General features: G+C 37.6%; 3 protein-coding genes and 1 pseudogene across 5 annotated transcripts; all 4 read right to left on the bottom strand.

Annotated features, from left to right (window-relative positions):
- Positions 1-15855: 15855 nt before the first annotated feature.
- LOC145055641 (centrosomal protein) lies at positions 15856-17746 on the bottom strand. The gene is made up of 2 exons (XM_079004007.1): positions 17450-17746; positions 15856-16188 (listed from the first exon to the last, which is right to left on the bottom strand). Exons 1-2 carry the CDS (start codon positions 17648-17650, stop codon positions 16024-16026), a joined length of 366 nt encoding a protein of 121 aa, XP_078860133.1. The 5' UTR covers positions 17651-17746; the 3' UTR covers positions 15856-16023.
- Positions 17747-26553: 8807 nt separating this feature from the next.
- LOC145055642 (small ribosomal subunit protein eS24z-like) lies at positions 26554-28090 on the bottom strand. 2 transcript variants are annotated; one of them, XM_079004008.1, is made up of 6 exons: positions 27959-28090; positions 27402-27481; positions 27246-27287; positions 26987-27157; positions 26813-26899; positions 26554-26721 (listed from the first exon to the last, which is right to left on the bottom strand). In XM_079004008.1, exons 2-6 carry the CDS (start codon positions 27474-27476, stop codon positions 26686-26688), a joined length of 411 nt encoding a protein of 136 aa, XP_078860134.1. In that variant the 5' UTR covers positions 27477-27481; positions 27959-28090; the 3' UTR covers positions 26554-26685. The 2 variants fall into 2 exon arrangements, with proteins under 2 accessions (XP_078860134.1, XP_078860135.1); XM_079004009.1 differs by having other exon boundaries at positions 27402-27484; positions 27959-28066.
- Positions 28091-40761: 12671 nt separating this feature from the next.
- On the bottom strand, positions 40762-42731 carry LOC145052204 (zinc finger CCCH domain-containing protein 26-like; annotated as a pseudogene). Its single transcript, XR_013684021.1, has 6 exons — positions 42358-42731; positions 42214-42273; positions 42024-42128; positions 41679-41941; positions 41297-41533; positions 40762-41202 (listed from the first exon to the last, which is right to left on the bottom strand). The product of XR_013684021.1 is annotated as a zinc finger CCCH domain-containing protein 26-like (transcript).
- Positions 42732-44398: 1667 nt separating this feature from the next.
- On the bottom strand, positions 44399-46121 carry LOC145055643 (phosphatidylinositol N-acetylglucosaminyltransferase subunit C-like). The gene is made up of 2 exons (XM_079004010.1): positions 45836-46121; positions 44399-45458 (listed from the first exon to the last, which is right to left on the bottom strand). The coding sequence occupies exon 2, from the start codon at positions 45447-45449 to the stop codon at positions 44535-44537; it is 915 nt and encodes a 304-aa protein (XP_078860136.1). The 5' UTR covers positions 45450-45458; positions 45836-46121; the 3' UTR covers positions 44399-44534.
- Positions 46122-72089: the final 25968 nt, after the last annotated feature.

Genomic DNA, 72089 nt, shown 5'->3' on the forward strand with positions numbered 1-72089 from the left:
ACTGCACCTAACGATACAAGTATGGTAGATACTTGTACACTTCATTTCCGGATCGATAACCAACCATTGACTTTTAAGGAAAATATGGGTTTTTCCTGGGATAACTTAACTTCTCATAAACAGGTTGTTTAATAAATGGATAACCAACTTCTTTTATAAGAAAATATGGGATTTTCTTGGGTAACAACTTTTCATGAAATCAAAGGAATGTTTTCATTTATCAGAACTCAACTGCTTTTGAACTCACCAGCTTTATGTTGATATTTCTAAAACTGCTTGTATTCTCAGGTTCACGTTAGACAGGTATCTCGCTTACTTTTGGAGAAGACGGTGTATATAGAAGTCTCGTCTATACTTTTGTTATACTGATGTGTGTGTGTGTGTGTGTGTATATATATATATAAACTATGTATTTCTCCACTTTCAAAAAAATGTAAATATTCATATGTAATGTAATGGTTGTGTTTACTATGCTTACTATGTACAATGGTTGTGATACTACGCATGACGTCCTCCGCCACGGAACGTTTCCGCCGTCGGTTTCGGGGTGTGACATCGCCAACAACAACCGACTCGATGCCATCATCACCAAGCTAACCGAGACTACTGAAATCCTCACTACCACATTGATCAAAAGCATAAATATGGGGGCTATCACATCATAACCGCTGCCACCATCACCACCAACATCCCCATGACAAGCGTTTATGCTAACGTCGTCAACATCTCCACTGTTAACATTGCCCACACCCCTATGTTCACCAATCCAATTGAAGATACAACCGTCATTGCCACCATCACCAAAGGAACCGCTCCCACAACTACTTATGAACGTATCCAATATATCAAGCTATTTTTCAATCTGTTCGACCAACAATTTCCCACCCTCTTTACTCTCAATGTTTTCTTGCGGGACCTCAAGGACAAGGTCATTTTTAAGGGCAGAGGAATTGATACGGTTCTGGTGTGGTACCCAAGACCACCTCCATGGCCAAATCCTTTGGTGACACAACTTAGCGATAGTTTTCATGATTGTCTTTATACATGTGCATGGAATTCCTCACTTCCCACGTTCCAATGATACATATTTGCTTACTGTTTGACTTAGTCTTTCCCCTGTTGGTTTCGTTTATGCTTCACGTTTATATTAAACATGTTGCATTATTCCTATTTTCTAGTATTAGTGGCCTTGCTTATTTTACTATTTAAGAAACTATGTATTTGCATTCGAGGAGAACAGAAAGAAGTGTTATTTTAGTCTAATTTTTGTCTTTATTCTTGGGAGACTAGCCATCTCGAATTGCTTTTTAAAACAACTTATTGACTTATTGGCTTTTTGAAAAGCCAATAAGTCAAAAAGAAGATTCTAAGCCAAGCACTTCTTAACTTTGATGACTTCTTGATTTTTTCACCATAAAGTTAATCCAAACATTTTTTTTCTTGTTAGGTAAAGAGGCATTTAAGAGAGCTTTTTCCAAGGTGTTTTTGTTTTGGTCTTCCACGACCATGTGATGATGCATCATGCCTTTTTAACCCAAATTCAGTGGTAAATAATTCGTATCATTAACACAATTTGTTTTACTTCTCCGAATCAATTTTATTATCAATGTTAGTATGGTGTTGAAACTATTTAGGGAATACCGTTTACACCTAACTACAAGAAAAATCAACAAGAATTTGTGGCCTTGCTTATGAAGGAAACAAAGGTTAAAATGGTGGAAGACATTGCTCTAACCGGTCCACCCTTGGCGGAGATTACTCGCCTTTTTCTCAATGAATTTAATGCCGGAAGGATTTTCATTATTAAAACTATATGGAAGGACAGTGATTTTGGCGAGGGAAACTTTTATCATTCTACATTTTGAAATAAGTGTTTTTTCTTATGTTTTTAACATTTCTTCTTCAGATTGCTCAGGAAAATTTATCTACAAATTTCAACAATGAAGACTATATAAATTGTTAAAGATCATCACTAGCCTAATAGAACCAATATTATTATCTAGAAGAAGTTAGCTTGTTCTAGAATGCTCTGAAAGATTCTAGAACATTATGAAAGACTATGGAAGACTCCAGAATATACCGGAATAGTCTAGAATACTCTAGAGCAACAATGAAGACCCTGGAAAGTTATGTTACATTCTAGAAGATATTGGATCATCCTAGACTTCTTTAGGACATAGTAGAATGTTCCATAAACATATAGAAGCTTATAGAGTATGATAGATAGTTCTAGAGTTATCTAGTAAGTAGTAAGTGCATTATAATATCTAGAAGCTTCCTAAGAGACATATAGAAGCTTATAGAATATGATAGATAGTTCTAGAGTTATCTAGTAAGGTTTCTTGATATCGAGAATGAGTGATTCTCTTTGTATTGTGAGTAGTCTGTGATTCTGCAAGTTTAGTGTCGAAACTAGCTTGTTTGGTATTACCGAGGTACTACCAACACAATGGGTGATCTCCAAGTCATCGTAGGAATCAATAAAATCAACAACTACAAAATGTGGGCAACATGTATGAAGTCCTACTTGCAAGGACAAGATCTATGGGAGGTCATTGGTGGAAGCGAAACTACGCCGCCGGAGGAAGATGTTAATGGCGCTCTGCGCAAATGGAAAATCAAAGCAGGTAAAGCAATGTTTGCCTTGAAGACCACAATCAGAGAACAGATGTTGGAGCATATGCAGGACAACAACACACCAAAAGAAGCAGGGGGGCACGTTTGTGACACTTTTCTCAAAGAAGAATGATACGAGACTACAACTTCTAGAAAATGAGCTTTTATCAATCGCACAACATGATATGATGATTGCTCAATATTTCCTCCACAAGGTGAAGTTGATATGTCGGGAGTTACTGAACTAGATCCGCAATCCGTCATTACAGAAGCTCGAATGAAGATGATCATCATCCATGGATTGAGGCCATAATATAGAAGCTTTATTACTGTTGTATAAGGATGTCCCGTTCAACCATAACTTATAGAGTTTGAGAATTTCCTAGCCCGCCAAGAAGCTATGGTTAAGCAAATGGGAGGCATCACGCTAAAGAGTGAAGAGGAGGCGCTCTACATAAGTAAAAGTTGGAGGAATTTCAAGCCACCTTCTAAAGAAAGATACAAAATGCTGACAAAGGGAAGAGTCAGCAAGAAACCTCACAACCATGGAAATTTCAAAAGACCGACAATAAGAGGTCTCGGGGAAGGAGGTTCGAAGGTGTAAAAGACTAGATTTATGAAATAATTTCTTACCTTGATAAAGAGTTTAAATCCTATATATATATATATATATATATATATATATATATATATATATATATATATATATATATATATACACTAAGAAAGGAAATGAACAAAAAGCTACTTAGAAAGAACTAGAACCCTATTCTATATATATATATATATATATATATATATATATATATATATACACACACACACACACACATTCTAACACCCCCTCAATCTGGAGTATAGATATTGATCATGCCCAGCTTGTTACAAAAATAATTAATTCTACTCCCAGGTAACGCTTTGGTGAACACATTAGCTAGTTGACCCCTTGTCTTGACATGAGAAGTTTTGATCGTTCCATTTTCTATTTTTCATCGAGTGAAATGACAATCCATTTCTACGTGTTTAGTTCACTCATGAAATATTGGATTATTGGCAATATGAATCGAAACCTCATTATCACACCATAGAGTCATTGGTTTTGATTAAGGAAACCCAATCTCACCAAGTAGATTACACAACCACACGAGTTCGCAAGTTGTCTGTGCCATAGATCTATACTCGGACGAGAAACTACATTTTGCTTCTTACTCTTCCAAGAAACAAGATTTCCTCCAATAAAGACACAATACCTGGTAGTTGACCGCCTACTTTTTGGGTCACCATTGTAGTCAGCATCTATAAACCCTTATACCACATGATGACCATGATTCTGATACAAAATACCATGACCTGGAGTACCCTTTAGATAATTGAAGATGTGAATAACAGTGTCCCAATGTGCAGCCCTTGGTGATGACATAAATTGGCTTACAACACTTACCGGAAAAGCATTGTCCAGCCGAGTAATCATAAGATAATTTAACTTCCCAAAAATTCTTCTTTATTTTTTTGGATTTTCAATTGGGTCTCCATCATCTGCTTTCAATTTCACATTCAGTGTCATAGGAGAATTAAAGGTCTTGCATTAATCAATCTTGAGTCATTCAATACGTCTAAACAATATTTTCATTAAGAAAAACAAATTCCTTTCCGAGAGCGGTAGACCTCAATCCCAAAAAATATTTCAAAGGGCCTAAGTCCTTAGTCTGAAACTCAGATCCAAGAAATGCTTTCAAATTCTTAATCTCAGTCTCATCACTCCCAGTAATCACTATATCATCAACATATACAACCAATAAACTTCAACTAGAGGTAGATGAAGCAAAGAAAACCGAATGATCATATGAGCTCCTTCGTAATCCAAATTTAGTAACCACAATACTAAATCGCCCAAACCAAGCACGAGGATATTGTTTTAAGCCATACAAAGATTTTCTTAGTCTGTGGACTTTACCATACTCCCCTGAGCAACAAATCTCGGTGGTTTCTCCATGTAAACTTCCTCTTGTAAATCACCATGAGGAAATGCAGTTTTAACATCAAGTTGATGAGGTGCCCAAGCATAAGTAGCAGCTAGAGAAATAAAGAGACGCACAGAGGATAATTTGGCTACATGGCAAAAAATCTCGGTGTAATCCACTCCATAAATATAAGCATAACCTTTAACAACTAATCATCCCTTTAAATGATCCCCTGATCCATGTGGATTAACCTTTATAGTAAACACCCATTTCCAACCAATCGCCTTTTTATCAACAACTAACTCGTCCAAACTCCATGTGTCATTGTGCTCAAGGGCATGCATTTCGTCAATCATAACAACACGCCATCCAGGGTGGGCTAAAGCTTCACCAACAGTTTTTGGGATCGATATAGAGTCAAATATTGCCACCAATGAATGGGAAGATGTAGAGAGCTTATCATAAGAGACATATGAAGCAATAGGGTAAATACAAGAACATTGACCTTTCCGAAGAGCTATAGGAAGATCAAGATCCGAGAGATCTGTATGGAAGTTGGAGCCTCGTCATTTGTTGTATTAGAGGTATCACCGGTCGATCTGCAGGTGGTACCTAATCAAGTTCTGATGTAGGTCGTCGTTGCCTACTATACACGTGAATTATTGGTGGTCTTGCAGGATCTGATGGCGGTGAAAAGTTAGGTGGTATAAGAAACTCTACAATCGGTTCAAGAACCTGTATATAGTATATACCAACAAATCATCATCGCCTCTTCGATCATAGGAGGTGGTCATTGGAAAGAAAGGTACTTTCTCCTTAAAAGTGACATCACGTGAAACAAGGTAACGTTTAAGTATAGGAGAAAAAGATGTATAACCTTTTTGAAGGCAAGAATATCCAAGAAAAACACACTTAAGGGATTTAGGATCTAATTTGTTGATATGTGGTTGAGAATCACGAACAAAACAACTATAACCAAACATCTTAGGTTCAACGGGGAACAAATGTTTATTCAGAAACATAACTGAAAATGGAATCTTGCCACCAAGAACTTCAGATGACATAATATTGATGAGAAAACAGGCAGAAGAGACTGTGTTTGCCCAAAACAATTTTGGAACATTCATCTGAAATAACAGTGCTCGAGCTACTTCAAGAAGGTGACAATTTTTCCATTCGACAACTCCATTTTGGGCAGGAGTATCAACACAAGAAGATTCATGCAGAATACCTTACAGAAGCATGTATGACCAAAATGTCTGAGATGTATATTCGTTTGCATTATCACTACGCAAAATTTTTACAGATACACCAAATTGTGTTTTAATTTCATCAACAAAGGAACAAAAATGGGTGAATGCCTCAGATCGATTTTTCATCAAATACAACCAGGTAACATGAGAAAAATCATCCACAAAAGTTATACAATACTAGAACCCGGATTTAGAAGTAATAGGACAAGGACCCCATACATCAAAGTGAACTAATTCAAATGGGGTTGCAGCACATTTATTAGCTCTAGGGCTCAAATAAACACCTTGATGTTTAGCAAACTGACATGATTCACAATCTAGTGATGAAAGATCACTAAATTGGGGATATAATTTCTTCAAACTTTGAAGAGATGGGTGACCTAAACGACAATGTAATTCGAACGAAGATAATGATTTCAATCCTATTAGGGATTTTGGTACTTCGGGTTCAATACATAAAGCCCACCAGATTCTCGTCCTTTACCAATTATTTGCTTCGTTGAAAGACTTTTGAAGATACAATAATTCGGAAGAAAAAAAAACTTGACACTACAATTCAACCCACGAGTAATTTTGCTGACAGATAGCAAATTAAATGAAAATTTTGGTAAGCTTAACACGGAAGATAATGAAATAGATGGGGCAAGATTAACATTGGCAGATCCTAAAACTCGAGGGGTAGACCCGACAGCAATGGTAACGTGAGATGTAGATGCATGAGTGTGAAAGTTAGAGAGGACATTAGGATTACCGGTCATGTGATCTGAAGCACCAGAATCAATAACCCATTTGGAGGCAGAAGATATCAAACATTTACTAGAATTGCTTGTCTCAGCAAAAACGGCAACCGGAAAATGTGAATATTCGTATCCCAAAAATCAAGCATATTTTTCCGCTAATAAAGTAACAGAACCAAAACTCGTAATAGGAATTTTAGTTATAGTATTGGAACCATAAACACGAATTTCTTGACCACCCTCGGTCATTTTTTGATCTCTTTAGGAATCAAGTCAAAACTCCAAGTAGTGTTGGAAGAAGAAACGAAGTATCATATCTAAGGTACCAAATAGGAACAGCTTCAGCTCAATAGTGCCAAATCGGAGTAGTGCAAATCAGAACAGGTAGCAAAACTAAACAACAAGTCAACAACAGATCTATAGTACCAAATCGGAGTAGTGCAGATTTGGAAGAAAAACGAACCATAACCAAATAGCTCCGTTGACAGAATGCAAAACGTGGATGAACTCGAAATTAACACTCAAAAAAAACAAAATCCGACACCAGAACAAAACCTCACGTGCTCTCACGCACCAGTGTGTGGACAGAGGTCGGAGAAATGTTGCGGCACTTGGGAGCATACGGTGGTTGAACGTCGGTGATTTTTTTGGGGTTTGCTGATCGGGGCTCGTTGAACACCATGGTGTTGGTGGTGAGATGATACTCGCTAGTAAAACCAACTTTCTCTTAATATCATATCTTAGTTGTACTCTCAGGGTACAATACTTTAAAGCAAAAACTAATCTGAGTTGTACTCATAGGGTACAACACGAAAATGCATTGATTACTAACCTAGCTTTGATACCATGTAAAAGACTAGATTTCTGAAATACTTTCTTACCTTGATAAAGAGTTTAAAGCATACATATATATATATATATATATATATATATATATATATATATACAAACTACATACTAAGAAAGGAAATGAAGAAAACGCTACTTAGAAAGAACTAGAACCCTATTCTACATATATACATTCTAACTTAAGGCAACTGTAACAACTGTGAAAAGTGGGGCCACATGTCCAAGGATTGTTGGCTAAAAAAAAGTCTATCGAAAGCAATGTAGTAACTTCCAAAAAGGAAATAGATGATGAATGGAATGTTGAGGCATTATGTGTCATATAAGAAAACGAGTTGGCACTCATGGAAATGATGGGAGAGCGTATCAACTATGAAAATGATTGGAGCGTTGAATCAGGATGCTCCAACCACATGACTGGTGATCAGAACAAACTACAAGACATGAAGGAGTATAAAGGGAGTCACATGGTACTTACAGCCAACAATACACGACTGCCCAGATTGGAAAAACGACGATCATGCCTGGAAATAAATTTGATATGGTATCACTACATAATATCTATCATGTGGCAGATATGAAGAAGAACTTGTTGTCAGTATCACAACTAACATCATCCGGAAAATACGTCTTGTTTGGCCCACAAGATGTGAAGGTGTATCGAGATCTTAAGATCTCATAAAATCCAACAATGGAAGGATGAAGAGTGGAGTCTGTCTATATGCTATAGGCAGAGTCTACATATGTAGACAAGACTTGAAAGAATGAGACAACAGATCTATGGCATGCACGACTGGGACATGTTGGTTATCACAAGTTGAAGGTAATAATGGAGAAATACATACTTAAAGGCTTACCTCAACTTAAAGTCAAAATAGATATTTGTGTTGGATGCCAGTATGGTAAAGCTCATTAACTACCATACAAGGAGTCTAATTTTAGAGCAAAGAAGCCATCAAAGATAATTCACTTGGATGTGTTCGGTCCAGTCAAGCAAACATCAGTTAGCAGGATGTGGTCCATGGTGGCGTCATTGATGATTACTCAAGATATGAGTGGGTTTTTTCATGAAAGAAAAGTCTGAAACATTCTCAAAGTTTCAAGAATTCAAGACAACGGTCGAAGGAGAAGTGAGAATGAAGATTAGATGTCTATGCTCAGACAATGGAGGAAAATACACCTCATAAGAATTCAATCGTTATCTGCAAGAATGCGGTATACGTCATCAATTAACATATGCCAACACACCTCAACAAAATGGTGTAGCGGAGCAGAAAGAATCGACACCTTGCAGAAATTTGTTGTAGCATGTTACACGCAAAAAATGTCCCAGGAAGATTTTGGGTTGTAGCAATGCGAATTGTTGCCCATGTGATCAACAAACTTCCCCACACAAGGTTAGGTTTCATCTCATCATTTGAGACACTGTGGAACATGAAACCTGTTGTTAGCTACTTCTGAGTATTTGGCTGTGTTTGCTATGTATTTGTGCCTAGTCATTTACGTAACAAGTTTGACAAGAAAGCAGGTGTATATCTGTTGGATACGACAATCAAAGAAAATGGTGGAAGTGTTGTAATCCAACAAGTGTAAGATGCTACACTTCAAGAGATGTAGTGTTCAATGAAGCATCTTCATGATGGTCCTCGGAGAAGAAAGTCTTACCAGGCTTGGAAATTATTGAAGAAATTTTAAAATATTGAAGAAATTTTAAAACAAAAGATGGGAGAGCATATTGCACACATTTGGTCAAGTGTTGATACGCCTAAAGATCCAAGCGACACTAATGTCACTGAGCAAGAAGTAACTCAAACAGGTGATGCTAGTGAAAGGGAGACGCTGCCTCCACAACTTCGAAGGACGGAAAGAGTCTGAAAGCCAAATCCCAAGTATGTTAATGTGGTCATTTTAGAAGATTGTATTAAAGAGTCGAAGACATATGAAGAAGCATTTCAAAATAAAGCTTGGCAAAAGGCAATGGAAGAAAAATTTACAGCCTTATAGCAGAATCAAACGTGCGAATCGATACCAAGACCAAGAGATATAAAACCCATTTTATAAAATAAAGCGACGCCCAGATGGATTAATTGAAAGATACAATGCTCGTTTGGTGGCTCGAGGTTTCTCACAACAATATGGATTGGACTATGATGAAAGATTTAGTCTATTGACGAAGATAACTACTGTACGGGTGCTACTAGCTCTTGCAGCTAGTAAAAACTGGAAATTATAGCAGATGGATGTGAAGAATGCTTTCTTGCATGGAGAATTAGACCGGGAAATCTACATGAACCAACCAAAGGGATTTGAGAATGCAGTTAATCTCAATCATATGTGCAAGCTGAGAAAAGCAATGGGATTAGTTGACAAAGTGTTTGAGTTGGGTAGCAAGATTGAGTGTGGTTCTTTCTAGCAATTCGGGGACTTTAAAGTGATTTTTAGTCTAGAGGCCCCACTTACCCCATTCCAAGTGGTTTTGGTTATTAGGCTTGAATGACTTTAAGATATTTACTTATATTTTCTCCTATTAAGGACGATGTGCATTGGAAAACTGAAGTTGCATGTTTTTAGATACTAGTTATAGCAAATAACTATCAAGATATTTTAAAAATCGAACCTATCAAGGCATTTTCCCTCTTTTAGACGTTGAAAATCTAATTTTTTGTTACATTGTATTTTGAAGATCTGAACTTGTTTCGTTTTGATTACCACTTAACAAATTTTACTTTTAATTTTTCCTATTAAGACACGTACATTGAAATTTAACTAATTTTTGGAATTATACTTTCAGTTATGGCGTTTTTACAACCTTTTACCTATTAAACTTTGCATTTTTAACATAGTAAAACATTGGTCTTTACCAATTATATCATTAATCTTTTCCTATTAAGACGTTATAGTTAATTAATTTTATAAAGACATTGCAGTTTGAAAATTTAACCTATTGTAGAATTATAATTTCAATATCTACTAACATAATAAGACATTTACTTTTATTTTTTCTTATCAAAGACAATGTACTTTCAAAAAATAATTTGTTAGAGTATTGTCCTTTGTTAGACATTATGCTTTCAGTCTCCAACCATCCATAAAATTATACACCAAGTTACAGCTTTGTACTTTTGATTGTTTTTATTCCACTTTAAAAATCTATCTTATGAAGATATTGTATTTTAAAATCTAGACTTGTTTACTAGTTATAGCATTATACCTCCAACCTATTAAGATGTACTTTTATCTTTTTTGCAACCGAGACATTGTATTTATACCTTTTTTCTCTATTACATCATTATACTAGAAAAAAACTAATTTTGTTTGATATTGTATACTAGTTTATATTGTTATGTCTTTTAATTTTACCCAATATGAGATTTTTTTTATTGAAAATCTAGCCAATTTTGGCAAGTAGGACATTGCATTTTGAAAATTGAACATGTTACTGTACTCTAAAAGCCAAACAGCTTACTTTAGAATGTACTTATTTATGGTACTTTTGATTGCATTTTGAAAATTGAAAATGTTAATGTACACTATTGTGTTTCATTATCAAAACTATTAAGACATCAAAGGTACTACATACATCATGGTACTAGGACATTGCATTTTGAAAATTATACCTGTAAATTAAAATAATGTACTTATTTATTTACTTATTTTTCTTAATAACTCATTGCACTTTGAAAAAATGAACTTGTTTACTTTTGGTTACCAAACAATAGCCTTTTACTTCTCATTTTTTTAAATAATTGCTATCAAGATATTATACTTTGAAAAGGTAACTATCTAAAACATTTTACTGTGGCACTATACTTTTTGTGTCTAACCTTAAGACATTCTATTTTACTTTTTTTTATTCTTTTTAAAACATTGTACTCATTTAGAGCAATTTTGGTTGTAAATCCTTACAGTAGTTCTTATCTATTCTCATATGGCAGTTCTTTCTTATCTGTTTATAAACAGTTCTTTATCCTGTAATTTCCCGGTTAGCAAAAGAGTGCTCCAAAAGCTTACTTTACTCTTTTTACCAAATGGTTAGTCTTTTTTTACAAGCTCTATTCTAAATATATGCGAGAAGAAGTTATATTAATAAAATAGGTAAAACAAAAGCTTACGTTATTTGGACAATGTACTAAATTCTTTACCCATAACAACATACTTACATCTCTTTACACATAAATAGCAACCCTAAGCTTCTTCATGGAGTTTGTAGTTCCCTAGCTTGATAGCATATTGGAATTCATATTTCTAGATTCACTGCGTAGTTCCCTAGTTTGTAGTTCCATACTTGTGTCATGTTATCCATGATGTTTTGTTAGATTTTCTTTAGGTGATGCCTTATAAACGTGTACTATGTTTTTTTGAAGTAGACAGGTCTATGATCCAATACTTGTTATAATTATTCCAATCTTTATATGTTAATATGTTCCATGCTTGAGTTTGCCTACTTTCTTATTTGAACTTTTTGGCTTTTTTCCGTTTCTAATTAAACAATGTCATTTGAACATATTTGAGTCTGATATAGCTTATCGTTGCATTTTTTAAAAGTTGAAATTGATGTTAATGAAATATATAACCTTTTTATGCAAAATATTGGTGGTCTGAAGGAGTTATATGTAATGTTACCAAGAGGCCCAATAGAAGCTTGAGCAATGCCTCGTTTTTCTTCTCTTTTTCAGTAAGCATTTTTTTGTTACTATTCATCTTTAATGCGTTACATGGTCAGATTCATAAAGATTTCACCATTTGCTAATGGATTATCATTTGATGCGCTTCCTGATGTCCAAAGGCTTTGATGTTTGGCAAATTATGAAGCTGTAAGATTTTCAAACCCTTTATTGACAATGAGTTACACTTTAGTTTTAAGAATGACTGCAAGGACACAATGCTAACAATGGTGGCAAGTATCTCTGTTCATCTATCTTTCTATATAAAAATTCATAGCTTTTAAAGTACAAAGATGTCCCTCTAGTGTGTGTTTAGTGTTCAATTCTTATTGCAATGTATTGTTTTGAGTTTAGGATATGCAAGGTTTTATATATTGACTTTTGGTTTTGTGTTGTTAACTTTAAGCGCCCTTCTGTCAAATTCCTAAAAAAGACCTTATTACCCTTCTCTTTTGGTCCTTGTGGTATGTTTTTACTGGGTTTCGTCTTGTCCTTATTGCAATGTATCATGTTAGTTTTGGTCCTTGTATTGCTGATTTCAACAACACTTGTGGTCAAATATGAAAAAATAGTCATTTCCCTATTTTTTTGGTATCCGGTATTTTAATGCTCTTTATACAAAAGAGAAGGGTAAATAGTCAATTTTACAACTTTAACAAAAAAGGGTGTTAAAGTTAACAGCACAGGGACCAAAGTCAATATGAAACATTGTAACAAAGGTGATTGGTCAAGCAAGTGGTGATGTCAGAAAAACTTAAATAGTTTTGAAACCCCAAAAAGTATTTAGTTGTAGATTGTTCTTTTCTGCACTTTAGGTGTTTGATGAAATGTCTTAATGATGTTAAAGAGTTGTTTTGCTTTGTTTTGAGGGTGAAAAGGTTATTGGATTAAATTATAATAATCACAAGCCAAATCAAAAATGTTAAACAACTTACTGAGCTATTATTATATATTCAAATTTATTATTTGTATTTTTAACTCGATTAGAAATAGAAGTGTATTTTGGTTCTAACTAAAAGTTGCATATAAAGTTGTGCACTTAGTATGAATTTTCTGTTTATAATATTGCATTGTGGTGCTTCTTAATTTGCGATATTTATTTACATGATTGATTAGGCCATAGTAAAGTTAAAAAGAAGAGTTTGATTATGAGAGTTGGTGTCACAAAATTGAGAATCAAATTTGATATTACTCACAAAGGAGCTAGACAGACAACAAAAATCTAAAGCAGACAACACATTAAGATTGGAGAATCATCTCAAAGAGTGCCAATATAGCTTTGAGGAAGTATTTCTCTTTTTTCTGGTATATTTCCAGAAGTTGACTCACTATCTCTAAAACCCTTGACCTTTCTGACTTTTTTTTTGTCATATTTTGATTCAGTTGTTGGAGAAGGATAAATCTCAATTAGAACTAGAAATGAAAGATGTTTAAAAGGAGTTGAATTGTGAGGTAATCAGAATAGCCATGATTTTTATTCTATTTTGAAATATCAACATACCAAAAGGTACTTACAGACACAACCTAAATTTATGACAAGAAAATTGTAAGTTTATTGGATCTAGACATCTAGTCATGGTTTAAATATTGTAAGTTTATTGGTTTGTTTATGAGGTTAAAACCTATATTGATTGTCTGTTAACATTTTTACTTGATTTCAATCTCAGAGTGTAAGAAGCCTTGGAGAAGAAAGAGACTGTTTGGGAAACTGTTTCTTCCTCAGATTATGGGCGTGTTTGGCATGGAGCTTTTGGAAGCGTTTGGGAGCTTCTAGCTTTTAGTTTTTAATAAAACGCTCTAGTTTAAACAAAAAGCTTCGTTTGACAGTACGAGCGTTTAGCTTTTAGTTTCAACAAAACGCTCCGATTCTAAAAGCTACTTCATGTAGCGTTTAACAAAATGTTCCTGAGCTTTTGAAATCAATTTCCATAATTACCCTTAAAAATATATTTATATATTTTTAATCAATTGTCCTTTTATATAATTTGATATATTTCAAAAGCTTCCAGCTACTTTTGCCAAACATTCATATAACAAATAAAAGCTATAGCTTCTCACTACCAGCTACCCGCTACCTGCTACTTTTGCCAAACACATCCTATAAAGCAAATGGGGAAGTTTGACTTCTGTTGACTTTTTGGTGTTAATATAATATCCCATAACATGATCTGACATTTACCATTATTGAAAGGGCACCTTCTATTTACTAAAAACCCAACACAAGTTTTTTTTATTCTTAAATCTTAATCGTAGGAGAGTTTGCTTATGTTGTACAAACCCAACACAAGCTTTTTTTTTAATTCTTAAATCTTAATCGTAGGAGAGTAGGAGAGTTTGCATATGTTATACAAAAGTAACCGTTAATTTGAGGATTTTCATGCTACCACATATTTGACATGGTTGTGTAAGTTTTGAAAGGTTTGCCCGAAAAAAAGACAAAACTGCAAAAATGGTCTCTATGGTATGCATTTTTCAGGAAGTTTTTGATTGGTGGTTTTTGAGCAGGTTTGTATGTGAGTTTGGTCCCCTCCAAACTGAGAAGACTATTATATCCTTATTTCTTATTTTTAATGATTTTTTTAAATATTTAATAAATATTAAAAGGATATGAGCCCACATCTTTCTCTCGTTTTAATGCCTAGAAGACACAATCCACTAGACCACCACCACCATCATCTTCTTCAAAACCCAACTCGCCCATCAGCTCCTCACCACTCTCGCTCCTTCTAGCCACCCACACCACGATCAGAAATCAAGATTTGTACAATCATCCCTACCGATGCTCAAATCAAATATATACCACAAATCAAAACCAAATCCTACACAAAAAGATCAATACTCGATCAATACAGTACTCAATCAATATAGATCGGAAACATGACAAGAAGGATAGGTGGTGGAAGGTTGAGCATGTCTACAACATCATTAGGAAAGCATGGCGGTGGGGTGGTTTTACGGTGGCGGTCTAGTGCATCTAGATCTAAAGTCATCGTTAGAGTTTTGCGTTTGGTCAAGTTTATTCATTTGAGTTATACCTTATTAGTCGGTGTTGGGTTTTCTTGATCGGTGTTGGGGGGAGGCTGATAATGATGGTGGTGGTGAATGCAGTGGTTCGGTGGTGGTGACTACAGTGGCTTGATGGTAAATGAGGGAGGCAGTGGTTTTTTCCGAGGAGCAACATATCAGGGGTTGTGGAAGGAATTGATTTCTCTAATGATGTATGTATAAGGTGTGTGTATGTGTGTGTTTAAATGGTGGAAAGAAAGAGGGGGAAGACCTATAATGATGGTGGTAGTGGTGGTGGAAGCAATGATATGAACAAAAGTTATTATATTTGACCTATATTTGACCCGATTCATATGTAGTAAACATACATAAAATTAAACACAAAAACATAAAATTTAAGAGAAAATACATATTTGTTTATTATTTAATCTACAAAGCAAATTTCGTTGTTATAATCGGAGGGATTTTTAGAAGTAGAATGTTTTATTAAGAAAAAAATAAATAAAAGAGCAATGCAATAATCCTGAAAAACTAGTTATACTGTTCAATTAATTATCACCGTACAATGAGTGAGATGGCAAACGGGCAACAAGCTGCGCCGTTAATGGGATAGCTTTTTCAAAGTATAATGTTGAAATAGAAAGAAATGAAAGTAGGGAGGATGCTGCAGTAAACAAATAAACGAAGGCATATTGCTATTTCTTGTATTCATCTTAACAACAACAACAACAACAACAACAAAACAAAACAAAAAAAAAAAAAAAAAAAAAAATGAAGGTAATTAGTCGCAATATATAACAAGCTTATGAAACATGGGAACATCATGTCATGAATTCTGTTAATGCAAAGGCATCGGATGAGCATAAAGCCATAAAGTTGGGAAAATGAGATAATATAATACTAATAATGATGATAATATGATGTGATGTGATAAAAGCTTTTAAACTTGTGGGGTGGTGGTGGTGGTTGGTTGAATTCTGACATATGGTTTTCTGGTTAAAGTCTCTCCCTTCAAAGCAGCAACATATCTATCGTTTGTATCTTCCTTCCTCTGCAATTCCCCAAGGTACTCCCCAAGTCTCTCTTTATTCACTCTTCCCATCATCTGAATTCACATCACCAAAACAATAACTTTTCTTTTAGTAACTCCCCATTTTTTTTTTTAAAAAAACATTGCAAGAAACAGAGACAAATCATATTTATAAAATTTCAACTATCATAACAATGTGCTTTTGAAAGTATCTATACATTCTTGATTCTTGAGCATATTTTATTTTTATAAAAGGGGATTGCTAAAAAAACTATGTGGTTTTCAAAATAATAACCCCCCCTGGCCTTCACTAATGAAATTCAGCCAGGTATGCATTTGTATTAAGAGGTAAAGAAGTCTGCAATAATTTTATGAATCATGTCTGGTTCCTTTCCCTAGACCAAAAGAATCCAACACCCACCAAAGGTACTCTCTCTCATGTATCAACATAGCATGTAGCTGTTAGAGATATAGAGGGCAAGATAGTCTTTTCTTACAACATATGATGTCCAAAGGTACTCTCTATTCTCTAGTGTTGTGTATCAATATTCATGATCAAATTATATATAAGTTGCCTGTTTTATATTTAGAAGTGATGGTGTTGTTTGTTGCTGAGGTATAAATAAATAGGATGGATATTGATAATAAGTACAGGTACATGGGTTAAGGTTAAACTCATGCAATGGTGAACTGAATAGGGCTCTGGATATGATATTGTAATTGTATAGTTATAGTATAAAGTTTACATCAACGCTTATTATCTATTTTTCTTTTTAATTAGGCATTTGTTTGTGCAAATTAAATCTTTAGTGTTTGCATTGATTATTAATTTGCTCATAGAGATTGCTATAGAGTATAGAGGAAGTGCGACAACAAGGAGAACACTATTTGTGAATTTTGCTATATATTAGTCCAGAAGATAATATAATTTATAACAATTGGCTGCCTTATTTCATCTGGATTGCATAAATCCTCTAAACCCTATGATTTTAAATTTTTAACTTTCTACCTGGTGAAATACTAATAGTCGGCGATCTAAGGTATGTGGCATAAAAATGCTGTATTGAAACAGCCTAGCTGACAAGAATAACGATCACTGATGACCTGGCCTTACCATTCCGATGAAGAATCATATAAAAATCCAATTTAATTGTATGTTGATCGATCAAATTTAACAGATAAATTACTTAAAATGCTAGGATCTTCATCAGGGGAGCATCTATAAGGCAATAACATGTCAAGTGAGAAAGGGTATATGAATTATTCTTTCTGATGCTAAAACATATAACAATTCGTCGCGAGAGAGAGATAGAGAGAGAGAGAGAGATGTACTAACAAGGGTATCCGGGCGAGCGTTGCGGCGGAGATCGGACTCGAGCTGTTCATTGCTTGAATTGGTGAGCTGCATCACACAATAGCCGATGGCACCGGGGACCACGCCACATACAGTCGCAAAGGCGAAGAAAAATGGCTTTGAATCTCTCGTCTGCCTCACTATCCATCGCCACGACGAGCTCTTCTCCCATAGGAACGACATATCTCCCTGTCGCGTTTTGGGTTTCTTCGCCTAAAACTAGGGCTCGGCAAAAGGAAGTACAGAAGCTTAAAAAGGAATCCAAACACCCCCCAATTAGTTTAAACAATGTTAAACTCCAACCATCGCTAAACGTTTATAATAAAAACTAGTTTTTTAAAAGTAACACCAATAGTCCCTATAATGGGTTTTGGTAACAAACTTGGTTCCTGGTACCGTTAACCCCTGTTAACCACAGTTAATATCCATGTAAAAAGACAAAAATGCCCAATATTTTATTTTATATTTTTTTCTGATTTTTTGGTTGCTTCCATGGCTATTGACGAGAAACGAGTTGTGATCCTACCAAGTTAGTTTTTCAAGAAATCAAAACAAGTCGTGATCATACCACCACCACCATTTTCATACTAGAAAAATCAAGATATTAAAAGAAAGAAACGACCAAAAAAAATGTAAAACTATTATTTAAGAAAAAATATATGTATATGTTTCTTTACCAAGAGCCTCCACTCATCATTCCATTTCAGAACGGGGCGGAACACAAGCAATAAGAGTGAGGTGGCCGAATTCTCTCTCTCTCTCTCTCTCTCTCTCTCTCTCTCTCTCTCTCTCTCTATATATATATATATATATATATATATATATATATATATATATATATATATCCAACCTATTTGTTTCAAAACTAGAAATCTAATAAAAAAATTATACATATATCTGATATTCTGATAACAAACTTATATATATATATATATATATATATATATATATATATATATATATATATATATATATATATATATATTGTTTTCAAATCCTAACCAGAATCAACTCACATAACAATTATAGTAATATAAATATAAAAATCAGACAATTTCATTACAGTTGAAGAAATTATTACACTCATAGCAAAATTTTCTACTAAAAACTAATTAGATGAAACAAAGAAAAAATAACATTTAGGCAAAAGGGGAATGCTAACAAATATAATTAAAGAAAAAAAACTATATTGCACACGTGGACCTAAATGAAAGTTTATTAGCTTTTAACCCTATAGATACAATTAAGTTTAGACGATTTAACCAAATATCTCTCTACTTAACAAGATAAACAAGAAAAAAAACAAAGGAAATCAGTTGAGATGAGTTGTACGATGCACTATATAAAATCATAAGACAAGGTCTGAAAGGTCCTAGAGCCTAAGGTCACACCTAATATGTCAACAGGTCACAGTAACATTGTTAAATCATCAAAAGCAAAGACATTGATAAAATAAAATAAATGAGTCTAATCCTCAAAAAGCAAAGAAAGATAACCTCAGGAGAGTCTAATCCTCAAAAAGCAAAGGAAGATTACCCCATGAGAAGAACGCATACCTCGCGGTGGTGTATGGGTGAGTAAGGCGACCATGAAAGGTGAGATAGGGCAGGGTAGTTACTCTCCGGCTGTTGGCAACGCTTCTCCGGTGGAAGGCGACGCTCTCTCATTCATTGTATCTCCCTGTTTTTTTTTTTTTTGAAGATATTTTAAGTGATCTTTGATCTTTGAATATGTTATCTTTCTTATTTTCTGCAACTTCTCTCTTCCTATTTTATCTCAATAATTGTAACGCTCTTTTGCTGGAAAATATATATTTATTTGTAGATTAATAATTTAAAATTTATTCTACCGAGCTGTTATAATGGATGCATTATCCTCTCTTGTTAGCGTTTTGAAAATTCTGAGGGGCCATAAGTAGTATTCACCCTAAACAAATAAGCTGATATAATATATATATATATATATATATATATATATATATATATATATATATATATATATATATATATATATATATATATATATATATATGGTATTAGAATGCAAAAAAACAGGGGGGCCATGGCCCCTAAAGGGATCCGCCTAGGGTTGTTCGCTATTTGGATAAAACCGAATTGTCCAACTGGACAATTTGGATTGGACTATTTGGTTCGGATATTCGGATTTTTGGATTGGTTTTCAACAAAACCGAATTATTATGGATTTTGGATTGGTTTTGGTTTATAAAATAAGAACCGAATAGTCCAAAAAAACCGAATAAACATTTATTATTTATTTATTTATAATATATATCTATAGTTATTTATTAATTTTGTAATTTATTTTTTCAAATAGGTTCAAAACATTTCACCCGATAAAAAAAACATTAATATGCATTTTCTCTCAAAAGTTTTCTATCTATAAAATATTTATCTATAATATATTTTCTTAGTAATTGTTTATAAATTTAAAATTACAACTAAATAATTTGTTTTCGCTTCTTGTGTAAAGTTGGGTAGTATTATAATTATATGTTGGTTTAAAATGTTTCGGTTTTCGAAAACCGAATTATAAAAACCGATCCAACCGAATTGTAATCGGATTGGTTCGGATCGGATTTGAATTTAGTTTGGACTATTCGGATCCATGTTTTGAAAACCGAAATCAATTTGGATTCACTTGATTGGATCGGATCAAACTGATCCATCTAAACGAACACCCCTAGATCCGCCCCTGCCAAAACCCATTAGAATCACCATTCTTATCTATCTTGGGCAACATGCTGATCATCAAGAGTTGTTGGTGTGTTTGTTTTCAGTTCTTCAAAATGGGAACAAAAGCCTATGATCCGTATTGTCGGCAATACTATTCCCACATGCGATCGCCATTGCCACTACTCACCATTCCATATTTCCATCCAAAGAAAAGCTAAGGGTGCTTTTAGTTGCGGAAAAATGGGTCGTTTTCCGGAAAAAATTTCCAAGAAAAATGAGAATTTTGAAAACGCGTTTAGTTCGTCTATTTTTCTAAATTTTTCACGGAAAATGAAAATTTTCCGTTTTCTAAAATTACAAAGAAGTTGGAAAATTTTGGAATCCTGAGGTTGCGTTTAGTTACGAAAAAACAATTTTCATTTTCCGTTTTTTGTTTTCCCTTTTCGATTTTCATTTTCTGTTTTCATTTTTCATTGAAAATTTTAGAAAACGTGTTTAATTAAAACTTATTCATTTTTCATTTCCAGTTTTAGAAAATTAGAGAACGTGTTTAGATGTGTATTTTTCTATCGGTTTTCATTTTTAGAAAACGGTAGCGGTGGTACAGTGTGGGTGGGGGAGGTGACGGTAGTGGGTCGGCGGCGATGGTGGTGGCGGCGGCAATTGTGTTAGTGATGGTGATGGCGGCGACGGCAATGGTGGTGGTGCTAGTGACGGGTTAGTGGTGGTCGTGGTGGTGGTGGTGATGGTAGGTCGGTGATTGTTGTGGTAGTGTTAGGTGGGTGGGTGTGCGAGTGTGTATTTTTGTGTGTATGTGTGTGTTTGTGGGGGTAGGTGTGGGTTTGTGTGTGTGTGAGTGTGTGTGTCTGTGAGGGTGGGAGTGGGGGTAGGTGTGGGTTTGTGTGATGTAGGTGTGTGTTTGTGGGTTGGTATGTATGTGAGTGTGTTTGTGTGGGTGTGTGGGTGTGTTGGTGGGTATGTATGTGCGTGTGTGTGGGTATGTATGTGTGAGTGGGTGTGTGAGTAGATGGGTATGCATGTGTGTGTATGTATGTTTGTGGGTTGGTGTGTGTGTGTGTGTTTGTGGGTTGGTGTGTGTGTGTGTGTGTGTGAGTGGACGGGTATGTATGTATGTGTGTGTTTGTGGGTTGTTGTGTGTGGGGGTGGGTATGTATGTATGGGTGGGTGGGGGTGTTAAGGTGGGGGGGGAGTGGGTGTGTGTTTATATTTTAGAAAAAATTTGGAATTAGAAAAATATGGAAAACAATGATTACCAGTTTTCCAAATATTTCCAACCTCTTTGTAATTTTAGAAAACGGAAAATTTTCATTTTCCGTGAAAATTTTAGAAAAATAGACGAACTAAACACGTTTTCAAAATTCTCATTTTTCTTGGAAAATTTTTCCGGAAAACGGCCCATTTTTCCGCAACTAAACGCACCCTGATAATCATTGTTTTCCACATTTTTCTAATTCCAAAATTTTTCTATAAACACACACCCACTCCACCCGATCCACCTCTATCTACCCCCACCCCCACACGTACACCCATCCGCACACACACACACACAAACACACACACACACACATACATACATACCCACTCACACACACACACATACATACCCACCCACACACACACCCACCCACAAACACACACACACACATACCCACCCACACACACCCACCCACAAACACACACACACACATACATACATACCCACACACACACACACGGACACAACGACCCGCACACACACACACACACCAACCCACACACATACACACACACCCACAAACACACACACATACATACCTACCCACACACACACCCACCCACCCGCACACACACACACACACCAACCCCCCCCCCCACACACACACACACATACACATACATACCCATCCACACACACCCACCCACAAACACACACACACACCCACAAACACACCCACCCGCACACACACACACATACATACCCACCCATACACACACACACACACACCAACCCACACATACACACATACATACCCACCCACACCTACCCCACCCCCACCCTCACAGACACACACACCCACACATACACAAACCTACACCTACCCCCACAAACACATACTCGCACCCCCACCCACCCAAAACCACCACGACAATCACCGACCTACCATCACCACCACCACCACTAACCCGTCACTAGCACCACCACCACCGCTGCCGCCACCATCACCACCACTGACACAATTGCCGCCGCCACCACCATCGCCTGTCATCACCACCACCGCCGCCGACCCGCTACCGTCACCTCCCCCACCCACTCCCTACCATCGCTACCGTTTTTTAAAAATGAAAACCGATAGAAAAATATACGTCTAAACATGTTTTCTAATTTTCTAAAACTGAAAATTAAAAATGAATAAGTTTAACTAAACGTGTTTTCTAAATTTTTCAATGAAAACGGAAAACGAAAATCGAAAAGGGAAAACAAAAAACGGAAAATGAAAATTGTTTTTCCGTAACTAAACGCAACCTAAGGGTGCGTTTGGTTGTGGAAAATTTTCCAAGAAAAATGGAAATTTTGAAAACGCATTTGGTTCGTTCACTTTTCCAAAGTTTTCTAAGAAAATGAAAATTTTCAGTTTTCAAAATTGTATGTAAGTTAGAAAAGCGAATTCTACAGTTTTCCAAAGTTTTCCAAATTTCTAAGGCGGAAAATGAAAACTCCACCGCTTCCAACCAAACGCGTTTTCTAAAATTTTCATTGCAAACTTAAAATGAAAACTCAACTCCCTTTTCTGAAAATATTTTCTTAGAAAATGAAAACAGTTTTCCACAACCAAACGCGCCCTAAGGTTGCGTTTAGTTGCGGAAAAATGAGCCGTTTTCCGGAAAAAATTTCCAAGAAAAATGAGAATTTTGAAAATACATTTAGCTCATCTATTTTCTAAATTTTTCACGGAAAATCAAGGGTGCGTTTGGTTGTGGAAAATTTTCTAGTTTTATAGGAAATTTTTTCAAGAAAAACGAAAATTTTGAAAACGCGTTTGGTTCTTTCAGTTTTCCAAAGTTTTCTAACAAAATGAAAATTTTCAGTTTTCCAAATTATATGTAAACTAGAAAAAGCGAGTTTTACAGTTTTCTAGAGTTTTTCAAATTTCTAAGTTGGAAAACGAAAACTCCACCGCTTCCAACCAAACACATTTTCATTGAAACTGAAAATGAAAACTTAACTCTATTTTCTGAAAACATTTTCTTAGAAAATAAAAACAGTTTTCCACAACCAAACGCACCGCAAAATTTTCTGTTTTCTAAAATTACAAAAAAAATAGAAATTTTTGGAAAACTGATAATCACACACCCATCCCCATTCCCACCCTTATCCCCACAAACACACACACACACACACAAACCCACACACATACACACACAAACCCACACCTACCCCCACAAACACACACAACACACCCACACCCGCACCCGCACCTGCAAACACAAACACACTCACCCACCCAACACCACTACAACAATCATCGACCTACAATAATCATCGCGACCACCACCACTACTGTCGCCATCACCACCACCGCCACCACCACCCCCACCCCCACCCTACCACCGCTATTGTTTTCTAAAAATGAAAACTGATAGAAAAATACACATCTAAACATGTTTTCTAATTTTCTAAAACTGAAAATGAAAAATGAATAAGTTTTAACTAAACTAAATTTTCCAACAAAAACTGAAAAAGGAAAACAAAAAACGGAAAATGAAAACTAAAACGTCCCAAAAATACAACCCAAAAAATTTGTTTTTAAATCATTATTAAAACCATAATATCATCGCCACAGCATAAAATCATAAACCATGTGTCTTAAAATATCATAATATATGTCAACATATCAAATATCAGAGTAAATCTCTCAGGCTAAAGATTGTGGTGTGTGTCATGCGATCATCCCGAGCTCTTCCATTTGCTAGTGGAAGTAGCTAAAACCAAAACTGAAAATTGTAAACACAAAGCTTAGTGAGCTCCCCCAAACTACCACATACCATACAAATAATATACAACTAGGAGATACGGGCCCCGCCCACTCTCATGGAGATTCGGGCCCCGCCCACACATCGCTGTCTAGGAGATTCAGGCCCCGCCTACACTCCGCTACTAACATGCATACAAGTATCACACAGACAACAAGTATATCTATGAAGCAATCACATAACTATACTCAAATAATACTATGAGATTCGGGCCCGCCCACACTCGACTGCTAGGAGATTCGGTCCCCGCCCACACTCAGTTATTAACATATCACATATACGGGTCGGCCTTGGTGCCTTTGACCCGTTCCTATTAAAAGGGAACTCACCTCGCAAGACTGACTACTGAAAACTCGAGTGAGGAATCCCTGTCTGCTGCTCCGGCGAATCTCCGGCTATCAATTCCATAACAACACTTAATCAAAATCTGATAATCCTTCTTAGGGTAAAATGACCATCTACCCCTGGTCAAAGTCAACATCCTTGTCAAAGTCAAAGTCAAGGTCAACTCCCAGTCAACCCCAACTCGTCGAGTCATCTCCCAACTCGGCGAGTTCATGAACAACTCAGACACGTGGTCAACTAAGTCCACTCGTCGAGTTCTTCCTGTCATAAAGATCAGGACACCCCGCTTCAACTTGTCGAGTCTTTTCCTATACTCGTCGAGTTCCCCTGTCTGATTGAGCCATCACTATGGATTAAGCTCCTACCTTCTGGATCCAAGGTCCTTAGTTCGTTTGCTCACTGGAATGGCCTTTCTAAGGGTAAAATGACCGTTTATAACTCTTCTTAAAGGGTTTAGACAAAACCTTAATTCTTTTGGCACATGGATCTTGTCCAAAAATCCTTAGAATCTCAAATCCACGCATGCAAACCTAGATCTAGGGTCTAGCTATCAGATGATCACTAAAAGTCTCAAGCTTGCTTCCATGCATGGCCTTTTTAGGCTCAAAAGGCCATAAATACTTCTTTAGCACTTGCATGAGGACTCTAAGGTCATAAAGTTTGCACATTTATGTCCTCACAGCCTCTCAAGGCACTAGATCTGGAAAAGCAACTCATGGGTCAATACTTACCCACAAGTTAGCAAATCTTGGACCAAAAACCCTCAAAAGAGGTCATAAATAGATCTAAGAAGAGAATGATCAAGTTTGAGGCTTTATTACCAGAAAATGCAGCTAAAGGGATGAAACTTCTGGATCTATAATTTTTCTCTTGAGTCCTCCAACTTCTTCTTCTTCCACAAGCAGGGAATCGGGCGTTACAATTCTCCCCCCCCCCCCCCCCCCTTGTCTTAGACTTCGTCCTCGAAGTCTGCTGCATCTGGGAAAAAAAAAAAAAAAAAAAAAAAAAAAAAAAAAAAAAAAAAAACTCAAGGTAGTGCTCCCTCATCTCCTCATTGGGCTCCCAAGTCCACTATGAGCCCTTGCTGTGCTGTCACTGCACCTTCACTGGCTCAACCCTTTTGTTTCTAAACTCCTTCGTCTTGCGATCCAGAATCGCCACCGGTCTCTCAATGTAATTCAGGTTGTTACCAACTTGAATATCTTTTAAGAGTACCACTGCTGAATCATCCACTAAGCACTTCCGCAACTGCAAAACGTGAAAAGTGTTGTGGATTTTGTTGAGCTCTCCTAGAAGGTCTAATCGGTGAGCAACCAGACCCACCCAGACCAATACCCTAAACGGACCGATGTACTTGGGGCCCAACTTGCCCCGTTTCCAGAACTGAATGACACCCTTCCAGGGTGACACCTTCAGGAGACCATGTTGCCCACCTAGAACTCTAAGTCCCAACATCTCTTGTCGGCGTAGCTCTTCTACCGACTCTGAACAGTCTGGAGCCTACTCCGGGCCTACTGGATCCTCTCAATAGTCTGATTTGTAAAATCATGATTATAAGAACCATTATGGGCCTACCAAAAGCATGAAAAAAGAACAATCTCCATTCCACTATTTAGAAATAAAAAAATCAAAAGAATTTTCCAGGATTCATGTTCAATTAGTTAAAAACAATACTAGTACTAGACATTTCTAAGGATGTTATTATGATCATATCTTGATATTGTATGATTTTAGGACCTCAATTTTACAAAAGTTAATATTATATTGAGAAAAGTTTTTTTTATAAAGATGATTCTTCTTTAGATTCACAAGTTAACCTACTAATTCTCGATTATTGTAAAAAGGGCAGTTAACTTACTAATTTTTTATTTATCAACATATTTAAAAGTCCAGAATTGCTAATGTTTTAATGGATGGCAGGCAATAGTATCCTCTACATGACACGAAGGAATCAATACAACTTCAAACATGAAAATCTTTTAAAGAAAACCAACATGATTTGTGAAGATCAAGATAAAACTACAGAATACCAATCTCCATTTTTTTTAAAAAGTTGAAAACCTACATTTAACTTAATTCCAAGAAATACAACTTCAAAAATGCTAAAACCAACATGCAAAATAACCACACAAAATCTCTCAATTCCTCTCACTTCTTCTTCTTGGCAGCATCCCCAGCCTTTGTCTGCAAAACAAAATGAAACCAAATTTTAAGAAAAAAATCACATAAAAAAAATAATACTAATGTTATAGCAATGTGGGTATAAGAGGTTTACCTTTTTTACACCTCTAATCTTCTTTGCCCTGTTCTTCCTTTCCTTTAGCTGTTTCCTTGACTTCTCAATCTTGGTATCCAATCCATTCTGCAAAAAAAAGAAAAAAACAACAAAAAGCTTAATTTAATATCCAAGAATCATAAAGATTAAAGTTCAAAATTTGTTGAGAATTACCCTGACAAGTCTGTATTTTGGCTCGTATTTCTTAGCATTCTCAACAGAATCATAGATCAAACCAAAACCAGTAGATTTTCCTCCACCAAAATGGGTCCTGAACTTGAATACAAAGATAGAACTTGGGTCTTTCACCTCATACATCCTTGCCAACTTCTCCTTCAATTCAGCCTTAAATAAATAAATAAAATGATTTTCAATAACAAGTTGTTGATTAAATGGTGTAACATATGAATTTATGAATTGATTAGTGTCAAACCTTGGAGACATTTGGCCTGCCAGGATGAAGCACATCAATAACCTAAAAATATCCATGCAGACATTGTTTTAAAAAGAGTTAATTTCAAACATAAAAGTATATTAGCATTATCACATAGTATTATTTTTATAAGTTTAAGTTGTACAAATAACTTACGAATTGCTTCCTGGAAAGAAGTCTATTTGTCATGAACTTCCTTGTTCGAATAGTCACTGCCTTGGTGTCCGCCATTTTCACTGCTAAAAGCAATAGATCCATTAAAATTTCTCATTATTGTCATCAAATACAACAAACATACTAGAGAAAATACGTGGGGCCTAGGAAGGCGTCAATTAGATTTTGAATCGGGTTTATCTTTAGAGTAGAGAAAGTATAATCATATATGCTAAACCAGATTCATAATTATCGAAAATACATGATTTTAAACTAGACTTTATAAGCAACAGATAACACTGTACGCCTGAGTAAGCACTTTCGTGTATCCATAGCCATTTCCTAATTCTTTTCCAACACAAAGAACAAAAACTTTGCGTATAAAAAAATGACGCGATACTGAGGGATTTCAATTGAGCTATTATTATTGAACTAATGCAGACCTGTCATCATAATCATACCGTGGATATTACTACTTTTATGTGAAACAAGTGATTATTCTATTGAATGAAGGAAAACACAGACATGAAGTAATCCGTTACACGAATGAAGAAACGAACCTGAGATTGTCGACTCCGGCTAGTGCGGCGGCGGCTCTGCCTCTTTCTTTCTTCCTGCTGGGTCCTCGGCTCGAATGGGGGAAAAGAGGAAACCCTAGGGAGGCTTATAAACGTATTTGTAGAAGATATAAGGAATGGGTTTGGGTTGATATTATTTGGATTGGGCTTTGCAGGTCCAGTTAAAGAATTTAACAAATTTTCATTTATTATGAATTATAAGTATTAATCAATTGTTTTAAAAAATAATAAGAGAGGTATGTGATTGTCATGTAATTTTATAATGATTGATTCAAATAAATATACGAAATCTAGATACATTGGATATTATGTATGTATGAATTAATAAAAAAAAAATGTCATATAATTATAAAATATAATTTTGATCATAAAATAAAACAGCCACAATCAATGAAGTAAATGAAAATTGGTATATGGAAAATTACAAAATTAGGTTATTATAATAATGAAAGTAAAAAAAAGGGGCTGCAAATGTACATAGAACAGAAGTTAGAGGTGTTACAAAAGAGTAAATCGGATGGCATGTGAGAAATGAATTGAGCGGAGAGATGTTTTTTAAATAAATCGCCTTAGAACACCGAAGATCACTTACGAAGACAAACAAAGACAATGAAATAATAACAAATTAAAGATCGAGTGGAGAGATGTTTTTGAAAGACAACGAATGTAGTATAAATGGGTGACCAAGTCGGAGGTGCCTTTGAGCCGGAGAGCACGAACAAACAGTAAACAACATAGTCAAGAAGACGGATTTTGAATTATGCGTCGGTGATGCTATTTTTGGGTAAGATTAGTCTTGATTCCAGACATTGAAACGTATTTTTTAATTTTTGGTTTAGCCAATATATTTATTTTTCATAGAAAACTATGATTTTGTGTTTATAATAATCTTTTGTTAAGAACTGTGTTTGAAAATTTTGCATAGTTTTCTCGATTTTTGTTTTATTAGGTGTCGCCTTTTCAAAAAAAATCATTTTTTTTTGGCCAAACACATATTCTTCTATCGACAAGTAAACAAAAATTGAAAATTTAAAGAATCATTATATGTGTGGAAGAAAATGATATATTAGGTAAAGTAACATAACGGTCCTGTGAACAAATTATTAAAAATGAATGGTTCATGAATAGTTAACTTAAAAAATGAATTCCAATATAAATTTAGGTACACAAACTCACTATACTACATCGTTTTGTATTATATATTTAAATTATAATTGTCTAATTGTTCTTATAATTCAACTTATAACTTGATTACTTTTAAAATTTTCATAAATTTCACATTTATCTTTCTCTTATATACTTTTCGTTTTCAACTATAATATATATAGTCTATTAGGTGTTCGACAAAAAAATATGATATAAGAGGAAGATAATAGTGAAATTTCAAAAATCTTCAAAGTAAATTAAGTTAGAGGTTGAAGTTTAAGAACATTATAATAAATATATCTAACAAAACTACTAATTATAGTGAGTTTGGGTACCTAAGCTTATATACCCTTAAGGTATATTCACTTTTTCCATATATATATATATATATATATATATATATATATATATATATATATATATATATATATAAGACCCTGGATATTACTTAAAAAAACATGAACGCATTACTAAAAAGTAGAAATATCTAATATGAAAAGTTCATACAACCCAAAACCAATATTATTGCACAAACGAAGTCTTCACTTCCTAATCACAAACCACAAATAGTTCTTGTTGTCCGGAAAATAAATGCATAAATGGTCCTTATTTTCTAAAAAAATGCATAAATGGTGCTTGGTTTAAAAAATAAACAAATGGGCCATTTTTTAAAACAAAATAAATAAAGTTTCCTGTTTTAAAATCTGCCCGAAATCCAGGTATTCTTCTATTTGGCCCTGCATCTTGGTTATGTTGTCATTTTAGGGTTTTCATGATAGGCGAGTACGTTGGGCGTACAAGGTGTACGCTGCGCGTACTCGCGCGCCTCATTTGGACGGGTTCACCCTCAGGTACACTGGGCGTACCCAAGGTTACGCTGGGCATAACCGGTCCAGACCTAAAAACCCTAATTCCTTTGGAGGGCTATAAAAGGAATGTGTGGCTGGACTTCTCAGCCACCATCCCTCAGAGAGAAACCCTAAAGAGAGTGTGCATTCGTTCTTAAGCCATTTTGTGAGTATTCTAAGCTTGGTGGTGCCATTCCAAGGTAGCAAAGGAGAAGAAGAACTCATTGGGAAGGCTAGAAGTGGTGTTCAAGTGTAGATCTGAGCTTTACAAGGGTTGAAGCTTCATTATCAGGTAAAAAGTTCGGATCTTGTCACTTGGTTCATGTTATATGCTTCAAGTACCATTTTCTAGGGTTTTAGTCCCAAAGGTGGAGACTTTTTGTGCAAATGGTCTCCATAAGCTTAGATCCATCATACTTCTGGTCTTTTGGAGTTGTAGACTCATAAAAATGACATCTTGGACGTGAATGTTGCACCATGCATGAGATCTAGGTCCTTGAGTTGGAATAGAATGATGTTAAGAAGTGTTGGAGCCTTTACAGCCATGCAAAGGCTTAAAGGTCTCGACTTTATGGGTTTAGACGCATAAACAGAGTCAGATCTAGAAGTTAGAGTAATGGCTTAACCGATTAAGACCAGAAATGAAGTATGTTAGAATCTGATGGTTACGATGGGCGTAACTCCCAGTACGCGCAACGTACTGGGTGGAGACCCCGATCCATGGGCTGGCGATGTACGCCCCGCGTACATCAACCAGTACTCCCCGCGTACTCACAGGGTTGACTTTTGTTGACTTTTAGGGTTTTGGTCAGCATGGAGACTTTGGGTCAAGGAAGGGTAAAATGGTCTTTTACCCTATGAGGGATGATGATAAGGGGTATAGTTTTAGTTGTGGAAGTCTTTGATTATTAAATGATATTTTTATGATTAGGCGAGGTAGAGTCGTCGTTGGGATTTGGAGATAGCGAGTACGCGAGATCTTAGACTTTCCACTAAGTGAGTTTTCTCACTATACTGTACCCGGAAGGGTTTTATCGTGTGACCGGAAGGTCGGATATGTTATGAGTTATATGCATTGTATGTGATAAGTTAATCGTTTATATGTGCCATGTATGATATGCTTAATATGGGCCGGAAGGCTTTATGTTATGGGCCGGAAGGCGCTGTGATGTGGACCGTAAGGTTAACGTAGGTAGGACCGGAAGGTTTACCTAGTCGGGACGGAAGTCCCCTGAGACACATGGACCGGAAGGTCAGGGCCTGGAAAGGCGTATGTGCGTAAGTTGTATTTTGGGGAACCCACTAAGCATTTATGCTTACAGTTGTTGTGTTATGTGTTTCAGGTACTAGCGAGGACCGTGGGAAGGCGTCGACGTGATCGTACACATTGTCGGGGAAACTATTTTATGATCATTGGGATGTATTTTGTTATGAAACATTGTTCACGTTTGAATTTGGAATATTAAACGATGGTTTTTGATGTTTGCAAAAATGAAAATTTTGTTTTAAAATTTACGTTGTTACAAGTTGGTATCAGAGCCTTGGTTTGAGGGATTCGGATACACCTTCGGGCGTAACTGAACTCAAACCGGGGATTTGAGAAAATTTTTAATTAATAAAAGCAATAAAAATTTGATAAGAGATTTCGAAACAACCAAAGGAGAAGCAGTGTGTATGGTCAGCCAACGCCCGAACGGTAAAATCCCCAAAATACTCTTACAATATATGTTATGATATGATACGCATGCTAGTAGACTAGGTATTTATATTAGGACTAGAGTGGCCTGATTTGTGATGCCTTAGTCTAGGGAAAACTGCTGCTATGAGATGCTTTGAGAGCAAGTGGGTAGCTAGTGCATAGCAAGAATAGAGTACTCATGATCCGGGGTTCGGGGAGGAGGACTTGGGGTGAATGCTGATGCGGTGTAGTTAGTAGTATTGGACCCGTACTACTGAAGACACCGGGTCAGTGGGCAACCCAAGTAAGAATCCTTGGGTATCGGAGACCGAGTAGGGTTGAGTTATTGAGTGCGAGTATGCTCGATGGAGTCTCTGATATTTTTATGTTGTATTTCAGAGGCATCATGGTTGGACCACGCCACAGACCTGGTACGAGCGGTGTGAGTGACGAGGAGCTTCGTCAGATGATTCACGAGGAGGTGGCTGCGGCGATCCGGGCCGAGATTTCGGAGATGTTTGGGTCTATTAAGACCACACTGATGGAGACTTTTGATGAGCGGTACGCCGCGGTGACTGAGGTCGCAGCCGCCGTAGCTACCGCAGCTGTGGCCGCTGCCAGACCACAGGGAGGTGACTCGTTGCTGTTCCGGGAGTTCAGCAACACAAAGCCACCCGAGTTTGACGGGACGCAGGATCCGATCGCTGCGATGAAATGGATTGCTGATATTGAGGGGTGCTTCTACACTTGTTCATGTCCGGAGCATCTGAGGGTACGGTTCGCTTTGAACCAGCTCCGCCTAGGAGCAAAGGATTGGTGGAAGTTCGTGATGGCGATCACTCTTGCGGAGGTTTCAGCCGTGACTTAGGAGAGATTTATTGCTATGTTCAGAGACGAGTATGTTCCCCCGGTGGAGAGGGAACGGTTGGTTCAGGAGTTCTTGACCCTCAAGCAGGGTAATGATTCTGTTACGGTGATCACTCGGAAGTTTCATGAGAGGGCGATGTTTTGCCCTGAGCAGGTATCCACTGAGCAGGCTCGGATGAGCTGATATTTGGGTATACTGAGGAGGGATATCCGGGAGTTCGTATCGAACTCGTCATACCAGACCTTTGCTGAGCTCCAGGCGAATGCCAGGAAGAGAGAGATCGAGTTAGAGACCCAGGCCAGGGAGGAGGCCGAGTCTCAGCGGGTGGATCGGCGGCCGGCTCAGTCCCAGCCGGCAGCCAAGCGGACCAAGTCCGCCGATTCGAGGACGGGAGGTCAGAAGGGCCGCACTTGTGGAAAGTGCGGCAAGGGTCATGAGGGGGCATGTCGATCGGGTGCTTGCTACAAGTGTGGCAAGGAGGGGCACATTGCTAGGGATTGCCCCAAGGGATCTATGGTTTGCTTTCATTGCAACCAGACCGGCCATCGGAAGGCCGAGTGCCCTCAGCTTCGCCAGGGATCTGCGCCTACTGCCAGGGTTACCGAGACTCGGCCGGTGAAAGCCGAGGCTCCGAAGGCTCGTGGGAGAGCTTTTCAGTTGACTGCGGAGGAGGTCCGCGCGACGCCCGATGTCGTAGCTGGTATGTATTCTTTCGTGTATTTACTTTTATGCTAAGATATTGTGCTTATATTATGATATGCGTAGGTACTTTTCTTGTGAATTCTGTACCTACCTTGGTATTATTTGACTCGGGTGCGAGTCGGTCTTTTGTATCTTTGGCTTTTAGCCAGCACATCGGTATTGATCGGGAGGTGATGAGTCGACCTCTGCGGGTTTCTATAGCATATGAGAAAGCGGTATATGCCACTGACATGATTCGAGGATGTGTGCTCGAGATTTTTGGGGTCAAGTTCCCTATAGACTTGGTTCCTATAGCGATGGGGGATGTCTGCGTCATCGTGGGCATAGACTGGTTGAATAAGTTTTGGGGCAGTCATTGACTGCGAGAGACAACTGGTGACTATACGAGACCCTAGTGGGGGAGTGCTTACTGTGTATGGCGAGGGGACCCGGTGTGGGTCAGCGTTTTGTTCGGCTGCCAGGGCGAGGCAGAGTTTGCAGCAGGGCTGCAGTGGATTCATAGCCTACGTGATGGACACTCGAGTGGCCACGGGAAGGCCTAATTCGGTTGACGACGTTCCAGTAGTATGCGAGTTTTCGGATGTGTTCCCCGAAGAATTACCAGGTGTGCCTCCGGAAAGTAAAGTGGAGTTCCGTATCGATCTGGTTCCGGGAGCGGCGCCCATCGCCAAGGCGCCTTATCGCCTCACTCCACCAGAAATGCAGGAGTTATCCTCGTAGCTTCAGGAGCTGTTGGGAAAGGGGTTTATTCGACCGAGTAGCTCACCTTGGGGAGCACCGATTTTATTTGTCAAGAAAAAGGATGGTTCACACCGGATCGATGATTTGTTCGATCAGTTGCAGGGGCATCTTGGTTCTCCAAGATAGACTTGAGGTTAGGTTATCATCAGATGAGGGTTCGGGATGAAGATATTCAGAAGACTGCATTCAGAACTCGTTATGGACATTATGAGTTTGTGGTGATGCCTTTTGGGCTCACCAATGCCCCGGCTGCGTTCATGGATCTTATGAATAGGGTGTGCAGGCCGATGCTGGATCGGTCGGTGATCGTATTCATTGATGATATTTTTGTATATTCGAGGTCTAGGGAGCAGCATGAGGAGCATTTGAGGGAAATTCTTGGAGTATTGAGATCGGAGAGGCTGTATGCCAAATTCTCCAAGTGTGATTTCTGGTTACGGGAGGTCCAGTTCCTAGGGAACCTTGTTAACCAGAAAGGGATATTGGTCGATCAGGCCAAGATTGAGGCGGGGTTGAGATGGGAAGTGCCGAAATCGCCCACTGAGATTAGGAGTTTTCTGGGATTGGCCGGCTATTATCAGAGGTTTATCAAGGATTTCTCCAAGATCGTCGTGCCACTTACTAGGATGACCCAGAAGGGTGTTGCATTATCATGGGGACCGGAGCAGCAGTCCTCATTCGAGACCCTTCGTCAGAAATTGTGCGAGGCCCCGGTGCTTGCACTCCCGGAAGGGATGGAGGATTTTATGGTATAATGTGATGCATCTATATCGGGTTTAGGGGCGGTGCTTATGCAGAGGGGACACGTTATAACATATGCTTCGAGGCAGTTGAAGCCTCATGAGTCGAGATATCCCACCCACGACCTGGAACTGGGGGCTGTGGTGTTTGCCCTCAAGATCTGGCGGCACTATCTTTATGGGGTTCGGTGTACCATCTACACGGACCACAAGAGTCTGAAGTACTTGATGGATCATCCAAATCTGAATATGTGACAGAGGAGATGGTTGGATGTGGTGAAGGATTATGATTGTGAGATCCTGTACCACCCGGGAAAGGATAATGTGGTGGCCGATGCATCGAGCCGTAGGGCGGAAAGCGCCCCGATCTGAGACATTTGTATGAGGTTGACAGTGATGACCCCGATTTTAGACACCATCCGAGGAGCTCAGGCTGAGGCTGCGAGACCAGAAAACCAGAAGAGGGAGCGGGTTGTCGGACAGGTATCGAAATTCGTTACGGATGGTCGGGGACTTATGACTTTTCAGGGTCGGATTTGGGTACCGTTTGTGGGCGGTACGCATACCATCTTGATGGAGGAAGCGCATCGATCGAAATTCTCGATTCATCCCGGGGCTACTAAGATGTATTTGGACCTAAGGAAGGAGTATTGGTGGCCCTGTATGAAGAGGGATGTTGCATGGTTCGTCGAGAGGTGCCTGACTTGTCGTCAGGTTAAGGTCGAGCACCAGCGTCCGCACGGTAAATTGCAGCCACTGGAGATTCCCGAATGGAAGTGGGAACAAATTACCATGGATTTTATCACCAAATTGCCGAGGACTGCGAGGGGAGTCGATGCGATTTGGGTGATTGTGGATAGATTGACGAAGAGTGCTCATTTTCTAGCCATCAGTGAGAGCTCTTCTGCGTAGAAGTTGGCAGAATTATATGTGAGGGAGGTGGTATCGCGGCATGGGGTTCCGATGTCGATTGTTTCAGATCTGGATGTGCGTTTTACTTCCAGGTTTTGGAAGAAGTTTCATGAGGAGTTGGGTACGAGGCTGCATTTCAGTACCGAATACCACCCGCAGACGGACGGACAGAGCGAGCGGACGATTCAGACGCTTGAGGATATGCTCCGAGCATGTGTTTTGGATTTTGGAGGGAGCTGGGACACCTATTTACCTTTAGCAGAGTTTTCGTACAACAACAACCATCATTCGAGCATTGGTATGTCACCCTTTGAGCTGTTGTATGGGAGGAAGTGTCGCACCCCCATCTGCTGGGGAGAGGTGGGGCAGCGGGTGATGGGTAGCATGGAGATTGTACTCCAGACGACCGAGCAGATTCAGCAGGTCAGGCAGAGGTTGTTGACCGCACAGAGTCGCCAGAAGAGTTATACGGACAGGCGTCGGTCCGAGCTCGAGTTTCAGGTTGGTGACCTTGTGCTCCTAAAGGTCTATCCTTGGAAATGAGTGATACGATTCAGGAAGAGGGGCAAGTTGGGACCCCGGTATATTGGACCTTTCAGGGTAATTGCTAGGGTAGGCAGGGTAGCCTACCGGTTGGATCTACCTGCTGAGTTGGGACAGATCCATAATACCGTTCATGTCTCGCAGTTGAGGAAATGTATTGTCGACGAGTCGGCAGTGGTGCCATTAGATGATATTCAAGTGGATGCGGGCCTGAACTATGTAGAGAGACCACTGGCGATCAGGGATCGGAAGGTTAAGGTTATGAGGAACAAGGAAGTACCCCTGGTACAAGTGTAGTGGCAACATCGGAAGGGGTCCGAGCTGACATGGGAGTCCGAGTCTGAGATGCGGGATCAGTATCCAGAGTTGTTTTCAGTATGAGACTTCGGGGACGAAGTCTGGTTCTAGTGGGGGAGAATTGTAACAGCCCGAAATCCAGGTATTCTTCTATTTGGCCCTACATCTTGGTTATGTTGTCATTTTAGGGTTTTCATGATAGGCGAGTACGCTGGGAGTACAAGGTGTACGTTGCGCGTACTCGCGCGCCTCATTTGGACGCGTTCACCCTCAGGTATGTTGGGCGTACCCAAGGTTACGTTGGGCATAACCGGTCCAAACCTAAAAACCCTAATTCCTTTGGAGGGCTATAAAAGGAATGTGTGGCTGGACTTCTCAGCCACCATCCCTCAGGGAGAAACCCTAAAGAGAGTGTGCATTCGTTCTTAAGCCATTTTGTGAGTATTCTAAGCTTGGTGGTGCCATTCCAAGGTAGCAAAGGAGAAGAAGAACTCATTGGGAAGGCTAGAAGTGGTGTTCAAGTGTAGATCTGAGCTTTGCAAGGGTTGAAGCTTCATTATCAGGTAAAAAGTTCAGATCTTGTCACTTGGTTCATGTTATATGCTTCAAGTACCATTTTCTAGGGTTTTAGTCCCAAAGGTGGAGACTTTTTGTGCAAATGGTCTCCATAAGCTTAGATCCATCATACTTCTGGTCTTTTGGAGTTGTAGACTCATAAAAATGACATCTTGGACGTGAATGTTGCACCATGCATGAGATTTAGGTCCTTGAGTTGGAATAGAATGATGTTAAGAAGTGTTGGAGCCTTTACAGCCATGCCAAGGCTTAAAGGTCTCGACTTTATGGGTTTAGACGCATAAACAGAGTCAGATCTAGAAGTTGGAGTAATGGCTTAACCGATTAAGACCAGAAATGAAGTATGTTAGAATCTGATGGTTACGCTGGGCGTAACTCCCAGTACGCGCAGCGTACTGGGTGGAGACCCCGATCCATGGGCTGGCGATGTACGCCCCGCGTACATCAACCAGTACGCCCCGCGTACTCACAGGGTTGACTTTTGTTGACTTTTAGGGTTTTGGTCAGCATGGAGACTTTGGGTCAAGGAAGGGTAAAATGGTCTTTTACCCTATGAGGGATGATGATAAGGGGTATAGTTTTAGTTGTGGAAGTCTTTGATTATTAAATGATATTTTTATGATTAGGCGAGGTAGAGTCGTCGTTGGGATTTGGAGATAGCGAGTACGCGAGATCTTAGACTTTCCACTAGGTGAGTTTTCTCACTATACTGTACCCGGAAGGGTTTTATCGTGTGACCGGAAGGTCGGATATGTTATGAGTTATATGCATTGTATGTGATAAGTTAATCGTTTATATGTGCCATGTATGATATGCTTAATATGGGCCGGAAGGCGTATATGTTATGGGCCGGAAGGCGCTGTGATGTGGACCGTAAGGTTGACGTAGGTAGGACCGGAAGGTTTACCTAGTCGGGACGGAAGTCCCCTGAGACACATGGACCGGAAGGTCAGGGCCTGGAAAGGCGTATGTGCGTAAGTTGTATTTTGGGGAACTCACTAAGCATTTATGCTTACAGTTGTTGTGTTATGTGTTTCAGGTACTAGCGAGGACCGTGGGAAGGCGCCGGCGTGATCGTACACACTGTCGGGGAAACTATTTTATGATCATTGGGATGTATTTTGTTATGAAACATTGTTCACGTTTGAATTTGGAATATTAAACGATGGTTTTTGATGTTTGCAAAAATGAAAATTTTGTTTTAAAATTTACTTTGTTACAAAAGAGGAAGCAATGAAAGGTTTAACAAAAGAATGCAATCCGTTTGTAAAAAGTAGTGTTTATATCATTATATGTTAACTCGAAAAGAGATGGCCATTGCTCCCTATTAGTCACATTGTCACAAAGTTTACTATTAATTCGTCATTGGGTGTCAACTTCTTTGGTTAACCGCCGCAAATAGATCCTAAACACAGAATGATCAGTGATCACCGACCAAAACAAACAACAAGATGCATTTACTAACTTTGTATCGGAACCACCACTCTATAATAAGTATACACTATGCAAGCAAAGTAAAAACATTAACAAATATCTCAAGGTCTATAAAATATTATAAATGAGCACTCATTTAATGGTGGAAGAATAAATTATAACCATAAATGATACATCTATGGAAGGATACATGACTACAAAATATTATAAATGAGCACTCATTTCATGGAAGAATAAATTATTACTATAAATGATACATCAAAATTATCCACTATGATGGAAGGATACATGACTACCACGACACACCGAAAAGACTTATATTACGAGTAAATATGATAAAAGATATTAAGTTTACATCAAATTTTAGTTTGACATTGTTTTTTTTATTTTTTATTTTTGTTTCAAATTTGAAACTGTTTTTTCAACTTTTTACAATTCTGATCACTTGACCGGTCAATCCAGTTACCTGCTCACGTGACATTATGACATGTCAGTTTTAATTATGTGACATGCTAACATTACATGCTAACATGTCAAAATTGGTTTTTTCTCCCACAAAAAACACTAAGTTTTCGTTTTTTTTCGATTTCGAGATTAAGTTTAATTTTTTTTTCTTTCAATTTTGACAATCTGTTTTTTTGTTCCAAATTGACCATCATTTTTTTTTCAATTTCGTTCAGTGCTAACCATTTTCCATTTGAAACCGTATAAATATTTTTTTAATACATTTCAAACGGTATAAATACATTTTTTTTCATTTAAAAACCATATTTTTTTTATAAATACAAGTTTTTTTAACATTCAAACCATAATTTTATGTATAAATATGTATTAGTTATATAAAAATCGTATTTTATATTAAATATGCAACTTTTAAATGAGTTTGGAGGTTTGAAAGTATGTAGTTGATCAAGACCCAAATGTTAAGTTTGAAAACTGTAATAATTTTACATCTTATTCGAAATTTATAGTTAGTTTGGTTATCATGATATAACTAATGCATAACATTATGCTTTGAACGTAAAAAAAAAACATTGTATTTATATAAAAATGTTGTTTTTAAATGAAAAAAATGTATTTATATGGTTTAAAATGTAATAATAATATATTTATACGGTTTCAAATGGAAAATAGTCAACATTGAATAAAATTTAAAAAAATGAAGTTCGATTTAGAACAAAAAACAGAGTAATTGAAAGAAAAAATTAAACTTAGTGTCAAATTTGAAAAAAAAGTGAAAACTTAGTGTCTTGTGTGAAAAAATCAATTTTGACACGTCAGCATGTTTTGTTAGCATGCAACGTCATCAAAATTGATACGTTATCATACCACGTCAGCAGGTAATCAACCGGTCAAGTGGTTAGAATTGTAAAAAATTAAAAAACACAGTGATGAATTTGAGACAAAATAAAAACACATTGTCAAATTTTTATTTTTGTTTTAAACTTATTGTCTTTTGTGCTATTGTATAATAAAAAAAATACATATTATTAGTAGGGGTGTTCAAAAATATCTAAATCCGAACATCCGATCTAAATTTTGAAAATCTGATCCATAATTATTTGAAAATTTCGATATACAAAATTTGGATATCTGATTTTCGATTCGGATTAGGATAACCATTTTATAAATTTTGGCTATTTCAGGTATCCGATAACCATCTTATAATTTTCATATTAGGATAGCCATTTAAACATTTTTTTAAAATTCTCTCTCTCTCTCTCTCTCTCTATATATATATATATATATATATATATATATATATATATATATATATACTAGGTTATAACCCGTGTACTACACGGGGTGATAAATTTAAATAACATACACTCTAAAAAATAGTCTTAATCATAAATAATAATAATTTAGTTAATAGCATTGTACTTCAAATTTTGTAAGTAGTTTGTTGTTTTACTCAATAAATATATGTACATTGTAATTTCTGTAAAAAAATATAAGTATGTTGATATTCCGGTTAATAAATATATAGACTGTACCCACAGGTTCAAACAGAAAAACCAAATACCCAAACGTAAATAACTAATAACTTGAACCGAAATCGAATATTTTTTAAAATCACACACAAATAAATAATAATAATAATAAAACAATAAAAAAAATTCGGTTTGTGCTCGGTTTTTTCTTAAAAGTGACTCATGCTCACCCATATTAATTCATATATAGTTGTTGAAATTAAAAGGTGTCAAAAGAAAGAACCCATTAAATAGTCCACAACATAACTAATGTCATTACCATAAAAAAAGGTAATGAATAAAATATTAGAACAAAAATGGCATCACCACTCATAAAATTAACAAAATCATCCATAAAACAACAAAAAAAAAAACAGTTCATACCGGATAAAAATGTAAAAGTAATAGCAGTAAAAGTATAACATTTTTCCCCGTCTGCATAATTTTATTCAGAACCAAAAACAAATCCCCCATAAAAATCATCATCTCTCAAAAACACAACCCAATTCTAAACAAAACCAATATCACTCTGAATGTGATGGAGATGCAGCATGTTGAGGCGAAGGTGAAGGTGAACCACCTCCTGAAGAATGAAATGTTGAAGAATTCACCCCTCCATTTGAGAACAAAGATGGTGCATTAGCATTAGCATTAGGTAGACTCATGTTGTAGTTGTATGAGTACCCCCATCAAAGGGTGATCATATTTATAAGTTGGCTCAAACTTGCAGATTCCATAAAGACTATAATATGAACACACTGCTTGCCCCTGCATTTGCATTCAAGTAAAATAAGATAAAGCTAATGAAAATCGACCAGTTTATCAAATATCATGTAAATGGGTCGACCCATTTTATATTTACAGGTCTTAGTGGAAGGCCAAGTTAGCCCAAAGAGCTAGCAGCAAGTTGAGCAATCTTTTCCTTTGGGTGATGATATTTGCAGTTCGATCCGTATTTGCAGTTTCCAGTGTGCATAAAATAACGACATTTTGGTTCCCTAGGCCGTTTGTGCAGATTAGTAGAACCAGAGGAATAGGGTTGTTCAATGCTGCCTGGGCCACCATAGATGCTGCCCGAACTTACCAAGCTCAAACTTCCCTGACCAAAACCGAAAACCAAACAAACACCATATCAGACACAATATTTTAACTCAACAAAAAATAAATTACAATTTACTTTATTTTAGACATCATACTTTTCATAACCCACAAACAAAAACAAAATTTACATCAATTAACCTTACCATGTAAGTGCTCCAACCTTGTGTGGGACCAATTCCTTGAGAGTGAGGAAGAACAATTGGTAAATAAGTTTGAGGAATCTATAAAAGAGGATCATAAACATATGTTGCCCTAGGTAATGACCATGTAGAACCACCATTGATAAGAGGTGGTGGTTGTGATGAATATGGCAATTGAATGTTAGATCCATCCATTGATGGTTGTGGATGATGAAAATTGCATGCCACTCCAAATTTACAAGATCCTGTGCACAAGTTTTTTCTTCCTAATTAAGTGTTTATAAGTTAGTTTAAACTATCATTTTAAAGAAAAATAGAAATTGAAAATCAAGATTAGTAAATAGCAACCTATCTCATAGGTAACCGAACCATGTTTAACACCACTGGTCCAGCACCTCTCTTATCACGAGGATTATTGTATTTGCAGGTTGATCCATATTTGCAAGTACCCATCTTTAGAAAATACAGAAAAAAAAGGATGTGAAATTACTTAATTATCCCTAACTATCATCGTCAACATGATGGAGAAGAGACTTACCACACAGTCTGGTTCTCTAACTCTATCTGGAAGCTCGCCTCCAAGTTGAAGTTGATTGGCCTGATTAAGAATCGAATTTCAGACATGAAGAGCAACAATCGTTTTATTTCGATTGAGAAAAATAAAAGGTTTTTTTTTTATTACCTGATCAATGTGGGTTGGATGATTAAACCTACAAATGTTTCCATAGCCACACAAGCCAGTTCTTACACAAAATATACAATCGGGTTCACCAGGACGATCTGGGTAGGGCATCGAACCCGCCATGACAGTTCTGTCTTCTTTCCCATCTGTTTGAATTCTCAATCTCCTTACAGCTTCTATGATTTGAAGAATTTTAATAAAAAATTAGACACACTTTGTAAAAATTAAACCCCAGGATTCAAACAGTTCGTGATCGTAAAAAGATGGGCGTGGGAGATAAAGTAATCAAACTTATCGTATGGAAATGGGAATTGGGAGATAGGGCAAAACAAACAGAGAAAAATTAGGGGGCACTGGAAATAGAACAGATAAAATTAAATTGTAACAGACTAACGCCAGATATATATACAACATTTTTTGTGGTAGTGACACGTGGCATAGTGGTGGCTTAAAAGAGTGTCATGGGATATGTAGGAGAGGTTTTTATTAAGTACTAGTTTATAACCCGTGGGAACCACGGTTATAAAATTAATTAAACTTTAATAGTTAAAATTTAAAATTATTAATAACTTATTTTAAATAAATTATTAATTAAGATGTTTTTTAGTTATATAAAATTATAATCATTGATTTAAATAAATATGTAAAATTATATCACTTTATAATTTGTATTAATTTTATTTAAATTTTTATTCTAATGTTGTTAGTTTAATGTAATTAGAATGACAAATTTAAAATTTAAAATTTAAAATTTGAAATGGAGAATCAATATGTTGACAATTGATATGTATTAATTATAAGACATAATAAGGTGAAACATGGCAAAAGAAAAATAAAATTTGCATTAATTATGAGGCTTAATATGGTGACACTTGTCAAAAAGAGATTAAAAACTACTCTTTTATTAGAATAAGAAGATGGGGATATATATATATATATATATATATATATATATATATATATATATATATATATATATATATAAGTGATGTCATGATAACTTGAAGGTGTACATTGGGGTTTCGGTTTTGGTCATATGAATGACGAGGAACGTACGTCGGTAGAGTTTACAACGACACACAATCGATAGTCTCAAACTCTTGCTTTTTAAAAGAGGGATGTGCACTGAATTACCTTTCAAAGTATTGATGATTTTATATCACTAATGTTATTTAAGTGTAAACGGGTTAATTTGTTGATCAATTTCACTTTGACAATTATTGAACAAATCGGTATGGTGCGGAGTGCACATTTGTTTAATTTTGTTTTTGTTGAAAGTATACTGCTATTTAGGGGCGAAACCCTAAACCGACAGGGGTCCGAGGGCAGCACCTCTGGGAGCGGGGTCCAAGGGGCAGAGCCCCTGGTTGGGGTCGATATTCTAGACCCGAATTTAAGTTAGTTTATGACGTTTTGACAGTTTTAGGACATAAAACTGTCATGTGGCAGTTTTAAGACTGGAAGTTTTTCTGGTTATATGATCATATCCGAAATTTGACAGTTATGGTTATATGATATATCCGTAATTTGCGGCGGTTAACCAAAGAAGTTGACACCCAATGACGAATTAATAGTAAACTCTGACAATATGACTAATAGGGAGCAATGACCATCTCTTTTCGAGTTAACATATAAACACTACTTTTTACAAACGGATTGCATTCTTTTGTTAAAGCTTTCATTGCTTCCTCTTTGATCCAAGAAAACTAAATTAAAGAGAGAAAAATAATGCAATAATACTACCCCGTTTACACTTGTTTGAAGCTTAAGGCGTTCTTATCAATAATTGGCCAAATTTGTCATATTCTTCAACTTGGTAATTTTTTGTGTTTTGGTGATTTTGATTGGTATTGAAAACCATCAGTAAAGTGGTGAAAAATGTTTTACATCTCATCGAGACAAAAAAAAGGTCAAGTATTTATAAAAACAGAATATAAGTCAAAGTACAATTTTACTAGTTGTTACATGACAAAAAAAGGGGCAAACATGATATTTGCATTTTCATATCAGATACTTCGGAGTTGAGAGTTGACACATGCTGTTAGAGTCATGCTATATATTCAAGAATTAACTATAATAATTCTTTAAAATCTGTCACTTTTTTACCATAATTACAGGAGAATTCGATATTAGAAAATTCTGAAAAAGTAAAAAAGCAAAAAAGCCATGGATTCATTTCAGTCTGTTATGTTGAAACATAACTTCGCCTCATCCCATGGCCCATTAATCTCAAACTTATACTCTTGAATCCTAATCAACCAATAAGGACACACCAAATTCACAAAACTCAACACTCCTAACAACAACACAAACATCAGTTTATGCAGACAATAAACACAGCTCAAAGTCATCACCATCAACACCAATGAGAAGAACAGGTGCAACCTTACTGAGTATTTCTTAAGGCAATAAGTCACCAAAGGTGCAAAAAGAAAAACCTGCAATGAAAACAAAATGACAGCAAACACAAGAACCCTTGAAGGAAGCCTAGAAGCAATCAAAAGTGAAGCCACAATGGAAGCATTAAGTGAAATATTACTGGTTAAAGTCGGTTTAATTTCTAAAGCTCCAGGAGCTTTAATGGTGGATCCAGAATAGTTATGGAGGAAGAGATGGAGGATTATGAGTGATGTGGTCAACGCCCATATGGAATCTGAACTTATTGACCTGGTCAACGTGTGGTATATTGGGGATAAGACATATAGACTGGTTGTGAAAAAGGAGATTTTGATTAAGTAGTTGATGAGAAGAGTGAATGAAAGCATTTTGGCTGTTAAGAGGAGGATAAAGAAGCCAGATGCAAGAAGGGCGACATCAAGAATTAATAAAAAGTTGTGAGTGATTGTGGAATTGAGAGTGTGGGTCCAGACCAAAACCACAAGTGCTACAATGCAAAGGTATTGAGATATGGAAATGGAATCTAGCATCACCTTAAGCATGTCTCTTTTGACTACATTTGCATTCATCACCATTTCTTGAAGGAAAGTGTTGTCAGTGTGATTGTCATCAAAACCAGGCTGCATACCTCCGTAAGCAACTTTTCTCCATCTTCTTTGTGTTGGGGAGGAGCTTTGACCGATGCTGTTCTCCATTGACCCAAACTAGAAAAGCAATCAACATTAAATTTCATCTTAAACAACGACAACAATACCCAAATCTCAATTGTGGATGTCAATAGATATAAAATTTGACGTTATAGTTTGAACACTTTTGTTGAGGCATTTTATCGAATAGCTAATGTGCATGTCAGAATGTTACATTGTGATGATCAAACTAAAACATAAACTCATATAGATCTCCAAAGAAAGATGAGAACAAGCTAATTGATGGAAAACTGAATAATATATTAGTATCGATTCAGATAACAGTGTTCCAAAATTGAGGGAAACATGAAAATTTGCAGCTCCAACCATTACAACATAGCTGAGTGTCATTGAAACTGGAAAAAGGAGCTAGCATACTAAAAAGCATAACATACCTGGTGTTGAATTGAACGCTAAGAGAGACACGGAAGAGAAAAACAGCGAAGCGTCTATCCTCACATAGCCAGCCAGATCAAACTATAATCACTGTGTTTGTATAGAGTTAGCCCTAATTTGCAAAATAAATTCTAGAAGAACTCGGTTACAGGAATGGCAATTCAACAATAAACATTCGCCCTCATTGAAATGGATCATCGACTCGCTTACATAATTGTAAATTTTGCTTCTAATCTTAGACACGACCTTCTTTTGTAGACGACGGACCCCCGAGTCTCTCGGTATCTCGTTTTCTTTTTCTCCCTAATAAATAAAAATGATTTTGGCCCTTGTCATTCTCCCATTCAATTAGCCACATGTCATTTTGTCATAATTTTGAAAATGATTTTGCCACTTGTCATTCTCCCATTCAATTAGCCACATGTCATTTTGTCATAATTTTGAAAATGATTTTGCCACTTGTCATTCTCTCATTCAATTAGCCACATGTCATTTTGTCATAATTTTGAGATATATATTTATTTTCCACTTGTCATTTACTTCATTTTTCATTTCCAATATATCATTAATTTAGTTTCCATAAATTAAACCTATAATAATGACTATTTATTTCAAATTTCATATTCTAAATTTTAATTTCAATTTCAAATAAATTTACAGTTTAAACCTTTGTGTTTAACATTTTGTTATAATTTACCCATTTAGTACACAAATTTGATAACTAAACACATAATTTTAATTTATTTATTTTTTGCATGTGTTTTTCTCATAATTTTCAATTATTTTGAATTTCAAATTCAAATAAAATTTTCATTTAATCGTTTATATTAACATTTTGTTTTAATTAACCCGTATAATATACGGGTCTCACAACTAGTTAATTAATAAGTTACTATTTTATTTAGTATAATATAAAATAGATATATTAAATATGCTAAAATTTATAAAATGCATTGGTACAATATCCCTGTTCTAATGCACTTCTTAATAAAAGAAAGTAGATCGATCTATCCACGTATGATTTTCTTATAAAATTGCAAAAATTGTCCTATGCTATGTATTAAGTTTTAGTCTAAATCTTGATATTTTTGGATCTATACTAGTTTATATGCAGTTTTGGTCCATGTCCAAACTAAAAAGATTACTATATCCTTAATGATTTTTTTTTTATTTCACTTATTAAAATTATTATTATTATTAAATATAAAACCCTCTCTCTCTCTCTCTCTCTCTCTCTCTCTCTCTCTCTCTCTCTCTCTCTCTCTCTCTCTCTCTCTCTCTCTCTCTGAAATCAATTCACATAGACACATGGAAACCAATTCACAAGTTTGCACTTTAACACATACTGACACATACATAGGGATGGCAAAAAAGCTCGTACCCGACGGGAAAACCCGAAACCCGATCATTTCGGGTCAGGTAACGGGCCGTTGTCGGGTTTTTTATCAGATTCGGGGCAGGAAGTAAGTTCTTTTCGTCACTGCTAAAAGCAATAGATCCATTAAAACTTCTCATTATTGTCATCAAATACAACAAACATACTAGAGAAAATACGTGGGGCCTAGGAAGGCGTCAATTAGATTTTGAATCGGGTTTATCTTTAGAGTAGAGAAAGTATAATCATATATGCTAAACCAGATTCATAATTATCGAAAATACATGATTTTAAACTAGACTTTATAAGCAACAGATAACACTGTACGCCTGAGTAAGCACTTTCGTGTATCCATAGCCATTTCCTAATTCTTCTCCAACACAAAGAACAAAAACTTTGCGTATAAAAAAATGACGCGATACTGAGGGATTTCAATTGAGCTATTATTATTGAACTAATGCAGACCTGTCATCATAATCATACCATGGATATTACTACTTTTATGTGAAACAAGTGATTATTCTATTGAATGAAGGAAAACACAGACATGAAGTAATCCGTTACACGAATGAAGAAACGAACCTGAGATTGTCGACTCCGGCTAGTGCGGCGGCGGCTCTGCCTCTTTCTTTCTTCCTGTTGGGTCCTCGGCTCGAATGGGGAAAAGAGGAAACCCTAGGGAGGCTTATAAAAGTATTTGTAAATCATTGGATCTTGTAAGTTACTAAGAAGTAAGAAATATTGTAAAGTACTTTTTATGAACTTTTGTTATAATCTTAAAAATAAACTTATTAGCTTGTAAAAATAATCATACTTTGAATAAATTGGATTTTGCATAATTATTATTTGATGAAATTAATTTATGCAAAAAATAACCTTGTGCTTAATTTTAGTTCTCATATTAAGGATATCAACGGGATCAAACGGTAGCGTAAAGAATTGTCACCCCCCCCTCCTGAAATCAGTTATTGCCCTGGCTCAAGCCCCCGAATCCCACGTTTACCCTTTATCCCGCCCCCGAATACCTTCACCACCCCCGTTCTCGCCCCCATTCCCCCGTTTTATAAGCTTAAATTTGATTTTATTTTTTTTTTGCTAACAAATGCTATATTTTTGGCTAAAAACCATTTTTCATAACTTTAAAAGTTTAAAATCAAGTTTTTTTAGCAAACTAAAAATTAAAAATCCAACATTACAAAACAACAAATCCAACAAACTTATAAATATAAAATACGATAAATCCAACATTAGAAAAAATATGTTGTTTGATTTACATCTGACTGAATATGTGACTGATGCAAAATGATCATTTTATCATGATGCTCTATATGTTTCTATGTGTTATGCATTATATAAAATCTTTGAGCAAATATATCACAAAAGAACTTTCACCTTAGTGATAAGTATGTTGGCTTGTGAGTATGAGGTGATGGGGTTTGAATTCCGTTGTCCCTTTTCCTCTTTCGGATTTTTATAGCCCAATGGTAAGATTGGAAAGCCTCTCTTCCTTTCTCGATTAGCTAACTCCTAACTTCTTTCTCAATCAAAAATTGTTGATCGCGTCATACGTCTAAATTTTGTTTATCAAACACCTTCAGTTGATCGAGTCAGCCAAAAATGTCTGACCTGACTCGGTCAGACACATATAAAAGAGAGCCTAAAATACATCGCATAAGCTTATTGTGTTTTGGAGTTGCATAATCTAAGTTAGACACTTTTTCCTGAACTCTGTTTTAATATTATATAAGCTAATAAACATTTTTATAAAATGAAATAAAAAAGAAGTATAAGGTGCTTAAAATAATAATAACTTGTGAGAGTGACAAAGTTTTGCAATTGAATACATTTATTCGGGTTCTTTTAACATATTTAACTAATAAGCTTACATAATTTCTTAAAAAAAATAACCAACTTTTGACGACCAATAAACTTATAATATAACCAACTTTTGAAGTTGTACATCTATTTTTGTGTAGAATTCACCAATAAACTTAAGTTAAAGGCCAAATTTAGCTAGTTTCAAATGTCTATAGATATTGTTTTGCACAACATGTTACCAATTTTATTTTCTACCAATTTGACCAAAGTTTTAATTTTGTTATAAATTTGGCCCAAGCTTTTTTTTTTTTTTAAACTTTTTTTACATTTCTTTTATAACTTTTTTACAACGGTTTTCAAATGTTCTCTTACATACTTGTACCAACCCTATTACAACAAGTTTTGAAAATAACTTACATTTAGCAAACTTCTTTGTTTGTACCAACTGTATTTATTTGTTTTTCGTAACATCTATTATTTCAAAAGATTTAGATATTTAGGAGATGAGTATGTATTTGCTATTAGCACAATACAGTTAAGGAAAGTTGTAGATCTTCCATTGATAATTATATGGATATAAAGCTCGTCGAAAAAAGAGTTTGTATGAGCAAGTTATTGGTGTTTGAATTTGAGATGAAAGTACGTTGTTATTTTGAGAAAGTCAACGGAAGTCAAAGTCAAATGTTCAATTCTTCGATCACCATGGCGTGATGGTATGCTCGCCACATCATGGTATGACATGAATCATTAATCGATGTCGTTGTATCAATCAAAAATAAACCAACTAACCTACGTAGATAGGGTATGTTGGGTCGAATCCACAAGGAGTCTGTGGTCAAACTATGTGTCAAAATAGTCGATGGAAAATAGATTACTTGTAATTGTGACGAAAAGGTTTAAACAAAGATTAACCAAAAATACTTAAAACTTTATTAATTGAAACAAACTTTAAATGAGAAAAGTAAGGTACTCCCAGTTTAGTTGTCGGACAATTCAAATTCACACACTTTCTTTCCTAAAATCCTAGTTCAGTTACTTATATGTAATTAGGGTTTATGATATTGCAACACATAATTTTGGGTACACAATATGTTCATGCAACTAGTTGTCTTACTGCCTATGTCTATTTTGATTAAGAACAATGATTGAATTGACAATAAAGTGTCATGTAACTACTTATTACAATATTAAGATTTAATATCACAAGTCGGAATAACACATGTGGATTCAACCAATCGTTTTTGTTCCTAAACTACTTGAACTTGTAATAATCGATGAATTGCAATGCACTATTTTAGTTATGAAATCAAACAAATTCATACAACTCAATTTCAATTATTATTACCAAAAGTTTATCATATGAAACACAAAAGAACAATTGAAGTTAACTAGAACCAAGTAATAATCAAGTGTGTTCATCCAAAAGTCCTAAACATCCCCGAAAGTAACCTAATGATTTAGCATTCCATTAAATTCATAAAAAACAATAACTTGGATGAAACAAATAAAATGCATAATAGAATTCATAAACAAACTTAAAATCATCTAACAATTATAGCCTAATGATTATCAAAATATGAAAACAAAAAAAAAACATTGGGGAAGAAGTAATCATTTCTGAAAATTACTAGAATTGATGAGAATCACCGATTGAATGATCTTACAATGTAGTTTGAAGTTGAAATTGATGAACTATGGACTTGAATCCGGATTGAAATGGAATGGATTTGTGTTTTCAAATGTTTCCAAGGTTTAGAAGCCTCAAAAAAATGCAAGAAAAAGCTCTGAAAATAAAAGGGTGGAACCATAAAAACGAATGCATAAGTCCATATTTATATTATTTGGCAGAAAATAGTGAAATCGGGCAATGTGTGACGTTGGATGTCCTAGGAAACGTCTTAGACGTCATGTATAATGTCTTGGTGTTTTATGTACGTCTTTGCATGCCTTCTGACATCCTTGAATTACACTAAAAATTGGCCAAAAATGCTTGACATATTAGGGGACGTCTTAGACACGTTCTAGGACGTCCTTCCTTGATTTCTAAACTTTTCGAAATACGTCGTTCCAACACGGGAATCCCCTAAAATGCCCGGAAGTCCTATGGCACGTCTTAAACGTTGTTTGAGATGCCGACATGGTCCTCCTATTCTTTTATACTCCGAAACTCGACTAGATGCTCAACATTTGACTTGGACGTCCTAGGGGACTTCTTAGATGCCCTGAGGCGTCCTTCACCTTCTGTGCAAGTTTTGGTGATCAAAATGACATAACTAGCAGAAATGCAAAACACAAAAGTTGTAGAAAATCTAATCTCCAAAACTTCTTTATCCATATCAATCAGAGCTCTTGAACTTGAAATATGATCAAAATATTGAAGCATGGTCAATTTTCCCAGCAACGTTTCTTCATTCCTTTAGCAATTCGTTTTACTTGCAGGTTCCGCCCACTTTTAGTACAATATATATTGACCTTCATATGAAGTCCAACAAGTCATCAGAGTAGTGCCATTATTGGACAGTTATACATCAATTCAACAAATTTATGACAATTCAGTACATTTATAAAATAGACTTATCAATCATCAAGATACGTGTCCAACGTTGAAGGACACATAGCAGAAGAAGGCAATATGTGGCAATTGTCGTAGAGACTCATGGCCACAGCGTGGAATCACTAATGGTATAAATAGATCTTATTTGGTGTCAATTGGGAGATTGTTGGCACACTTGATCAAAGATGTTGGTCGATAAGTGTTCTTGGGAGATTATAACGAACAAAATATACCATTGAACGAGAGATACATGGATGGGTTATGAGATTCATTGATGTATCTTTTACCCCGTTAATTGTGATTATGATATGTATTATTTGTTGAGATCTACTAGACTCAAGTATGTGTTATGGGATATGTTGTTTTTGTTGGATTAGTGTCTAAGTCCATAACTATTTTGGTATGTACTTGACCCGATGGTGCATGGTCATTTTGGGTTGCCTTCACCAAAGCAATTTGATTGGAGAAATAAATAAAGAGAGAGGTTATTATGATTTATCAATATGTTATAAGAATAATATATTAAAGGAGAAATCATATTTGTTTAATTAATATTGGTCAATAATTAATTAAGAATTAATTTTGTGATCAAGTGTAATTAATTAAACTAGAGGGGTTGAATTGTAATTATGTGATAGTTACTGTAACATCCCCCTCTGACACGTATCACAATATTGTCCGCTTTGGGCCACTCGGCACGAGGACTTCCCAGGGGGTCACCCATCCTGGTACTACTCCCGCCCGAGCACGCTTAACTGCAGAGTTCTTATGGGATCTGCTTGTAACGACCCAAATTTCACGTCCAAAAATTTCGTTTTAAAAACATTACTTTAGAAATACATTAATTGTTAAAAACATTGTTTGATCAAACCATAACAAAACGTAAGCCATGTCTAAAAATCAAATCATACAATCATCATAATATCAGAGTATAAATCCCAGAGAATCTTGTAAGTGCGGAAATTCGTGTGTGTGCATGATGTGCCGCTACCGCGCCGGCTCCTTCCCCTTCGACGAAGAGGTACCTGAAACCAAAACTATAAACTGTAAGCACAAATCTTAGTGAGTTCCCCCATCGTACCACATACCATACAAACACGTAACATACATACTGCCAGGCTATTCTGGGGTGCCTGACTACCCCGTACGGCCGTTCTGGGGTGTCGTCCTACCCGTGTCAAGCCATTCGGGGTGCTGACTACCCATGTCAAGCCATTCTGGGGTGCTGACTACCCGTGTCAAGCCATTATGGGGTGCTGACTACCCGTCGGTCCTAACAACCGACCCTCGGGGACTATTCCACCCCCTACTGCTACTATCACATATATCATAACATAAACATACTATCAGACATATCTGGGGTGCCTGAACTACCCTTCGGTCCTGACAACCGAACACAGGGACTGGTCCCCTCATACTACCTCTATCGCATATAACATAACAAGCCAGCATGCAAACATATCATCACATACTGTCAGACGTATCTGGGGTGTCTGACTACCCTTCGGTCCTAACAACCGAACTCAACTACTATCACATACAACATATCATGCTAGCATATAACATATCAGGTAGTAGCAACCTAGATGATATCACAAAGACAATCATCTATCATACGTCTCCTACTGGTGGGTCGGCATTGTGGCTTTAGACCCACCGCTACTGGAAGGTAACTCACCTCGAATAGGCTGCTGGTCTGTCTGGGAATTGGCTGTCTACTGCTGTTGCTGCTGCTAACGTCCCTCGACTGTAATTCCCACAAAACGATCAGTCAAACACGCTAGATGTTCTTAGGGTAAAATGACCCTTTTACCCCTCACCAAGTCAAAGACCAGGTCAAAGTCAACTTCCAGTTGACTGGACTCGCCGAGTCTAGAGAGCAACTCGCCGAGTCCATCTCTCACTGATCCGGTCCCACTCACCAGGTCCCTCTTTCACTCACTGAGTCACCCCTGACTCGCTATCCGGGACTTTGGGGCCGACTCGAGTACCAACTCGCCGAGTCCTGCGAGCAACTCGCCGAGTTCCTCGAGCAGGTCCTCTGCTTGCTTCCAATCTACACTAAAACACCCCATTCGAGGGTTTGGGAGTTTCGGGACTACGTTATACGGTTAATTCCGTGCACAGGTACGAAGGGTTGAGCCTTCGACGCTTAAACCCCTCGTGTTCTGTGGATGTTCATATTACTCGCCGAGTTTGAAGAACTACTCGTCGAGTTCCAGGCAATCTTCATAGGACTCGCCGAGTTTGTTCATCCAACTCGCCGAGTCGACGACCATCTTCATAGAACTCGCCGAGTTCCACCTTGGGACTCGCCGAGTCCTTCGACCCACTTCCTGAGTAGGCCAGATTTAGGACATGCAACACTTCCAGACCACAGATCCATGGTCCTAGGGTTCATTTACCACGTAAAGTTGTAAACTTTACGTGCATGCATGGCCCTATGAGCTCAAACATGCACTTCCAAGCTATACAAGAGGTCCTATGCTCATTGGGGACTTCCACCACCTCAACCACAGAGACTTTATGCTACTATGAAGTCCAAAAGGTCCACATCCGAAGTTCTTGCAGAACATTAGCCATAAACACATAGAGATTTAGGTTTTTAGGGGTTAAAACCTCTTTTCTTAGGGACAAAAGGGGACTAACGAGCTAAAGGTCAAGTTAGGGTCTTTTCTACCTAAATAGAGGCCTTTCACAGAGTAGATTCCGGATCTCCTTCCCTTCTTGCACTCTTCAATCTTCTCCTTCTTCTCCCAAGCCCCAAATCACCTTCAAAATGTTAACAATCACCCACAAGGACACAAAGGAGGCTAAGGTTTCGTTCTACAGGTCTCTGGGAGTGCTAAGGGAAGTGGAGGCTGGGTTAGATCGATTAAATAGGGTGCAAACACCCGGGTTAGGGTTTAAGTCCAAACAGGGTCTACTCGCCGAGTCCATCGGACCTACTCGCTGAGTAGACCGAGTAGATCCCGTGTCTAGTCCCGCTTCTACTCAGCGAGTCAGTCCCTCAACTCGCCGAGTCCAAGGCTAATTATGCAAAATAAACAGATTTAATAATCACGAATACATACCAGGAATCATGTGCTACAGTTACAAAATAGGGCAATGGTTATCCTTGTTAAAGGATGGACGAATTCAAGGATAAGGATATCCTTAAAATTGTCCAAGGTCCAAAAGATAGGGATTTTCAAGGCTTATCTTATGGTTGCTTGATGGGCAAGCAACTAGATAGGGATAAGGACTGAAACCCTAATCCTAACCCTATATAAAGACCCCAAGGCTCATGAATTTGTCTAAGACTTCCCAAGAGGTCCTAGAAACGAATTCAATACCTCCCCTCTCTCCTTATACCTTCTCCACTTGCTTATGGTGTTTGTAAGCCATTAAGCGAGTGACACTTGTGACTCTAAGCCTTCCAAAGTCAATTCAAGGAGGAATTGGGATTGTTATTGCTACATAACAATCAAGGTAATATCATAAACCTAATTATATGTTAATATTGATTTCCATATGCTAGAATTAGGGTTTGTAGTCTTGGATTCAAAGCATGTACAATAGAGAAACCTAGATCCAAGCATTAGGGTTTGTATGAGCACATAGGATGTCTTATGACCAAAACCCATTAGTGGTATCAGAGCCTAGCTTGGTTTCAATTGTATTGATGCATTGTATAACTGGAAAATTCGTTTTTTGGGTTTCTGGAGGCTGGACTCGCCGAGTCCATAGCTGAACTCGCCGAGTCCAAGGTGACTCGACGAGTCCAGGCTTGACTCGACGAGTCAACTCGTCAGATGGAGGTTATCTCGGGATTTCTTGCTGTTTTTGCATTGGGATAGTTACCTTATCATGTTAGATCAATATTAATCCGATTATATGATATATTTGACTATAATTTTGATCTAATTGAAGATATTTATCAATTAATAAGATAATTGTTTCCTTATAAGATAATTGATTAATTATTTTGACTAAATTGATAAATTGTTTTGCAAGAAATCATTAAACAAATCAAATATGGGTAATTATGTGATTAAATGTTAATTTAAATTATTTGTTATTTGATCCTTGTTGTTATGAAAAGTTTCATATTTTGCCCTTTAGGTTTTATAGTTTAAATTTGAACCCAAAAGTTTTGTTGTTTTGAAATTTAAATAGTCGAAACCCTAATGTTTTGAAAAAGGTTTCAAAACTTGCCCTCAAGTTTTGGAATTTAAATTTTGATTAAATGGTTTAATTTTGATGTATATTTAAATTCAAAACCCTAATGTGTTGAAATTTTTCAAAACTTGCCCTCAAGTTTTGGAATTTAAAAGTTGATTAAAAGTTTAATTAGGAATGTTAAATTCTAAAACTCTAGTATAGTTTTGAAAAGGTTCAAATCACACCCTTATGGTTTTATTAATTAATTAAAGTGTATAATTAAAAGAGGTTTAATAAATCCATAAAAGTTTTGGTTTACAATTTAATTGAATTAAAAGTATAATTGTTAAATTTGACCACCTAGTATTTTGAAAGTATAAAATACACCTTATACTATATATAACATTAAAAGTCTAACATTATATATGAGTAAAAGTCAGTCTTACCGTTAGTAGGCCTCATTCACGAAGCTGGTATGTAAAGGGTGTTTAAGGAAATTGCCTATAAAATAGCGATTGAATGGGTATCCACTCTTACCCACCGCACTCTTGACTAGTGGAGGGTCGTTAGCCGAACGAGTAGGATAGGACGAAACCTTCCATTATAAGTATAATGAATTATTAAAGTAACTAAATGTTTTTATAGAATTCCCAATCTTAGTTACTTAGGCAAAAGTGAATTGATGCAATTCCATGAAATTACACTTTGTGCCTTTGCGAAGACGTTAGTGGAGCGTGTGTGGTTTACCGGCACACTAAATGGTTCTAAGAAAAGGTAGCAAAGGGTGACTCAATGTTTGTCATAGTTCGGTGGAGCGTGTGTGGTTTACCGACACATCGAATAGGTGACTGTAACATGTGAGGGCACTATGTAAGTTTGCATGGTTATTCACACCCGCTTTGTGATCCTCGGCATCTCAGTCACAAACAAGAGGGGCATATCAAGATTTAAACATGACATTGAAATGTTCAATGAATCTCAAAGGATCTAGGAGTTTTCATAGATTTAAAACTTAAATTCTTTTTCGTTTTTCGTGGTAGAAATTAGTGAATCGTCATTCACTTACCTTCAAATATTCTGCAATTAGGGTTACGACATCCCTCTCCCGAGTTGTAGAATATTGTGTTGGGTCCTAGCCTTAGTATCTCATTTGGGTGATTTGCTAAGGACTCAATCAATCAACTAACTTGAATTCATTTTCTCCCGTATTGTAGATGTCAAAGTTCGACAACTATGGTCTTCCCAAATCCCGTGGAACAAGCATTCCACATGAAAATGATATTCCACGATTCGATCAAGGAACAAGAAATCATGCTTCACTTCCTCCACATCCTCCAATTATTCTCCCTAACCCACAAGTTCAAAGGCTTGAAAAGTTCAAGATCACTCAAGCCCTTTTGGCAAGTAAACATAAAGAAGGAAAGTCGGTGTGTGCACACGTCCTAGGGATGAAGTCACACATTGATAGGATAAGAATGTTGGGATTCGTTGTCTGTGAGGAAATGGCTGTTGATTGGGTTCTTCAGTCACTTCCTAACTCATATAGTGAGTTCGTAAGAGAGTACTATATGATGAACCGCGACGTGACCCTTATAGATCTCACCTATATGCTTATTGCTGCTGAATCAGCAATGGTTTGGCGCAATAGAAAAGCAAAGTTGATTGGTGAATCTGCCTTCAAGACCTCTATGGATATAGACAATGACGACGAAAGAAATGCTATGATCAGAAGGTTTGATCATATGAGAAAGGCAATGTCTAAAGTAGTTCCATGTCATGTTCCAAAAGAGTCAATTTTCTTTTATTGCCAAGAGAAAGGGCATTGGAGACGAAGCTGCCCCGTTTACCTAAGAGATCTAAGAGATGGGAGAGTCGAAACGTATGGATCTAATATAGGTAAGATCCATTAACTAACTCTTTTAAGCTTCTATTCTAGATTCTTAATACATAATTTGATAAGATTACAATTGATGTTTTGTAGGATCGAAGAAAAGAAAGGAAGCTTAAGGGAAGAAGTGAGCAGAATCTAACCGTGAAGGAATGGATTTCGATCGCATTTCTTGAAGATTAGATTCTTGAGCTACTACTTAGAGTTACAATTAGATTGCTAAGAAAGGTGTATTAGCATAGTTTTTCAATGAATTGCGTTGTAAGGACAAATTTTTTCCGCAATAAAATAAATTTTGATTTTAAATTTTATTTATTTATCCTTGCAATGGCGTGTATGAAAAATTGATGTTAAAATGTTTCGATAATGGATTTGGTTCTTATTATGTTATTTATGGAATGTCGAGAATTTACCAAATAGGGAGAGTTTCTCATCGCCCAAGTTTCAATTGGATAGAAACTTGGAATCATGCAACTTGGTTGCACGATGAATGAGAAATTTCATATTTGGAAAATAGACTAATTCATTGACAAAGTGTCAAGTGAAGGAGATCGAGCACACAAAGTTGCGTGTTGATCAAGTCCGCCATAAGAGTAACAATGATATTCGTCATGATTTACTAAAGGTTTAATAAATATGATTATACTTACAAGATTAAGTGTAATTATGAATTGATTGAAAAAGTTTAAATCAATAGCAAAACGAATAAGAAGAATCAAGTAAGCAGAAAGATAAAAGTTTCTCCATTCTAAGAAGAAGGGAGAGTAGCTTTTATGCTTTATGATAGGTCTTAATGATTAAGAACCATATCTCAATTGGTCCTCTAAGTGAGTCTTAGTACAATTGTATATCTAAGAAGAGGAATCGAGGATTGAAGAAATGGTTAAATCAAGAAGTCAATCATACTTCATTCCAATAACAAGTCTTAAAGTTAAGATTGTGACAATGAGTGAAAAGTATTAAAGGTTTATAACATTCATCAAATGTGGAAAGTTGTGATGTCTTGGATAAGACAAAGACCAACTAGGATCAATTTATGAAGTGTTTTGATAAAATATACACTAACTCCTGAATATTTGTTTGTTAAGAAATGTTTATTGACAAGAGAATCTTATATGTCAAGGAGTCAGTTGGAGTCTTAATGGTCTTGAAGGTTTCAAGAACAAATCAAATAAACCTTACCGATCATCACTAGCACACGAGTTGAGGTTTACAACCTATCGTGTTGACATTATTTTGTTTCTGTGCCAATCCAATCGAGTTAATTATGCATGTGAGTTCTATGAGTTCTCATTTTGAACGCATAAAAGGCAAAGCACCTTAATCAATGAAAGGTACATTGATAGGAAAAGGTGAGCTGCTTAACTACTTGGAAGACATGGTGGGCAGTTGTGCTACCATAAGGCAAGAAATCAAGATTAAGAAAGTTCGGGCCATATGAGTTTGAATTTATCGTAAACTTTGGTTTTGACAAATTCACATGGATAGGAACACATACACCGTTTAAATCTAAGTGTCATAAGATTTCCTCCTTCATGAAAATGATTGTGAGGAAATGCTTTCACTAAGAAAGATTTTAAGAAGATAGTGATTGTAAAAATTGCATTCTCGAATTCGATTATGGTTACGGTATCTGATGTGTGTAAAACCCACTAGTTTTAAACCTACTTTTAATTATCAAATAACACACAAAAGGTAGTGAACCTATCAATTGTGGTATAGCTAAATAAGCAGGGTATCGAATACAGGGAACGGCAAATTAAACTAAAAACTAATTTAATCTAAGTTAATTAAAAAGCAGGGGTTGTTCTCTAGTTTTACAAGACTAGAAACTTACTAATTATTACTAATTTAAGCTAGAAAATAAAGACTTTTACTAGTTTCAATAACGGAAAAGTACTTCTATTTAGTTCAACTTAATTGATCATATGGTTGATTTCAAGGTAAAAGTGCAATGGATTAATTCTTTTGCTAGTTACCGATTCAATTGATTAATTCCGTATTCACTTCATTAATCCTTAGCAAATAAATCAATTTAAACAATGGCCAGTTGTCTATTTCAATTAAATTTACTAGATATAATATTCGGGTTAAATTAGACTTGCAATAGCTAATTAATCTCTCTTTTAATTAACTTCTTGTTTAATGGTCATCTCACAAGCTTGCACATAAATTTACTTGATTTTCTTATTAATCCTAGTTTCATGTTCACTACACTAGACATATGATAAAAAGTGTTCACTAAGCATATGAGATCGATAACCAATAGATGTTCATGCTAATTAATTATCTCCCTATTAACAGAAAATCAATTATCATTCACACACAAGGTTCTTTAGCAAGCTAAAATAACTAAATTAACCAACATAGAATTAATCCTACCAAGAATCAAACCATACTACCAATTTCGTATCCCCAAATAGAAGTTTAAAGGGTTTAGCTCATCATTGAAGTAAAATTCAGCAAACAAACAGAATCTAAATGTTCAAACATAGTAACTAAACACAAAGATTTAAGAAGTATGATAAATTTTGCCTCAATTACTCTCCGGAATCGAATTCTAGCTTCCTTCGTCGTCTTCTAGGGTTTTTCAGGCTTCTCAATCGTAGCAAGATACTTCTGAATCGTCCCAAAACTCCTCTCTCTCGATCTGTAGAATTATCTTTAAATAAGCGGTCTGACTCGTCGAGTCAAGTGGTGACTCGTCGAGTCCCTCTCACATTCCCCGTATTGCGATAACTATCTGGGATCCCGAGTCATTATCCTTCTGATTCCTCGACCGGACTCGTCGAGTAGCTATCTGACTCGCCGAGTAGGTGCCTTTTTTAGTGTTTTTCCTTCTTCACTCCACTCTCTAGCTCCTAACCGCTTCTCTTGCTTCCGAGCTTCATCTTTGGACTGAAAAACATAATTTAACACTTTTAAGTACCTTTTGTCCATAATATGCGATAATTTAGCTAATATATGAATAAAAAAACTATACTAAATACACACTAAATATGCACATATCAGTATCCCTTTCCATAATTTGAATTGTGAGGTTTGGCAATTAGTCTTAATTCTTTAGACACACATATGAACTATCTAAGGCAAAGGTGTATAAGTTCAAGAAGCCTTGATAAAATATTATCAAATCACTAAGTATTAGAAACATAAACTTAAGAAATTCAATAAGCATTGTTTTTCTGAAAGTTAAGATGTTTATGAATACATGTCGAAGCTAGTGGGAGCATAAGTGTTATGTTTTATAATAATCATCATGATAGTGGGAGCATAAATGTTATGATTGTATGATTATTAAGGCGCGTATTGCAAGTTGGCAATATTAATTAAAGAAAACAAGAGTTATACCTTGCAAAGTAGTAAGGGTTATAAAGTTGTTTTGCTATAATTCAGGGAGAGAATATTATGCTTCATTTCAAATCTAAAGGATTAGGTTGAGAAATGTTAATAAATTTAGTCAAAGGTACATAGTGTGTTCTTAAAATTTCGATTATGATTACGGCATTCCTCTTCACAATTCGAATTTTGAGAACATAGCAAATAAAACATTATGCGTCGTGTCCCATACGCTTCGGGTAAAGGATCGATTGCAAATGCTTTAATGTTTGACCATTCTAAGATTTTCCAAATGTCTAGCGCATTTAAAGGGAAAAGGGACTAGAATCGGTTTTGACTAAAATAATTAAACAACTATCAAAGGACAATCCAAAGTTCGACGAGGATTGGTTGCTTGTGAGTAGTTGGAAGCATGGTATTGAATGGACCATATCGACATTATTATGAATAGAAAAAATTCTATTAAGAATAAGTGGTCATATGGAAAATATGGAATGTTTCCATATTGGATGGACCATATCGACATTATCATGAATAGAAAAGATTCTATTAAGAATGAGTTGTCATATGGAAAATATGGAAGCGTGTCCATGTTGGGAATTGAATACTGAAAATCTATGACTAGATTAGGAACTTTTATGCAAAAGGATGTTCAAAGGAATGTACTTTGAGTGAGAGACATCATATCTAAGGAATTGTCTTGTAACAATCTCCGATAGAGGACTTTGTAACATCATTGGCAAAAGTCTTTGTGACTTTGGTGCAGTGACATTACGAAAGGATAGTTGCATAAAATGTTAGAATCTAGCATATTCTATAAGTGGCAAGAATTTGATATTCTTAAACTTATGAAAAAGGATTTGAAGTTGTGAAATGAGAATGATTGGAAATGTGTTCAATGTGATGTATTTCACAAAGTAAGAACCATAGGTAAACATTGTGTGCATGCTAGGAGCATGGGACAAGTGTAGTAATTCAAGTAAGAAGTTGATTACCCGAAACGACAAATAATGAGTAATCAATATGGTGATAAATAAAAGTCGTTTTATTTATACTCAAGGTTTGAGGCCATATGGGATTAGTATTATTCTTGTGTTTCACATTTGCATGTTTTGACTTCCAGAATAATTGAGTTTATTAAGAATAATCGAATTATTCAAACGGACCACAGTTAGTCATACGTTGGAAGTAAGTATGAATGAAGACTGTCATGAATTGGTTTGTAGATTGTCTAGAGCGTATTAGACATAGCAAAGGTTTGTTGCAACGTTCATGAGTGCTTATGAATATGAATTTGAGCATTGGATTAAACCCACGCTCACTTGGATCACTCCATGAATTGTATCACGAGTGATTGGTAAGACGATAACATCTTATATTCTTGAAACCGAGATGTGTGAGTTGCATCTTGCAAATCGGTTGCACATTGATAATATATAAACGCACTAGTAACTTGGTGTTATAAAACATATTGTTTTGTGTGATTCGGTGAGTGAGTGCAAGCAAGCATTGTATCAAAGTTTATCCGTTCCTTTTATCCAAGGTAGGATAAAAGCGATATCTTTGGGCCCCTCGATGATTTAGTGATGACAAACGTAAATGCTCGGCCGGGCTAGGGCTAATTTGATTTGTTCAATTAGTCAGTCGTCATAAATCGGAAATCGAGATATAGTACAAAGAGAATGATTTGAAATCATATCTCATATGATATCTAGAATGGAGGAATATATGATCCCTTATCTAAGGACACGCGTATCTGATATGATCAGAGTTGACAGCGGCTTTGGAAAGCTACGATTGCAGATCAGGATCTGAAGTCATACGCATAATAGTTATTAGACTTATCCAAGTGGGAGACTGTTGGATTAGTGTCTAAGTCCATAACTATTTTGGTATGTACTTGACCCGATGGTGCATGGTCCTTTTGGGTCGCCTTCACCAAAGCAACTTGATTGGAGAAATAAATAAAGAGAGAGGTTATTATGATTTATTAATATGTTATAAGAATAATATATTAAAGGAGAAATCATATTTGTTTAATTAATATTGGTCAATAATTAATTAAGAATTAATTTTGTGATCAAGTGTAATTAATTAAAACTAGAGGGGCTGAATTGTAATTATGTGATAGTTACAAAATAGGGCAATGGTTATCCTTGTTAAAGGATGGACGAATTCAAGGATAAGGATATCCTTAAAATCGTCCAAGGTCCAAAAGATAGGGATTTTCAAGGCTTATCTTATGGTTGCTTGATGGGCAAGTAACTAGATAGGGATAAGGACTGAAACCCTAATCCTAACCCTATATAAAGACCCCAAGGCTCATGAATTCGTCTAATACTTCCCAAGAGGTCCTAGAAACGAATTCAATACCTCCCCTCTCTCCTTATACCTTCTCCACTTGCTTATGGTGTTTGTAAGCCATTAAAGGAGTGACACTTGTGACTCTAAGCCTTCCAAAGTCAATTCAAGGAGGAATTGGGATTGTTATTGCTACATAACAATCAAGGTAATATCATAAACCTAATTATATGTTAATATTGATTTCCATATGCTAGAATTAGGGTTTGTAGTCTTGGATTCAAAGCATGTACAATAGAGAAACCTAGATCCAAGCATTAGGGTTTGTATGAGCACATAGGATGTCTTATGACCAAAACCCATCAGTTTTTGCAAACTCGTTGATAAGATTAGTGAGTAAATCTTATGATTGATATCGAGTTTGAATGATTAGGGTTATAAGCCACGATGATCGACAGATTACCCGTTATGAGAGATCTAGCTAGTGTCACACCCCCAAATCGAATTGGCGGAAACATTCGGGGGTGGAGGACGTCATGTACAGTATCACAACAATGCATAATAGTAAACAAGCAACAACATTATCCATTGCATTAATAGTATAATTCAATACAAGTGCCATCATATAAACATAGAGAGAGAGTCTAGAGAGAGAAATAAGTGGGGAAATGTGTGAGAAATGAGAGAACCCGACACTTCTATTTATAGGGTGAAATCCTGATGGACTCGCCGAGTCGGTGCCACGTGTCATCACCTGGTGGCTTTCCTTGGGGAGAAAGCCTTGGCTCATATTCAGCCACGTCACCCCTTTTGCAGCAGCACCCTGTCGACTTCTAAACCCTGCAACTTTCGCATACGAGCTCCGTTTTCAACGTTCTTTATATCCACATGTAGGTAAAAACAAGATCTACAACTTTCATTTAGACTATGTCGGCTAGTTCTCTAACCGATCTTAAATTTAACAGTAGGAGGAAATTAGACTGCTAAATGACCGCAAAGAATTCGTAACTCCTTCATACGGACTCTGTTTTCATCTGTATTTTTACCGTTGAGTTCCTATTAATGAGATATTCAACTCTCATTTAGGTCACGTAAGGCAAAAACCGCTCGAACTAAAATTCGAGTTTCGGGCTGTACACTGCTAAGCGGAAACTTTGAAAAATCATAACTTCCTCATACGAAGTCAGATTTGGGTGTTCTTTTTATGGATGTTATCAGTTTAACATATACTACAACTTTGGTTTAGACCACTAAGGCTAAAAAGTATTCTATCATAATTTCACTTTTTACGCTTCCCGATGTCGTGCCGGTTTTGCCGTAAAACTTCGACGGGTCATAACTTCTTCGTTATAACTCGGATTTCGACGTACTTTATATCCCCGAAATCCTTGTTTCGACCACTACAACTTTATGTAAAGATATCGGACTTATCTCACACTTTAATTTTGACGCTTATTTTTATCCTTTGTTAATTATAATTTTATAATTAAGTAATAAGCACACAAATACACATAATTCACATAGAATTCAAATATTTCATCTTTATTACTTCAAAAAGATTTACAATAGTTGACATAGACTATTACATTTTCTAAAAATGCTTAGCCCCAAAACCCGGGCGTTACAAAATAATCATGTGCGCATACTATCATATACTGGCATATACAAACATCCAACATATCTATCTCACTGATCATCAATCATAGAATTCTCCTATAACTAGAGTACCGACCTAGCACGTCACTAACATACCAATCCCTACGGATCATAAGAGCATAACATACTGTCTACCCCGATTCCGATCTAACAGATCATAACCATATTTAGTATACCATAACAATAACAACTAAAGGGTCGACTTTGGTGTCGTAGACCCTATCGATATAGTGAGGATAACTCACCTTGCAGATGTCGACTCGGAAGGTAAACTCCAACTCACGGATCACTTGAGACTGGCTCCACCACCTATTATTGTAACATCCCGAGTTCAGGAGTGCAAGTTCAGGGTTCAAAGTGGAAAATTGGAAGGGCAGCTCGGCGAGTCCATGAGTGGACTCGGCGAGTAGGGTCGCAACTCAGGTCGCGTGTTAAGTGGCCAACTCGGCGAGTCCAAGGCTGGACTCGGCGAGTAGGCGCTGAGTGAAGAAAACCCTAATTTCGGGGGATGAGCCCTATATAAAGGACATTATACCCTCTCTCCAGCCTCCTTACCTTCCCTTGAAGTCCAGAAAACCCTAGAAGCGTGATTGGGAAGGATTCGAGTGCAATTGAGCCTTGGAGAAGAGATTTGAAGGAAGATCTTGGAGAGTTAAAAGGCTTGGAGCAAGGGGCTTTGCTTAGATTCGAATTTCCTTGCTGTTGGGGTTTCCTTTTGAGGTATTATCTCGTTTTTGGGCTGCTATTCATCTAGATTCATCATTTGTGGGATGTGTGGGAAGTTGAGCTTGTGGTATTTAGAGTTTGAAGGTTAGATATGAGGTTGCCACCTCAAATCTGGAATGGAGAAGGTCTAGGGTGCATTGAAGTCCCTGTTATTGAGTGTTTGGTGAAGCCATCTTGTCCCAAACCCTAGCCCTAGAGTGTAAAATGCCTAGATCTCTTTGGATTCACGTAAAGTTTGCCACTTTACATGATGGAAGGATTGTAGAAGGGTAGATCTACGTTTTGGATCGACTGCATGGCCTGGAAGGCTTCTGTATGGGTTAAGAGCTAGTGGTATTCGGCGAGTCACAAGGGTGTATTCGGCGAGTTGCTTGAAGGCGGGCAGGAACTCAACGAGTTGAAAGAACAACTCAGCGAGTTGGTTGAAGATAGCCTTGGACTCGACGAGTCTGTTCTTGGACTCGACGAGTCTGGTCTTGAGGTCTTAGCCTTTCCTGGTTAAGCTATGAATCGGTGAGTCAAGGGATGACTCAGTGAGTTGAGTGGGACTTTTCAATGTTGGAGGACTCCGCGAGTCATCAGGCTAACTCGGCGAGTAGAGTCAGCCAGAAGGTTTACTTTGACTTTGACTTTGATCAAGAGTTGACCAGTTGACTTCTAAGGGCATTTTGGTAATTGTTGGCTTTTGTTTTGAGTTCAGTGTTGGTGCTAGCCAGTGGTGGAGATCGTGTCAGTGGTCGGAGCATCTCGGTCTTATCTTTCCAGTCAGCAGTTGCGAGGTGAGTTAGCCTCACTATATCAACAAGGTCTAAGGCACCAAGGTCGGCCCTTTATCAGATTGTAATCTGGGTATCATTGTTATGTTGTTGCCTTGTTATGTTTGCATCCGGGTATCAGGATGGTATATGCTAGTGACCTGTTAGGTCGGTATCCTGTTTAGAGTATATTATGATACGTGATCTGCTTGATCGGTTTGATTGAATGTGAATTGTTATATGATTGTATGTTTATGTGCACATGGTTGTTTGATTGGGGTTGGGTTGAGGCGGGACCTGCTTTATGCTGTAGGCCAACATACCCAGGGCGGACCGGTTATTCCGAAGGCCCAGCGAGTGGTCCGGATAGGCTGTAGGCCCCACGAGGGCGGACCAGACATGCTGAGGCTCAGAGAGTGGACCAGGCCGACTAGAGGCCCGGTGCGGGCGGACCAGTCATACTGTAGACTCAGAGAGTGGACCAGGTGGATTGAAGGCCCAATGTGGGCGGACCAACCACACTGCAGACTCGATGTATATGGCTAGACTCGGAGGGTAGACCAGGTGGACTGTTGGCCGGTGCGGCGGACCAGTCACACAGTAGTCCCGATATGCATGGCTGTTCTATGATTCGTTATGATATAGCATGTTATGTGTGTATGGTATATGTGGTTGGTATTTTGGGGGTATCTCACTAAGATTTCGGGCTTACAGTTGTGGTTTAATGTTTTTCAGGTTCTTCAGGAGACCGTGGCAAGGCAAAGGCGTGATCGTACCGCTCCTTGTGTTTATGTTTTATGTTATGGTTCTGGGAAGACTTTGATAATAATTGTATTGAAAACCTTTTTGTAATAACATTATGAAAATGGATTGTTTTGAAAAGTTAAAATTTATTGAAAATTTATGGTCGTTACAAGTTGGTATCAGAGCCTTGGTTTGAGTGAATTGGAGGAACATTCGTGTGAATCCAGTCTCAAATCAAGGAGAGTTTATAAAAGAGAATTTAAGATGGTTTTCAAAATAAGTAAAAGGAGGACGCAAAGGTACGATCAGCCGGAGCCAGTAAGTAACCCCAAAATACCATGCATGATATTTGTTTTCGAGCTTTGATAGATCACCATGCTAGTACTAGGCTAGAGATCTTCGGGATTTCATGATAATGTTGCATGTTTTATGATGCCTGCTAGCCTAGGGTTTCCTTCTGTATGAGATTTCCAGTGTTCCTCTAGGAGTTAGGATTGAGCGCTTGCTATGTATATTTGTCACTAGGGTGTTGTGGTAGTACTTCATACAAATATGGGTAGGTGTGGAAGGTAGTATGGGCCCGTACTACTGAAAGCACAGGACCCATACGCGTATCAGGGAAACCATGACCTTTAGGGTTGGGTTGGGAGTTGGTTCCTGGGTTAGTGGGAAGTATCTGAGATTTTGTGGTTTTTTTTCAGTATGGTGGTCACGAGGCATGCTGGGAGTGGATCCGGGTCAGGATCGGAAGCAGGAGAGGGAGCTCAGGGCGGGTCAGTACCCCCCGAGGTTGTTGGTCAGATGAGCTCCGGCGAGTTGGATGCTAGGATTCGTGAGATCCTGCATGATGAGGTTGCTGCGTTGTTCCGGGCCGAGCTGTCGGAACTGTTTGGGTCGATCAAGACCGCCATGGTGGAGTATTTTGATGAGCGTTATGCGGCTCTCGCAGAGACGGCTGCCGCGGCGGCTACAACGGCTGTAGCAGCGGCAGGGGGAGGAGCTGGTAGAGGTTTCCAATATCGGGACTTCGATAATACGAAGCCCCCTACCTTTGATGGAGTTCAGGACCCGATTGTTGCTATGAGATGGTTGTCAGACGTGGAAGGGTGTTTCTTCACGTGTTCATGCCTTGCTGATCAGAGGGTAAGGTGTGCTATGAACCTGTTGAGGCTTAGGGCGAAGGATTGGTGGAGATTGACCACGGGGTCATATTCGGATGCACAGAGGGTTGCAATTTCATGTGATCAGTTCCGAGAGATGTTTAGCACTCGTTATGTTTCGCAGGTTGAGAGAGAGAGGTTGAGAGGGAGAGATTGACTCAGGAGTTCCTTGAGCTGAAGCAGGATTCGGAGTCGGTGAGGGAGATCACCAGGATGTTCACTGAGAGGGCGATGTTTTGCCCCGAGTTTGCTTCGGAGCAGGCTCAGATGTCCCGATATCTGAGTATGCTCAAGAGGGATATCAGGCAGTTCGTGTCTACGTAGAGGTGCGAGACCTTGTTAGAGTTACAGGAGGCCGCCAGGCGGCGTGAGTTGGAGATTGAGTTGCAGTTACGAGAGCAGAGGCAGGCTCTGGTGCAGTCGCAACCGGCACCGAAACGGTCTAAGACCGTTGATTCTAGATTGGGGGATCAGAGCAGCCACACTTGTGGGAAGTGTGGGAAGGGTCACACCAGGGTTTGTCGGTCCGGTGGTGCATGCCGCAAGTGCGGAAAGGAGGGGCATTATGCGAGGGATTGTTGGCAGGCAGCCCCGGTTCGGGATTTCAGGATCTGTTATCATTGTCATAAGGTTGGGCACTTGAGGGTCAACTGTCCACAGCTTGCTGCAGGACCGGTGCAGGCTCCAGCACCGGCCACGTTGAGGATCATGGGTGGAGGTCAGGGTGGAGCGGAGCCCCCAAGGGCTCAGGTCGTGCTTTCCAGCCTACGACGGAGGAGGTCAGGGCAGTGTCGGATGCAGCTGCGAGTATGTTTCTTCTTGATGTCTTATTATTTTATGATTATTGTGGAGTATTGTTTATCTGCTAGTCTCGTTGTGTGGTTTTCGGTATTGTATTCATTGATTTTGAGGATTATGGCATGGTTATGGGTTTAGTGTTAGAAATTTCGTTGGTTATCATTCATGAGGGTTATTCATGGGAATCGGGTGTTGGTCTAGATATCGGGTAGCATCTGCAGTCTGAGGAGCGGTTAGCTGAAGATCGAGTTTCTTTCGAGCCCGGGATGATCAGTTTTGATACGTGATTTGTGAAGGTTGCTCGTGTTAGTGGAAATCAGTTCGTGTGTAAGTGCTTGTGTCGTGAAGGGTTGTTGAGGGAGGTTGGTAATGGGGACCGGTAGTTGATAGTCGGTGCTCTAAGTGGGGGAGAATTGGAGAATTCTCCGGAAGATCGACGAGTTTGGGAGGTCGTTTAGCTGCATGGGATTCGGCAGTGTATCGGTCATCCAAAAGCGTAGGCTGGTATGAGTAAGTGGCAGGTATGCGGGGCGGGATACAGACCAAGGGTGATTGATGGTGGAAGGCCTGGGATCAGGCCGGGACTGAGTATGTAGGATGGAGGTAGAGTTCGGAACCCCTAGAGGGCTAGAAAAATATGCATGGGAGGAGTTTCCCGAAGGAGTAACTCGGAATGTTGATTGCTAGTTGAGTGGTCCAGATAGACTGAAGGCCAGTAGGCGTACCAGTCAGGCCGAAGGTTCGGAGAACGGTCCAGCCAGACTAAAGGCCCTGGAGGGAGGTCCAGGTCTGCTGAAGGTTTAGAGAGTGGTCCAGTTTGGCCGAAGGCCTGGTAAGGCGGTCCAGTCATACTGAAGACTCTGCATGTGTCGTTAGATCGTTGCGAGGAAATGGATTGAGTATGTCGCGATACGTTAGCGTTGGAAGGTCTGGCCCCGGGTATTGATCATGATAGGAAGTCGAGCATGGACTTGAGAGTCTTCGCGAGTGGATTCAGAGTATGTGTGGTGCATGGGATAGCAGTTATGCCATAAGGAAATGGTGTAGTATTGGGTGAGCACCTTGGCACTTGTGGTAGTGTCAAGGCAGCCAAGTGGATCTCATTGGTAAGGAAAAAGGGAAGGAATGTGGCTCCGAGAGGGAATGTAAGTCACGGAAGTGAAATCAGTAGTGCGAAGTTATGATTGAAGTGTTTCAATTAGGGTTATTGCGCGGTGTGTGCGGCGGTGATATGGAATCACATCCGGTTTGGATGTTTGCCGAGGTCACGGAAGGAAATTCCGAGGGTGTAAAGTCAAGAGGCTCGTAAGAGATGCAGAGATGGAGTCTTGGATTCCTAGCTCGATTTCGGTTAAGAAATTGTGTATGTAGTGGTAATTCATCTTGGGGGATGTTTGGAGGTATTGTCAGTGTATCGGGTTTTCCAACCCGAGGATGCTAGAGCCAGTTCAGCATGGGTATGAGATTGCGGAGGGGAACTCATAAGAGTTGCTATGAGATTAAGGGATGTATCATCCTGTAAGCATGGAGTGGGTAAAGTTGAATTCAGACCGGGATTCTAGTGGTTTAGGGATTATCTCTATCTCGTATAAGTCAAGTGAGTGTTGTGACTTAGAGCGAGCGAAGTATCAGGGAGTGGTACTCGGTGGTTAGGTGTGATTATAAGAGTATGAGGCCGGTGGCCGGTTTGAAGCGGGGGTCAGAACACCGCAAGAAAAGAGAAAGTTGGGATTCGGGTTTCGATGGCTGTGTTTTAAGGGATCTGGTCTGGTTAATGCCAGGAGGTGCATTGCGAGAGTAGTTCTGAAGTTGTGTTGTCGTAGGCTTCGAGGACGAAGCCTAATTTAAATGGGGGAAAATTGTAACATCCCGAGTTCAAGAGTGCAAGTTCAGGGTTCAAAGTAGAAATTTGGAAGGGCAGTTCGACGAGTCCATGAGTGGACTCTACGAGTAGGGTCGCAACTCAGGTCGTGTGTTAAGTGGCCAACTCGGCGAGTCCAAGGTTGGACTCGGTGAGTAGGCGCTGAGTGAAGAAAACCCTAATTTCGGGGGATGAGCCCTATATAAAGGAAATTATACCCTCTCTCCAGCCTCCTTACCTTCCCTTGAAGTCCAGAAAACCCTAGAAACGTGATTGGGAAGGATTTGAGTGCAATTGAGCCTTGGAGAAGAGATTTGGAGGAAGATCTTGGAGAGTTAGGAGGCTTGGAGCGAGGGGCTTTGCTTAGATTCGGATTTCCTTGCTGTTGGGGCTTCCTTTTGAGGTATTATCTCGTTTTTGGGCTGCTATTCATCTAGATTCATCATTTTTAGGATGTGTGGGAAGTTTAGCTTTAGAGTTTGAAGGTTAGATCTGAGGTTGCCACCTCAGATCTGGAATGGAGAAGGTCTAGGGTGCACTAAAGTCCCTGTTATTGAGTGTTTGGTGAAGCCATCTTGTCCCAAACCCTAGCCCTAGAGTGTAAAATGCCTAGATCTCTTTGGATTCACGTAAAGTTTGCCACTTTACGTGATGGAAGGATTGTAGAAGGGTAGATCTACGTTTTGGATCGACTGCATGGCCTGGAAGGCTTCTGTATGGGTTAAGAGCTAGTGGTACTCGGCGAGTTACAAGGGTGTACTCGGCGAGTTGCTTGAAGGCGGGCAGGAACTCGACGAGTTGAAAGAACAACTCGGCGAGTTGGTTGAAGATAGCCTTGGACTCGACGAGTCTGTTCTTGGACTCGGCGAGTCTGGTCTTGAGGTCTTAGCCTTTCCTGGTTAAGCTATGAATCGGTGAGTCAAGGGATGACTCAGTGAGTTGAGTAGGACTTTTCAGTGTTGGAGGACTCCGCGAGTCATCAGGCTGACTCGACGAGTAGAGTCAGCCAGAAGGTTGACTTTGACTTTGACTTTGATCAAGAGTTGACCAGTTGACTTCTAAGGGCATTTTGGTAATTGTTGGCTTTTGTTTTGAGTTCAGTGTTGGTGCTAGCCAGTGGTGGAGATCGTGTCAG

The sequence above is a fragment of the Lactuca serriola genome, chromosome 5 (assembly GCF_051521515.1).
Source record: "Lactuca serriola cultivar US96UC23 chromosome 5, Lser_US96UC23_V15, whole genome shotgun sequence".
NCBI lineage: Eukaryota > Viridiplantae > Streptophyta > Magnoliopsida > Asterales > Asteraceae > Lactuca > Lactuca serriola.

Excerpts from the sequence above, each read along its gene's own strand:
- LOC145055641 (XM_079004007.1), bottom strand. The coding sequence starts at position 17,650 with ATGTCGTTCCTATGGGAGAAGAGCTCGTCGTGGCGATGGATAGTGAGG. Across the intron at positions 16,189-17,449 it reads ACGCTCGCCCGGATACCCTT|ATGATGGGAAGAGTGAATAA; the intron begins GTTAGTACATCT and ends ATGTGAATTCAG.
- LOC145055643 (XM_079004010.1), bottom strand. The coding sequence starts at position 45,449 with ATGGAGAACAGCATCGGTCAAAGCTCCTCCCCAACACAAAGAAGATGG.
- LOC145055642 (XM_079004008.1), bottom strand. The coding sequence starts at position 27,476 with ATGGCGGACACCAAGGCAGTGACTATTCGAACAAGGAAGTTCATGACA. Across the intron at positions 27,288-27,401 it reads TTCTTTCCAGGAAGCAATTC|GTTATTGATGTGCTTCATCC; the intron begins GTAAGTTATTTG and ends GGATATTTTTAG. Across the intron at positions 27,158-27,245 it reads GCAGGCCAAATGTCTCCAAG|GCTGAATTGAAGGAGAAGTT; the intron begins GTTTGACACTAA and ends TATTTATTTAAG.